At 43.1% G+C, this 71,890-nt stretch overlaps 1 protein-coding gene across 1 annotated transcript; it reads right to left on the bottom strand.

Moving 5' to 3' along the window:
* Window positions 1-41,546: 41,546 nt before the first annotated feature.
* Window positions 41,547-66,791, bottom strand: LOC142583576 (uncharacterized). The gene is made up of 5 exons (XM_075694064.1): window positions 66,687-66,791; window positions 63,323-63,481; window positions 56,768-56,915; window positions 54,419-54,544; window positions 41,547-41,738 (listed from the first exon to the last, which is right to left on the bottom strand). Exons 1-5 carry the CDS (start codon window positions 66,707-66,709, stop codon window positions 41,547-41,549), a joined length of 648 nt encoding a protein of 215 aa, XP_075550179.1. The 5' UTR covers window positions 66,710-66,791.
* Window positions 66,792-71,890: the final 5,099 nt, after the last annotated feature.

Here is a 71,890-nt window from a genome sequence, read left to right as displayed (position 1 = left end):
CAGATAACGTGTCTCACAAAAATTGAAAAAACGGCAAGCCTGTAGCCTAGGGAAAGTTTATTTCCGCCAGGTCCAGTAAGTGCAGTCTAAAGCCTTTCTTCTTCCTATAACTTACTCTCCGCGCACGCTCGGGCAATGATTAAGGCTATAAATACAAGAATAAGCTCAGATAAGTTTTCTCAGAAAAATTGAAAAAATGGTAAGCCTATAGCCCAGGGAAAGTTTGTTTCTGCGAGGTCCAGTAAGTTAGGTCTCAAGCGTTTTTTCTTCCTCCGCATTACTCTCAGCAAACGTTCTGACACTGATTAAGGCGATAAATACGTGAATAAGCCTAGATAACGTGTCTCACATAAATTGAAAAAACGGCAAGCCTGTAGCCTAGGGAAAGTTTATTTCCGCCAGCTCCAGTAAGTGCAGTCTAAAGCCTTTCTTCTTCCTATAACTTACACTCCGCGCACGCTCTGACAATGATTAAGGCTATAAATATAAGAATAGGCTCAGATAAATTTTCTCAGAAAAAGTGAAAAAATGGTAAGCCTATAGCCCAGGGAATGTTTGTTTCTGCGAGGTCCAGTAAGGTCGATCTAAAGCGTTTGTTCTTCCTATATTTTACGTTCCGCGCACGTTCTGACACTGATTGAGGCGGTAAATACACGAATAAGATTAGACAACGTTTCTGAGAAAATTTGAAAAATGTTAAGCCTATAGCCCAGGCAAAGTTTATTTCTGTCAGCTCCAGTAAGTTCAGACTGAAGCGTTTGTTCTTCCTACGCATTACTCTCAGCACACGTTCTGACACTGATTCAGGCGATAAATGCGCGAATAAGCCCAGATAACGTGTCTCACAAAAATTGAATAAACGGCAAGCCTATAGCCTAGGGAAAGTTAATTTCCGCCAGGTCCAGTAAGTGCAGTCTAAAGCCTTTCTTCTTCCTATACCTTAATCTCCGCGCACGCTCTGACAATGATTAAGGCGATAAATACAAGAATAAGCTCAGATAAATTTTCTCAGAAAAATTGAAAAAATGGAAAGCCTATAGCCCAGGGAAAGTTTGTTTCTGCGAGGTCAACTAAGGTCGGTCTAAAGCGTTTGTTCTTCCTATACCTTATATTCCTCGCACGTTCTGAGACTGATTCAGGCGATAACTACACGAATAAACTTAGATAACGTTCCTCTGAAAAATGGAAAAAATGGCCAGCTTATAGCCCAGGGAAAGTTAATTTCTGGCATGTCCAGTAAGTTCGGTCTCAAGCGTTTTTTTTCCTCCGCATTACTCTCAGCAAACGTTCTGACACTGATTCAGGCGATAAATGCGCGAATAAGCCCAGATAACGTCTCTCACAAAAATTGAAAAAACGGCAAGCCTGTAGCCTAGGGAAAGTTTATTTCCGCCAGGTCCAGTAAGTGCAGTCTAAAGCCTTTCTCCTTCCTATAACTTACTCTCCGCGCACGCTCTGGCAATGATTAAGGCTATAAATATAAGAATAGGCTCAGATAAATTTTCTCAGAAAAAGTAAAAAATGGTAAGCCTATAGCCCAGGGAAAGTTTGTTTCTGCGAGGTCAAGTATGGTCGGTCTAAAGCGTTTGTTCTTGCTGTACCTTACTTTCCTCGCACGTTCTGACACTGATTCAGACTATACATGCACGAATAAGCTCAGTTAATTTTCCTCAGGAAAAGTGAAAGAGTGGTGAGCCTATATATACATAGCCCAGGGGAAAGTTTGTTTCTGCGAGGTCCAGTAAGGTCGGTCTAAAGCGTTTGTTCTTCTTATACCTTACTTTCCTCGCACGTTCTGAGACTGATTCAGGCGATAACTACACGAATAAACTTCGATAACGTTCCTCTGAAAAATTGAAAAAATGGCAAGCATATAGCCCAGGGAAAGTTAATTTCTGCCAGGTCCAGTAAGTTCGGTCTAAAGCGTTTTTTCTTCCTCCGCATTACTCTCAGCAAACGTTCTGACACTGATTAAGGCGATAAATACGTGAATAAGCCTAGATAACGCGTGTCAGAAATGTTGAAAAAATGGGAAGCCTATAGCGCAGGGAAAGTTTATTTCCGCCAAGTCCAGTAAGTGCATTCTAAAGCCTTTCTTCTTCCTATACCTTACTCTCCGCGCTCGCTCTGACAATGATTAAGGCGATAAATATAAGAATAGGCTCAGATAAATTTTCTCAGAAAAATTGAAACAATGGTAAGCCTATAGCCCAGGGAAAGTTTGTTTCTGCGAGGTCAACTAAGGTCGGTCTAAAGCGTTTGTTCTTCCTATACCTTATATTCCTCGCACGTTCTGAGACTGATTCAGGCGATAACTACACGAATAAATTTAGATAACGTTCCTCTGAAACATTGAAAAAATGGCAAGCCTATAGCCCAGGGAAAGTTAATTTCTGCCAGGTCCAGTAAGTTCGGTCTCAAGCGTTTTTTCTTCCTCCGCATTACTCTCAGCAAACGTTCTGACACTGATTCAGGCGATAAATGCGCGAATAAGCCCAGATAACGTGTCTCACAAAAATTGAAAAAACGGCAAGCCTGTAGCCTAGGGAAAGTTTATTTCCGCCAGGTCCAGTAAGTGCAGTCTAAAGCGTTTCTTCTTCCTATAACTTACTCTCCGCGCGCGCTCTGACAATGATTAAGGCGATAAATACAAGAATAAGCTCAGATAAATTTTCTCAGAAAAATTGAAAAAATGGTAAGCCTATAGCCCAGGGAAAGTTCGTTTCTGCGAGGTCAACTAAGGTCGGTCTAAAGCGTTTGTTCTTCCTATACCTTATTTTCCTCGCACGTTCTGAGACTGATTCAGGCGATAACTACACGAATAAACTTAGATAACGTTCCTCTGAAAAATTGAAAAAATGGCAAGCCTATAGCCCAGGGAAAGTTAATTTCTGGCAGGTCCAGTAAGTTCGGTCTCAAGCGTTTTTTCTTCCTCCGCATTACTCTCAGCAAACGTTCTGACACTGATTCAGGCGATAAATGCGCGAATAAGCCCAGATAACGTGTCTCACAAAAATTGAAAAAACGGCAAGCCTGTAGCCTAGGGAAAGTTTATTTCCGCCAGGTCCAGTAAGTGCAGTCTAAAGCCTTTCTTCTTCCTATAACTTACTCTCCGCGCACGCTCGGGCAATGATTAAGGCTATAAATACAAGAATAAGCTCAGATAAGTTTTCTCAGAAAAATTGAAAAAATGGTAAGCCTATAGCCCAGGGAAAGTTTGTTTCTGCGAGGTCCAGTAAGTTAGGTCTCAAGCGTTTTTTCTTCCTCCGCATTACTCTCAGCAAACGTTCTGACACTGATTAAGGCGATAAATACGTGAATAAGCCTAGATAACGTGTCTCACATAAATTGAAAAAACGGCAAGCCTGTAGCCTAGGGAAAGTTTATTTCCGCCAGCTCCAGTAAGTGCAGTCTAAAGCCTTTCTTCTTCCTATAACTTACACTCCGCGCACCCTCTGACAATGATTAAGGCTATAAATATAAGAATAGGCTCAGATAAATTTTCTCAGAAAAAGTGAAAAAATGGTAAGCCTATAGCCCAGGGAATGTTTGTTTCTGCGAGGTCCAGTAAGGTCGATCTAAAGCGTTTGTTCTTCCTATATTTTACGTTCCGCGCACGTTCTGACACTGATTGAGGCGGTAAATACACGAATAAGATTAGACAACGTTTCTGAGAAAATTTGAAAAATGTTAAGCCTATAGCCCAGGCAAAGTTTATTTCTGTCAGCTCCAGTAAGTTCAGACTGAAGCGTTTGTTCTTCCTACGCATTACTCTCAGCACACGTTCTGACACTGATTCAGGCGATAAATGCGCGAATAAGCCCAGATAACGTGTCTCACAAAAATTGAATAAACGGCAAGCCTATAGCCTAGGGAAAGTTAATTTCCGCCAGGTCCAGTAAGTGCAGTCTAAAGCCTTTCTTCTTCCTATACCTTAATCTCCGCGCACGCTCTGACAATGATTAAGGCGATAAATACAAGAATAAGCTCAGATAAATTTTCTCAGAAAAATTGAAAAAATGGTAAGCCTATAGCCCAGGGAAAGTTTGTTTCTGCGAGGTCAACTAAGGTCGGTCTAAAGCGTTTGTTCTTCCTATACCTTATATTCCTCGCACGTTCTGAGACTGATTCAGGCGATAACTACACGAATAAACTTAGATAACGTTCCTCTGAAAAATTGAAAAAATGGCCAGCTTATAGCCCAGGGAAAGTTAATTTCTGGCATGTCCAGTAAGTTCGGTCTCAAGCGTTTTTTTTCCTCCGCATTACTCTCAGCAAACGTTCTGACACTGATTCAGGCGATAAATGCGCGAATAAGCCCAGATAACGTCTCTCACAAAAATTGAAAAAACGGCAAGCCTGTAGCCTAGGGAAAGTTTATTTCCGCCAGGTCCAGTAAGTGCAGTCTAAAGCCTTTCTCCTTCCTATAACTTACTCTCCGCGCACGCTCTGGCAATGATTAAGGCTATAAATATAAGAATAGGCTCAGATAAATTTTCTCAGAAAAAGTAAAAAATGGTAAGCCTATAGCCCAGGGAAAGTTTGTTTCTGCGAGGTCAAGTATGGTCGGTCTAAAGCGTTTGTTCTTGCTGTACCTTACTTTCCTCGCACGTTCTGACACTGATTCAGACTATACATGCACGAATAAGCTCAGTTAATTTTCCTCAGGAAAAGTGAAAAAGTGGTAAGCCTATATATACATAGCCCAGGGGAAAGTTTGTTTCTGCGAGGTCCAGTAAGGTCGGTCTAAAGCGTTTGTTCTTCTTATACCTTACTTTCCTCGCACGTTCTGAGACTGATTCAGGTGATAACTACACGAATAAACTTCGATAACGTTCCTCTGAAAAATTGAAAAAATGGCAAGCATATAGCCCAGGGAAAGTTAATTTCTGCCAGGTCCAGTAAGTTCGGTCTAAAGCGTTTTTTCTTCCTCCGCATTACTCTCAGCAAACGTTCTGACACTGATTAAGGCGATAAATACGTGAATAAGCCTAGATAACGCGTGTCAGAAATGTTGAAAAAATGGGAAGCCTATAGCGCAGGGAAAGTTTATTTCCGCCAAGTCCAGTAAGTGCATTCTAAAGCCTTTCTTCTTCCTATACCTTACTCTCCGCGCTCGCTCTGACAATGATTAAGGCGATAAATATAAGAATAGGCTCAGATAAATTTTCTCAGAAAAATTGAAACAATGGTAAGCCTATAGCCCAGGGAAAGTTTGTTTCTGCGAGGTCAACTAAGGTCGGTCTAAAGCGTTTGTTCTTCCTATACCTTATATTCCTCGCACGTTCTGAGACTGATTCAGGCGATAACTACACGAATAAATTTAGATAACGTTCCTCTGAAACATTGAAAAAATGGCAAGCCTATAGCCCAGGGAAAGTTAATTTCTGCCAGGTCCAGTAAGTTCGGTCTCAAGCGTTTTTTCTTCCTCCGCATTACTCTCAGCAAACGTTCTGACACTGATTCAGGCGATAAATGCGCGAATAAGCCCAGATAACGTGTCTCACAAAAATTGAAAAAACGGCAAGCCTGTAGCCTAGGGAAAGTTTATTTCCGCCAGGTCCAGTAAGTGCAGTCTAAAGCCTTTCTTCTTCCTATAACTTACTCTCCGCGCACGCTCTGACGATGATTAAGGCTATAAATATAAGAATAGGCTCAGATAAATTTTCTCAGAAAAAGTAAAAAATGGTAAGCCTATAGCCCAGGGAAAGTTTGTTTCTGCGAGGTCAAGTAAGGTCGGTCTAAAGCGTTTGTTCTTGCTGTACCTTACTTTCCTCGCACGTTCTGACACTGATTCAGACTATACATGCACGAATAAGCTCAGTTAATTTTCCTCAGGAAAAGTGAAAAAGTGGTAAGCCTATATATATATAGCCCAGGGGAAAGTTTGTTTCTGCGAGGTCCAGTAAGGTCGGTCTAAAGCGTTTGTTCTTCTTATACCTTACTTTCCTCGCACGTTCTGAGACTGATTCAGGCGATAACTACACGAATAAACTTCGATAACGTTCCTCTGAAAAATTGAAAAAATGGCAAGCCTATAGCCCAGGGAAAGTTAATTTCTGCCAGGTCCAGTAAGTTCGGTCTAAAGCGTTTTTTCTTCCTCCGCATTACTCTCAGCAAACGTTCTGACACTGATTAAGGCGATAAATACGTGAATAAGCCTAGATAACGCGTGTCAGAAATGTTGAAAAAATGGGAAGCCTATAGCGCAGGGAAAGTTTATTTCCGCCAAGTCCAGTAAGTGCATTCTAAAGCCTTTCTTCTTCCTATACCTTACTCTCCGCGCTCGCTCTGACAATGATTAAGGCGATAAATATAAGAATAGGCTCAGATAAATTTTCTCAGAAAAATTGAAAAAATGGTAAGCCTATAGCCCAGGGAAAGTTTGTTTCTGCGAGGTCAACTAAGGTCTGTCTAAAGGGTTTGTTCTTGCTGTACCTTACTTTCCTCGCACGTTCTGACACTGATTCAGACTATAAATGTACGAATAAGCTCAGTTAATTTTCCTCAAGAAAAGTGAAAAAATGGTAAGCCTATTGCCCAGGGAAAGTTTGTTTCTGCGAGGTCAACTAAGGTCGGTCTAAAAGGTTTGTTCTTGCTGTACCTTACTTTCCTCGCACGTTCTGACACTGATTCAGACTATAAATGCACGAATATGCTGAGTTAATTTTCCTCAGGAAAAGTGAAAAAGTGGTAAGCCTATAGCCCAGGGAAAGTTTGTTTCTGCGATGTCCAGTAAGGTCGATCTAAAGCGTTTGTTCTTCCTATATTTTACGTTCCGCGCACGTTCTGACACTGATTGAGGCGGTAAATACACGAATAAGATTAGACAACGTTTCTGAGAAAAATTGAAAAATGTTAAGCCTATAGCCCAGGCAAAGTTTATTTCTGCCAGCTCCAGTAAGTTCGGACTAAAGCGTTTGTTCTTCCTACGCATTACTCTCAGCACACGCTCTGACACTGATTCAGGCGATAAATGCGCGAATAAGCCCAGATAACGTGTCTCACAAAAATTGAAAAAACGGCAAGCCTATAGCCTAGGGAAAGTTAATTTCCGCCAGGTCCAGTAAGTGCGGTCTAAAGCCTTTCTTCTTCCTATAACTTACTCTCCGCGCACGCTCTGACAATGATTAAGGCGATAAATATAAGAATAGGCTCAGATAAATTTTCTCAGAAAAAGTGAAAAAATCGCAAGCCTATAGCCCAGGGAAAGTTTGTTTCTGCGAGGTCAAGTAAGGTCGGTCTAAAGCGTTTGTTCTTCCTATACCTTACTTTCCTCGCACGTTCTGAGACTGATTCAGGCGATAACTACACGAATAAACTTAGATAACGTTCCTCTGAAAAATTGAAAAAATGGCAAGCCTATAGCCCAGGGAAAGTTAATTTCTGCCAGGTCCAGTAAGTTCGGTCTAAAGCGTTTTTTATTCCTCCGCATTACTCTAAGCAAGCGTTTTGACACTGATTAAGGCGATAAATACGTGAATAAGCCTAGATAACGTTTGTCAGAAAAGTTGAAAAAATGGGAAGCCTATAGCCCAGGGAAAGTTTATTTCCGCCAGGTGCAGTAAGTGCAGTCTAAAGCCTTCCTTCTTCCTATACCTTACACTCCGCGCACGCTCTGACAATGATTAAGGCGATAAATATAAGAATAGGCTCAGATAAATTTTCTCAGAAAAATTGAAAAAATGGTAAGCCTATAGCCCAGGGAAAGTTTGTTTCTGCGAGGTCAAGTAAGGTCGGTCTAAAGCGTTTGTTCTTGCTGTACCTAACTTTCCTCGCACGTTCTGACACTGATTCAGACTATAAATGCACGAATAAGCTCAGTTAATTTTCCTCAGGAAAAGTCAAAAGTGGTAAGCCTATAGCCCAGGGAAAGTTTGTTTCTGCGAGGTCCAGTAAGGTCGATCTAAAACGTTTGTTCTTCCTATATTTTACGTTCCGCGCACGTTCTGACACTGATTGAGGCGGTAAATACACGAATAAGATTAGACAACGTTTCTGAGAAAATTTGAAAAATGTTAAGCCTATATCCCAGGCAAAGTTTATTTCTGCCAGCTCCAGTAGGTTCGGACTAAAGCGTTTGTTCTTCCTACGCATTACTCTCAGCACACGTTCTGACACTGATTCAGGCGATAAATGCGCGAATAAGCCCAGATAACGTGTCTCACAAAAATTGAAAAAACGGCAAGCCTATAGCCTAGGGAAAGTTAATTTCCGCCAGGTCCAGTAAGTGCCGTCTAAAGCCTTTCTTCTTCCTATAACTTACTCTCCGCGCACGCTCTGACAATGATTAAGGCGATAAATATAAGAATAGGCTCAGATAAATTTTCTCAGAGAAAGTGAAAAAATGGTAAGCCTATAGCCCAGGGAAAGTTTGTTTCTGCGAGGTCAACTAAGGTCGGTCTAAAGCGTTTGTTCTTCCTATACCTTATTTTCCTCGCACGTTCTGAGACTGATTCAGGCGATAACTACACGAACAAACTTAGATAACGTTCGTCTGGAAAATTGAAAAATGGCAAGCCTATAGCCCAGGGAAGGTTAATTTCTGCCAGGTCCAGTTAGTTCGGTCTAAAGCGTTTTTTCTTCCTCCGCATTACTCTAAGCAAGCGTTTTGACACTGATTAAGGCGATAAATACGTGAATAAGCCTAGATAACGTGTGTTAGAAAAGTTGAAAAAATGGGAAGCCTATAGCCCAGGGAAAGCTTATTTCCGCCAGGTCCAGTAAGTGCAGTCTAAAGCCTTTCTTCTTCCTATACCTTACTCTCCGCGCACGCTCTGACAATGATTAAGGCGATAAATATAAGAATAGGCTCAGATAAATTTTCTCAGAAAAATTGAAAAAATGGTAAGCCTATAGCCCAGGGAAAGTTTGTTTCTGCGAGGTCAACTAAGGTCGGTCTAAAGCGTTTGTTCTTGCTGTACCTTACTTTCCTCGCACGTTCTGACACTGATTCAGACTATAAATGCGCGAATAAGCTCAGTTAATTTTCCTCAGTAAAAGTGAAAGTGTGGTAAGCCTATAGCCCAGGGAAAGTTAATTTCTGCCAGGTCCAGTAAGGTCGATCTAAAGCGTTTGTTCTTCCTATATTTTACGTTCCGCGCACGTTCTGACACTGATTGAGGCGGTAAATACACGAATAAGATTAGACAACGTTTCTGAGAAAATTTGAAAACTGTTAAGCCTATAGCCCAGGCAAAGTTTATTTCTGCCAGCTCCAGTAAGTTCGGACTAAAGCGTTTGTTCTTCCTACGCATTACTCTCAGCACACGTTCTGACACTGATTCAGGCGATAAATGCGCGAATAAGCCCAGATAACGTGTCTCACAAAAATTGTAAAAACGGCAAGCCTGTAGCCTAGGGAAAGTTTATTTCCGGCAGGTCCTGTAAGTGCAGTCTAAAGCCTTTCTTCTTCCTATAACTTACTCTCCGCGCATGCTCTGGCAATGATTAAAGCTATAAATATAAGAATAGGCTCAGATAAATTTTCTCAGAAAAAGTGAAAAAATGGTAAGCCTATAGCCCAGGGAAAGTTTGTTTCTGCGAGGTCAAGTAAGGTCGGTCTAAAGCGTTTGTTCTTGCTGTACCTAACTTTCCTCGCACGTTCTGACACTGATTCAGACTATAAATGCACGAATAAGCTCAGTTAATTTTCCTCAGGAAAAGTGAAAAAGTGGTAAGCCTATAGCCCAGGGGAAAGTTTGTTTCTGCTAGGTCCAGTATGGTCGGTCTAAAGCGTTTGTTCTTCTTATACCTTACTTTCCTCGCACGTTCTGAGACTGATTCAGGCGATAACTACACGAATAAACTTAGATAACGTTCCTCTGAAAAATTGAAAAAATGGCAAGCCTATAGCCCAGGGAAAGTTAATTTCTGCCAGGTCCAGTAAGTTCGGTCTAAAGCGTTTTTTTTCCTCCGCATTACTCTCAGCAAACGTTCTGACGCTGATTGAGGCGATAAATACGTGAATAAGCCTAGATAACGCGTGTCAGAAATGTTGAAAAAATGGGAAGCCTATAGCGCAGGGAAAGTTTATTTCCGCCAGGTCCAGTAAGTGCAGTCTAAAGCCTTTCTTCTTCCTATACCTTACTCTCCGCGCACGCTCTGACAATGATTAAGGCGATAAATATAAGAATAGGCTCAGATAAATTTTCTGAGAAAAATTGAAAAAATGGTAAGCCTATAGCCCAGGGAAAGTTTGTTTCTGCGAGGTCAACAAAGGTCGGTCTAAAGGGTTTGTTCTTCCTGTACCTTACTTTCCTCGCACGTTGTGACACTGATTCAGACTATAAATGCACGAATAAGCTCAGTTAATTTTCCTCAGGAAAAGTCAAAAAGTGGTAAGCCTATAGCCCAGGGAAAGTTTGTTTCTGCGAGGTCCAGTAAGGTCGATCTAAAACGTTTGTTCTTCCTATATTTTACGTTCCGCGCACGTTCTGACACTGATTGAGGCGGTAAATACACGAATAAGATTAGACAACGTTTCTGAGAAAATTTGAAAAATGTTAAGCCTATATCCCAGGCAAAGTTTATTTCTGCCAGCTCCAGTAAGTTCGGACTAAAGCGTTTGTTCTTCCTACGCATTACTCTCAGCACACGTTCTGACACTGATTCAGGCGATAAATGCGCGAATAAGCCCAGATAACGTGTCTCACAAAAATTGAAAAAACGGCAAGCCTATAGCCTAGGGAAAGTTAATTTCCGCCAGGTCCAGTAAGTGCAGTCTAAAGCCTTTCTTCTTCCTATAACTTACTCTCCGCGCACGCTCTGACAATGATTAAGGCGATAAATATAAGAATAGGCTCAGATAAATTTTCTCAGAGAAAGTGAAAAAATGGTAAGCCTATAGCCCAGGGAAAGTTTGTTTCTGCGAGGTCGACTAAGGTCGGTCTAAAGCGTTTGTTCTTCCTATACCTTATTTTCCTCGCACGTTCTGAGACTGATTCAGGCGATAACTACACGAACAAACTTAGATAACGTTCGTCTGAAAAATTGAAAAAATGGCAAGCCTATAGCCCAAGGAAAGTTAATTTCTGCCAGGTCCAGTAAGTTCGGTCTCAAGCGTTTTTTCTTCCTCCGCATTACTCTCAGCAAACGTTCTGACACTGATTCAGGCGATAAATGCGCGAATAAGCCCAGATAACGTGTCTCACAAAAATTGAAAAAACGGCAAGCCTGAAGCCTAGGGAAAATTTATTTCCGCCAGGTCCAGTAAGTGCAGTCTAAAGCCTTTCTTCTTCCTATAACTTACTCTGCGCGCACGCTCTGGCAATGATTAAGGCTATAAATATAAGAATAGGCTCAGATAAATTTTCTCAGAAAAAGTAAAAATGGTAAGCCTATAGCCCAGGGAAAGTTTGTTTCTGCGAGGTCAAGTATGGTCGGTCTAAAGCGTTTGTTCTTGCTGTACCTTACTTTCCTCGCACGTTCTGACACTGATTCAGACTATACATGCACGAATAAGCTCAGTTAATTTTCCTCAGGAAAAGTGAAAAAGTGGTAAGCCTATATATATATAGCCCAGGGGAAAGTTTGTTTCTGCGAGGTCCAGTAAGGTCGGTCTAAAGCGTTTGTTCTTCTTATACCTTACTTTCCCCGCACGTTCTGAGACTGATTCAGGCGATAACTACACGAATAAACTTCGATAACGTTCCTCTGAAAAATTGAAAAAATGGCAAGCCTATAGCCCAGGGAAAGTTAATTTCTGCCAGGTCCAGTAAGTTCGGTCTAAAGCGTTTTTTCTTCCTCCGCATTACTCTCAGCACACGTTCTGACACTGATTCAGGCGATAAATGCGCGAATAAGCCCAGATAACGTGTCTCACAAAAATTGAATAAACGGCAAGCCTATAGCCTAGGGAAAGTTAATTTCCGCCAGGTCCAGTAAGTGCAGTCTAAAGCCTTTCTTCTTCCTATAACTTACTCTCCGCGCACGCTCTGGCAATGATTAAGGCTATAAATATAAGAATAGGCTCAGATAAATTTTCTCAGAAAAAGTAAAAAATGGTAAGCCTATAGCCCAGGGAAAGTTTGTTTCTGCGTGGTCACGTATGGTCGGTCTAAGGCGTTTGTTCTTGCTGTACCTTACTTTCCTCGCACGTTCTGACACTGATTCAGACTATACATGCACGAATAAGCTCAGTTAATTTTTCTCAGGAAAAGTGAAAAAGTGGTAAGCCTATATATATATAGCCCAGGGGAAAGTTTGTTTCTGCGAGGTCCAGTAAGGTCGGTCTAAAGCGTTTGTTCTTCTTATACCTTACTTTCCTCGCACGTTCTGAGACTGATTCAGGCGATAACTACACGAATAAACTTCGATAACGTTCCTCTGAAAAATTGAAAAAATGGCAAGCCTATAGCCCAGGGAAAGTTAATTTCTGCCAGGTCCAGTAAGTTCGGTCTAAAGCGTTTTTTCTTCCTCCGCATTACTCTCAGCAAACGTTCTGACACTGATTAAGGCGATAAATACGTGAATAAGCCTAGATAACGCGTGTCAGAAATGTTGAAAAAATGGGAAGCCTATAGCGCAGGGAAAGTTTATTTCCGCCAAGTCCAGTAAGTGCATTCTAAAGCCTTTCTTCTTCCTATACCTTACTCTCCGCGCTCGCTCTGACAATGATTAAGGCGATAAATATAAGAATAGGCTCAGATAAATTTTCTCAGAAAAATTGAAAAAATGGTAAGCCTATAGCCCAGGGAAAGTTTGTTTCTGCGAGGTCAACTAAGGTCAGTCTAAAGGGTTTGTTCTTGCTGTACCTTACTTTCCTCGCACGTTCTGACACTGATTCAGACTATAAATGTACGAATAAGCTCAGTTAATTTTCCTCAAGAAAAGTGAAAAAATGGTAAGCCTATTGCCCAGGGAAAGTTTGTTTCTGCGAGGTCAACTAAGGTCGGTCTAAAGGGTTTGTTCTTGCTGTACCTTACTTTCCTCGCACGTTCTGACACTGATTCAGACTATAAATGCACGAATATGCTGAGTTAATTTTCCTCAGGAAAAGTGAAAAAGTGGTAAGCCTATAGCCCAGGGAAAGTTTGTTTCTGCGATGTCCAGTAAGGTCGATCTAAAGCGTTTGTTCTTCCTATATTTTACGTTCCGTGCACGTTCTGACACTGATTGAGGCGGTAAATACACGAATAAGATTAGACAACGTTTCTGAGAAAAATTGAAAAATGTTAAGCCTATAGCCCAGGCAAAGTTTATTTCTGCCAGCTCCAGTAAGTTCGGACTAAAGCGTTTGTTCTTCCTACGCATTACTCTCACCACACGCTCTGACACTGATTCAGGCGATAAATGCGCGAATAAGCCCAGATAACGTGTCTCACAAAAATTGAAAAAACGGCAAGCCTATAGCCTAGGGAAAGTTAATTTCCGCCAGGTCCAGTAAGTGCGGTCTAAAGCCTTTCTTCTTCCTATAACTTACTCTCCGCGCACGCTCTGACAATGATTAAGGCGATAAATATAAGAATAGGCTCAGATAAATTTTCTCAGAAAAAGTGAAAAAATCGCAAGCCTATAGCCCAGGGAAAGTTTGTTTCTGCGAGGTCAAGTAAGGTCGGTCTAAAGCGTTTGTTCTTCCTATACCTTACTTTCCTCGCACGTTCTGAGACTGATTCAGGCGATAACTACACGAATAAACTTAGATAACGTTCCTCTGAAAAATTGAAAAAATGGCAAGCCTATAGCCCAGGGAAAGTTAATTTCTGCCAGGTCCAGTAAGTTCGGTCTAAAGCGTTTTTTATTCCTCCGCATTACTCTAAGCAAGCGTTTTGACACTGATTAAGGCGATAAATACGTGAATAAGCCTAGATAACGTGTGTCAGAAAAGTTGAAAAAATGGGAAGCCTATAGCCCAGGGAAAGTTTATTTCCGCCAGGTGCAGTAAGTGCAGTCTAAAGCCTTCCTTATTCCTATACCTTACTCTCCGCGCACGCTCTGACAATGATTAAGGCGATAAATATAAGAATAGGCTCAGATAAATTTTCTCAGAAAAATTGAAAAAATGGTAAGCCTATAGCCCAGGGAAAGTTTGTTTCTGCGAGGTCAACTAAGGTCGGTCTAAAGGGTTTGTTCTTGCTGTACCTTACTTTCCTCGCACCTTCTGACACTGATTCAGACTATAAATGCACGAATAAGCTCAGTTAATTTTCCTCAGGAAAAGTCAAAAAGTGGTAAGCCTATAGCCCAGGGAAAGTTAATTTCTGCCAGGTCCAGTAAGGTCGATCTAAAGCGTTTGTTCTTCCTATATTTTACGTTCCGCGCACGTTCTGACACTGATTGAGGCGGTAAATACACGAATAAGATTAGACAACGTTTCTGAGAAAATTTGAAAACTGTTAAGCCTATAGCCCAGGCAAAGTTTATTTCTGCCAGCTCCAGTAAGTTCGGACTAAAGCGTTTGTTCTTCCTACGCATTACTCTCAGCACACGTTCTGACACTGATTCAGGCGATAAATGCGCGAATAAGCCCAGATAACGTGTCTGACAAAAATTGTAAAAACGGCAAGCCTGTAGCCTAGGGAAAGTTTATTTCCGCCAGGTCCTGTAAGTGCAGTCTAAAGCCTTTCTTCTTCCTATAACTTACTCTCCGCGCATGCTCTGGCAATGATTAAAGCTATAAATATAAGAATAGGCTCAGATAAATTTTCTCAGAAAAAGTGAAAAAATGGTAAGCCTATAGCCCAGGGAAAGTTTGTTTCTGCGAGGTCAAGTAAGGTCGGTCTAAAGCGTTTGTTCTTGCTGTACCTAACTTTCCTCGCACGTTCTGACACTGATTCAGACTATAAATGCACGAATAAGCTCAGTTAATTTTCCTCAGGAAAAGTGAAAAAGTGGTAAGCCTATAGCCCAGGGGAAAGTTTGTTTCTGCTAGGTCCAGTATGGTCGGTCTAAAGCGTTTGTTCTTCTTATACCTTACTTTCCTCGCACGTTCTGAGACTGATTCAGGCGATAACTACACGAATAAACTTAGATAACGTTCCTCTGAAAAATTGAAAAAATGGCAAGCCTATAGCCCAGGGAAAGTTAATTTCTGCCAGGTCCAGTAAGTTCGGTCTAAAGCGTTTTTTTTCCTCCGCATTACTCTCAGCAAACGTTCTGACGCTGATTGAGGCGATAAATACGTGAATAAGCCTAGATAACGCGTGTCAGAAATGTTGAAAAAATGGGAAGCCTATAGCGCAGGGAAAGTTTATTTCCGCCAGGTCCAGTAAGTGCAGTCTAAAGCCTTTCTTCTTCCTATACCTTACTCTCCGCGCACGCTCTGACAATGATTAAGGCGATAAATATAAGAATAGGCTCAGATAAATTTTCTCAGAAAAATTGAAAAAATGGTAAGCCTATAGCCCAGGGAAAGTTTGTTTCTGCGAGGTCAACTAAGGTCGGTCTAAAGGGTTTGTTCTTGCTGTACCTTACTTTCCTCGCACGTTGTGACACTGATTCAGACTATAAATGCACGAATAAGCTCAGTTATTTTCCTCAGGAAAAGTCAAAAAGTGGTAAGCCTATAGCCCAGGGAAAGTTTGTTTCTGCGAGGTCCAGTAAGGTCGATCTAAAACGTTTGTTCTTCCTATATTTTACGTTCCGCGCACGTTCTGACACTGATTGAGGCGGTAAATACACGAATAAGATTAGACAACGTTTCTGAGAAAATTTGAAAAATGTTAAGCCTATATCCCAGGCAAAGTTTATTTCTGCCAGCTCCAGTAAGTTCGGACTAAAGCGTTTGTTCTTCCTACGCATTACTCTCAGCACACGTTCTGACACTGATTCAGGCGATAAATGCGCGAATAAGCCCAGATAACGTGTCTCACAAAAATTGAAAAAACGGCAAGCCTATAGCCTAGGGAAAGTTAATTTCCGCCAGGTCCAGTAAGTGCAGTCTAAAGCCTTTCTTCTTCCTATAACTTACTCTCCGCGCACGCTCTGACAATGATTAAGGCGATAAATATAAGAATAGGCTCAGATAAATTTTCTCAGAGAAAGTGAAAAAATGGTAAGCCTATAGCCCAGGGAAAGTTTGTTTCTGCGAGGTCAACTAAGGTCGGTCTAAAGCGTTTGTTCTTCCTATACCTTATTTTCCTCGCACGTTCTGAGACTGATTCAGGCGATAACTACACGAACAAGCTTAGATAACGTTCGTCTGAAAAATTGAAAAAATGGCAAGCCTATAGCCCAGGGAAAGTTAATTTCTGCCAGGTCCAGTAAGTTCGGTCTCAAGCGTTTTTTCTTCCTCCGCATTACTCTCAGCAAACGTTCTGACACTGATTCAGGCGATAAATGCGCGAATAAGCCCAGATAACGTGTCTCACAAAAATTGAAAAAACGGCAAGCCTGAAGCCTAGGGAAAGTTTATTTCCGCCAGGTCCAGTAAGTGCAGTCTAAAGCCTTTCTTCTTCCTATAACTTACTCTCCGCGCACGCTCTGGCAATGATTAAGGCTATAAATATAAGAATAGGCTCAGATAAATTTTCTCAGAAAAAGTGAAAAAATGGTAAGCCTATAGCCCAGGGAAAGTTTGTTTCTGCGAGGTCCAGTAAGGTCGATCTAAAGCGTTTGTTCTTCCTATATTTTACGTTCCGCGCACGTTCTGACACTGATTGAGGCGGTAAATACACGAATAAGATTAGACAACGTTTCTGAGAAAATTTGAAAAATGTTAAGCCTATAGCCCAGGCAAAGTTTATTTCTGTCAGCTCCAGTAAGTTCAGACTGAAGCGTTTGTTCTTCCTACGCATTACTCTCAGCACACGTTCTGACACTGATTCAGGCGATAAATGCGCGAATAAGCCCAGATAACGTGTCTCACAAAAATTGAATAAACGGCAAGCCTATAGCCTAGGGAAAGTTAATTTCCGCCAGGTCCAGTAAGTGCAGTCTAAAGCTTTTCTTCTTCCTATACCTTAATCTCCGCGCACGCTCTGACAATGATTAAGGCGATAAATACAAGAATAATCTCAGATAAATTTTCTCAGAAAAATTGAAAAAATGGTAAGCCTATAGCCCAGGGAAAGTTTGTTTCTGCGAGGTCAACTAAGGTCGGTCTAAAGCGTTTGTTCTTCCTATACCTTATATTCCTCGCACGTTCTGAGACTGATTCAGGCGATAACTACACGAATAAACTTAAATAACGTTCCTCTGAAAAATTGAAAAAATGGCCAGCTGATAGCCCAGGGAAAGTTAATTTCTGGCAGGTCCAGTAAGTGCGGTCTCAAGCGTTTTTTTTCCTCCGCATTACTCTCAGCAAACGTTCTGACACTGATTCAGGCGATAAATGCGCGAATAAGCCCAGATAACGTGTCTCACAAAAATTGAAAAAACGGCAAGCCTGTAGCCTAGGGAAAGTTTATTTCCGCCAGGTCCAGTAAGTGCAGTCTAAAGCCTTTCTTCTTCCTATAGCTTACTCTCCGCGCACGCTCTGGCAATGATTAAGGCTATAAATATAAGAATAGGCTCAGATAAATTTTCTCAGAAAAAGTAAAAAATGGTAAGCCTATAGCCCAGGGAAAGTTTGTTTCTGCGTGGTCACGTATGGTCGGTCTAAAGCGTTTGTTCTTGCTGTACCTTACTTTCCTCGCACGTTCTGACACTGATTCAGACTATACATGCACGAATAAGCTCAGTTAATTTTCCTCAGGAAAAGTGAAAAAGTGGTAAGCCTATATATATATAGCCCAGGGGAAAGTTTGTTTCTGCGAGGTCCAGTAAGGTCGGTCTAAAGCGTTTGTTCTTCTTATACCTTACTTTCCTCGCACGTTCTGAGACTGATTCAGGCGATAACTACACGAATAAACTTCGATAACGTTCCTCTGAAAAATTGAAAAAATGGCAAGCCTATAGCCCAGGGAAAGTTAATTTCTGCCAGGTCCAGTAAGTTCGGTCTAAAGCGTTTTTTCTTCCTCCGCATTACTCTCAGCAAACGTTCTGACACTGATAAAGGCGATAAATACGTGAATAAGCCTAGATAACGCGTGTCAGAAATGTTGAAAAAATGGGAAGCCTATAGCGCAGGGAAAGTTTATTTCCGCCAAGTCCAGTAAGTGCATTCTAAAGCCTTTCTTCTTCCTATACCTTACTCTCCGCGCTCGCTCTGACAATGATTAAGGCGATAAATATAAGAATAGGCTCAGATAAATTTTCTCAGAAAAATTGAAAAAATGGTAAGCCTATAGCCCAGGGAAAGTTTGTTTCTGCGAGGTCAACTAAGGTCAGTCTAAAGGGTTTGTTCTTGCTGTACCTTACTTTCCTCGCACGTTCTGACACTGATTCAGACTATAAATGTACGAATAAGCTCAGTTAATTTTCCTCAAGAAAAGTGAAAAAATGGTAAGCCTATTGCCCAGGGAAAGTTTGTTTCTGCGAGGTCAACTAAGGTCGGTCTAAAGGGTTTGTTCTTGCTGTACCTTACTTTCCTCGCACGTTCTGACACTGATTCAGACTATAAATGCACGAATATGCTGAGTTAATTTTCCTCAGGAAAAGTGAAAAAGTGGTAAGCCTATAGCCCAGGGAACGTTTGTTTCTGCGATGTCCAGTAAGGTCGATCTAAAGCGTTTGTTCTTCCTATATTTTACGTTCCGCGCACGTTCTGACACTGATTGAGGCGGTAAATACACGAATAAGATTAGACAACGTTTCTGAGAAAAATTGGAAAATGTTAAGCCTATAGCCCAGGCAAAGTTTATTTCTGCCAGCTCCAGTAAGTTCGGACTAAAGCGTTTGTTCTTCCTACGCATTACTCTCACCACACGCTCTGACACTGATTCAGGCGATAAATGCGCGAATAAGCCCAGATAACGTGTCTCACAAAAATTGAAAAAACGGCAAGCCTATAGCCTAGGGAAAGTTAATTTCCGCCAGGTCCAGTAAGTGCGGTCTAAAGCCTTTCTTCTTCCTATAACTTACTCTCCGCGCACGCTCTGACAATGATTAAGGCGATAAATATAAGAATAGGCTCAGATAAATTTTCTCAGAAAAAGTGAAAAAATCGCAAGCCTATAGCCCAGGGAAAGTTTGTTTCTGCGAGGTCAAGTAAGGTCGGTCTAAAGCGTTTGTTCTTCCTATACCTTACTTTCCTCGCACGTTCTGAGACTGATTCAGGCGATAACTACACGAATAAACTTAGATAACGTTCCTCTGAAAAATTGAAAAAATGGCAAGCCTATAGCCCAGGGAAAGTTAATTTCTGCCAGGTCCAGTAAGTTCGGTCTAAAGCGTTTTTTATTCCTCCGCATTACTCTAAGCAAGCGTTTTGACACTGATTAAGGCGATAAATACGTGAATAAGCCTAGATAACGTGTGTCAGAAAAGTTGAAAAAATGGGAAGCCTATAGCCCAGGGAAAGTTTATTTCCGCCAGGTGCAGTAAGTGCAGTCTAAAGCCTTCCTTATTCCTATACCTTACTCTCCGCGCACGCTCTGACAATGATTAAGGCGATAAATATAAGAATAGGCTCAGATAAATTTTCTCAGAAAAATTGAAAAAATGGTAAGCCTATAGCCCAGGGAAAGTTTGTTTCTGCGAGGTCAACTAAGGTCGGTCTAAAGGGTTTGTTCTTGCTGTACCTTACTTTCCTCGCACCTTCTGACACTGATTCAGACTATAAATGCACGAATAAGCTCAGTTAATTTTCCTCAGGAAAAGTCAAAAAGTGGTAAGCCTATAGCCCAGGGAAAGTTAATTTCTGCCAGGTCCAGTAAGGTCGATCTAAAGCGTTTGTTCTTCCTATATTTTACGTTCCGCGCACGTTCTGACACTGATTGAGGCGGTAAATACACGAATAAGATTAGACAACGTTTCTGAGAAAATTTGAAAACTGTTAAGCCTATAGCCCAGGCAAAGTTTATTTCTGCCAGCTCCAGTAAGTTCGGACTAAAGCGTTTGTTCTTCCTACGCATTACTCTCAGCACACGTTCTGACACTGATTCAGGCGATAAATGCGCGAATAAGCCCAGATAACGTGTCTGACAAAAATTGTAAAAACGGCAAGCCTGTAGCCTAGGGAAAGTTTATTTCCGCCAGGTCCTGTAAGTGCAGTCTAAAGCCTTTCTTCTTCCTATAACTTACTCTCCGCGCATGCTCTGGCAATGATTAAAGCTATAAATATAAGAATAGGCTCAGATAAATTTTCTCAGAAAAAGTGAAAAAATGGTAAGCCTATAGCCCAGGGAAAGTTTGTTTCTGCGAGGTCAAGTAAGGTCGGTCTAAAGCGTTTGTTCTTGCTGTACCTAACTTTCCTCGCACGTTCTGACACTGATTCAGACTATAAATGCACGAATAAGCTCAGTTAATTTTCCTCAGGAAAAGTGAAAAAGTGGTAAGCCTATAGCCCAGGGGAAAGTTTGTTTCTGCTAGGTCCAGTATGGTCGGTCTAAAGCGTTTGTTCTTCTTATACCTTACTTTCCTCGCACGTTCTGAGACTGATTCAGGCGATAACTACACGAATAAACTTAGATAACGTTCCTCTGAAAAATTGAAAAAATGGCAAGCCTATAGCCCAGGGAAAGTTAATTTCTGCCAGGTCCAGTAAGTTCGGTCTAAAGCGTTTTTTTTCCTCCGCATTACTCTCAGCAAACGTTCTGACGCTGATTGAGGCGATAAATACGTGAATAAGCCTAGATAACGCGTGTCAGAAATGTTGAAAAAATGGGAAGCCTATAGCGCAGGGAAAGTTTATTTCCGCCAGGTCCAGTAAGTGCAGTCTAAAGCCTTTCTTCTTCCTATACCTTACTCTCCGCGCACGCTCTGACAATGATTAAGGCGATAAATATAAGAATAGGCTCAGATAAATTTTCTCAGAAAAATTGAAAAAATGGTAAGCCTATAGCCCAGGGAAAGTTTGTTTCTGCGAGGTCAACTAAGGTCGGTCTAAAGGGTTTGTTCTTGCTGTACCTTACTTTCCTCGCACGTTGTGACACTGATTCAGACTATAAATGCACGAATAAGCTCAGTTATTTTCCTCAGGAAAAGTCAAAAAGTGGTAAGCCCATAGCCCAGGGAAAGTTTGTTTCTGCGAGGTCCAGTAAGGTCGATCTAAAACGTTTGTTCTTCCTATATTTTACGTTCCGCGCACGTTCTGACACTGATTGAGGCGGTAAATACACGAATAAGATTAGACAACGTTTCTGAGAAAATTTGAAAAATGTTAAGCCTATATCCCAGGCAAAGTTTATTTCTGCCAGCTCCAGTAAGTTCGGACTAAAGCGTTTGTTCTTCCTACGCATTACTCTCAGCACACGTTCTGACACTGATTCAGGCGATAAATGCGCGAATAAGCCCAGATAACGTGTCTCACAAAAATTGAAAAAACGGCAAGCCTATAGCCTAGGGAAAGTTAATTTCCGCCAGGTCCAGTAAGTGCAGTCTAAAGCCTTTCTTCTTCCTATAACTTACTCTCCGCGCACGCTCTGACAATGATTAAGGCGATAAATATAAGAATAGGCTCAGATAAATTTTCTCAGAGAAAGTGAAAAAATGGTAAGCCTATAGCCCAGGGAAAGTTTGTTTCTGCGAGGTCAACTAAGGTCGGTCTAAAGCGTTTGTTCTTCCTATACCTTATTTTCCTCGCACGTTCTGAGACTGATTCAGGCGATAACTACACGAACAAACTTAGATAACGTTCGTCTGAAAAATTGAAAAAATGGCAAGCCTATAGCCCAGGGAAAGTTAATTTCTGCCAGGTCCAGTAAGTTCGGTCTCAAGCGTTTTTTCTTCCTCCGCATTACTCTCAGCAAACGTTCTGACACTGAATCAGGCGATAAATGCGCGAATAAGCCCAGATAACGTGTCTCACAAAAATTGAAAAAACGGCAAGCCTGAAGCCTAGGGAAAGTTTATTTCCGCCAGGTCCAGTAAGTGCAGTCTAAAGCCTTTCTTCTTCCTATAACTTACTCTCCGCGCACGCTCTGGCAATGAGTAAGGCTATAAATATAAGAATAGGCTCAGATAAATTTTCTCAGAAAAAGTGAAAAAATGGTAAGCCTATAGCCCAGGGAAAGTTTGTTTCTGCGAGGTCCAGTAAGGTCGATCTAAAGCGTTTGTTCTTCCTATATTTTACGTTCCGCGCACGTTCTGACACTGATTGAGGCGGTAAATACACGAATAAGATTAGACAACGTTTCTGAGAAAATTTGAAAAATGTTAAGCCTATAGCCCAGGCAAAGTTTATTTCTGTCAGCTCCAGTAAGTTCAGACTGAAGCGTTTGTTCTTCCTACGCATTACTCTCAGCACACGTTCTGACACTGATTCAGGCGATAAATGCGCGAATAAGCCCAGATAACGTGTCTCACAAAAATTGAATAAACGGCAAGCCTATAGCCTAGGGAAAGTTAATTTCCGCCAGGTCCAGTAAGTGCAGTCCAAAGCTTTTCTTCTTCCTATACCTTAATCTCCGCGCACGCTCTGACAATGATTAAGGCGATAAATACAAGAATAATCTCAGATAAATTTTCTCAGAAAAATTGAAAAAATGGTAAGCCTATAGCCCAGGGAAAGTTTGTTTCTGCGAGGTCAACTAAGGTCGGTCTAAAGCGTTTGTTCTTCCTATACCTTATATTCCTCGCACGTTCTGAGACTGATTCAGGCGATAACTACACGAATAAACTTAGATAACGTTCCTCTGAAAAATTGAAAAAATGGCCAGCTGATAGCCCAGGGAAAGTTAATTTCTGGCAGGTCCAGTAAGTTCGGTCTCAAGCGTTTTTTTTCCTCCGCATTACTCTCAGCAAACGTTCTGACACTGATTCAGGCGATAAATGCGCGAATAAGCCCAGATAACGTGTCTCACAAAAATTGAAAAAACGGCAAGCCTGTAGCCTAGGGAAAGTTTATTTCCGCCAGGTCCAGTAAGTGCAGTCTAAAGCCTTTCTTCTTCCTATAGCTTACTCTCCGCGCACGCTCTGGCAATGATTAAGGCTATAAATATAAGAATAGGCTCAGATAAATTTTCTCAGAAAAAGTAAAAAATGGTAAGCCTATAGCCCAGGGAAAGTTTGTTTCTGCGTGGTCACGTATGGTCGGTCTAAAGCGTTTGTTCTTGCTGTACCTTACTTTCCTCGCACGTTCTGACACTGATTCAGACTATACATGCACGAATAAGCTCAGTTAATTTTCCTCAGGAAAAGTGAAAAAGTGGTAAGCCTATATATATATAGCCCAGGGGAAAGTTTGTTTCTGCGAGGTCCAGTAAGGTCGGTCTAAAGCGTTTGTTCTTCTTATACCTTACTTTCCTCGCACGTTCTGAGACTGATTCAGGCGATAACTACACGAATAAACTTCGATAACGTTCCTCTGAAAAATTGAAAAAATGGCAAGCCTATAGCCCAGGGAAAGTTAATTTCTGCCAGGTCCAGTAAGTTCGGTCTAAAGCGTTTTTTCTTCCTCCGCATTACTCTCAGCAAACGTTCTGACACTGATTAAGGCGATAAATACGTGAATAAGCCTAGATAACGCGTGTCAGAAATGTTGAAAAAATGGGAAGCCTATAGCGCAGGGAAAGTTTATTTCCGCCAAGTCCAGTAAGTGCATTCTAAAGCCTTTCTTCTTCCTATACCTTACTCTCCGCGCTCGCTCTGACAATGATTAAGGCGATAAATATAAGAATAGGCTCAGATAAATTTTCTCAGAAAAATTGAAAAAATGGTAAGCCTATAGCCCAGGGAAAGTTTGTTTCTGCGAGGTCAACTAAGGTCAGCCTAAAGGGTTTGTTCTTGCTGTACCTTACTTTCCTCGCACGTTCTGACACTGATTCAGACTATAAATGTACGAATAAGCTCAGTTAATTTTCCTCAAGAAAAGTGAAAAAATGGTAAGCCTATTGCCCAGGGAAAGTTTGTTTCTGCGAGGTCAACTAAGGTCGGTCTAAAGGGTTTGTTCTTGCTGTACCTTACCTTCCTCGCACGTTCTGACACTGATTCAGACTATAAATGCACGAATATGCTGAGTTAATTTTCCTCAGGAAAAGTGAAAAAGTGGTAAGCCTATAGCCCAGGGAAAGTTTGTTTCTGCGATGTCCAGTAAGGTCGATCTAAAGCGTTTGTTCTTCCTATATTTTACGTTCCGCGCACGTTCTGACACTGATTGAGGCGGTAAATACACGAATTAGATTAGACAACGTTTCTGAGAAAAATTGAAAAATGTTAAGCCTATAGCCCAGGCAAAGTTTATTTCTGCCAGCTCCAGTAAGTTCGGACTAAAGCGTTTGTTCTTCCTACGCATTACTCTCACCACACGCTCTGACACTGATTCAGGCGATAAATGCGCGAATAAGCCCAGATAACGTGTCTCACAAAAATTGAAAAAACGGCAAGCCTATAGCCTAGGGAAAGTTAATTTCCGCCAGGTCCAGTAAGTGCGGTCTAAAGCCTTTCTTCTTCCTATAACTTACTCTCCGCGCACGCTCTGACAATGATTAAGGCGATAAATATAAGAATAGGCTCAGATAAATTTTCTCAGAAAAAGTGAAAAAATCGCAAGCCTATAGCCCAGGGAAAGTTTGTTTCTGCGAGGTCAAGTAAGGTCGGTCTAAAGCGTTTGTTCTTCCTATACCTTACTTTCCTCGCACGTTCTGAGACTGATTCAGGCGATAACTACACGAATAAACTTAGATAACGTTCCTCTGAAAAATTGAAAAAATGGCAAGCCTATAGCCCAGGGAAAGTTAATTTCTGCCAGGTCCAGTAAGTTCGGTCTAAAGCGTTTTTTATTCCTCCGCATTACTCTAAGCAAGCGTTTTGACACTGATTAAGGCGATAAATACGTGAATAAGCCTAGATAACGTGTGTCAGAAAGGTTGAAAAAATGGGAAGCCTATAGCCCAGGGAAAGTTTATTTCCGCCAGGTGCAGTAAGTGCAGTCTAAAGCCTTCCTTATTCCTATACCTTACTCTCCGCGCACGCTCTGACAATGATTAAGGCGATAAATATAAGAATAGGCTCAGATAAATTTTCTCAGAAAAATTGAAAAAATGGTAAGCCTATAGCCCAGGGAAAGTTTGTTTCTGCGAGGTCAACTAAGGTCGGTCTAAAGGGTTTGTTCTTGCTGTACCTTACTTTCCTCGCACCTTCTGACACTGATTCAGACTATAAATGCACGAATAAGCTCAGTTAATTTTCCTCAGGAAAAGTCAAAAAGTGGTAAGCCTATAGCCCAGGGAAAGTTAATTTCTGCCAGGTCCAGTAAGGTCGATCTAAAGCGTTTGTTCTTCCTATATTTTACGTTCCGCGCACGTTCTGACACTGATTGAGGCGGTAAATACACGAATAAGATTAGACAACGTTTCTGAGAAAATTTGAAAACTGTTAAGCCTATAGCCCAGGCAAAGTTTATTTCTGCCAGCTCCAGTAAGTTCGGACTAAAGCGTTTGTTCTTCCTACGCATTACTCTCAGCACACGTTCTGACACTGATTCAGGCGATAAATGCGCGAATAAGCCCAGATAACGTGTCTCACAAAAATTGTAAAAACGGCATGCCTGTAGCCTAGGGAAAGTTTATTTCCGCCAGGTCCTGTAAGTGCAGTCTAAAGCCTTTCTTCTTCCTATAACTTACTCTCCGCGCATGCTCTGGCAATGATTAAAGCTATATATATAAGAATAGGCTCAGATAAATTTTCTCAGAAAAAGTGAAAAAATGGTAAGCCTATAGCCCAGGGAAAGTTTGTTTCTGCGAGGTCAAGTAAGGTCGGTCTAAAGCGTTTGTTCTTGCTGTACCTAACTTTCCTCGCACGTTCTGACACTGATTCAGACTATAAATGCACGAATAAGCTCAGTTAATTTTCCTCAGGAAAAGTGAAAAAGTGGTAAGCCTATAGCCCAGGGGAAAGTTTGTTTCTGCTAGGTCCAGTATGGTCGGTCTAAAGTGTTTGTTCTTCTTATACCTTACTTTCCTCGCACGTTCTGAGACTGATTCAGGCGATAACTACACGAATAAACTTAGATAACGTTCCTCTGAAAAATTGAAAAAATGGCCAGCTGATAGCCCAGGGAACGTTAATTTCTGCCAGGTCCAGTAAGTTCGGTCTAAAGCGTTTTTTTTCCTCCGCATTACTCTCAGCAAACGTTCTGACACTGATTGAGGCGATAAATACGTGAATAAGCCTAGATAACGCGTGTCAGAAATGTTGAAAAAATGGGAAGCCTATAGCGCAGGGAAAGTTTATTTCCGCCAGGTCCAGTAAGTGCAGTCTAAAGCCTTTCTTCTTCCTATACCTTACTCTCCGCGCACACTCTGACAATGATTAAGGCGATAAATATAAGAATAGGCTCAGATAAATTTTCTCAGAAAAATTGAAAAAATGGTAAGCCTATAGCCCAGGGAAAGTTTGTTTCTGCGAGGTCAACTAAGGTCGGTCTAAAGGGTTTGTTCTTGCTGTACCTTACTTTCCTCGCACCTTCTGACACTGATTCAGACTATAAATGCACGAATAAGCTCAGTTAATTTTCCTCAGGAAAAGTCAAAAAGTGGTAAGCCTATAGCCCAGGGAAAGTTAATTTCTGCCAGGTCCAGTAAGGTCGATCTAAAGCGTTTGTTCTTCCTATATTTTACGTTCCGCGCACGTTCTGACACTGATTGAGGCGGTAAATACACGAATAAGATTAGACAACGTTTCTGAGAAAATTTGAAAACTGTTAAGCCTATAGCCCAGGCAAAGTTTATTTCTGCCAGCTCCAGTAAGTTCGGACTAAAGCGTTTGTTCTTCCTACGCATTACTCTCAGCACACGTTCTGACACTGATTCAGGCGATAAATGCGCGAATAAGCCCAGATAACGTGTCTCACAAAAATTGTAAAAACGGCATGCCTGTAGCCTAGGGAAAGTTTATTTCCGCCAGGTCCTGTAAGTGCAGTCTAAAGCCTTTCTTCTTCCTATAACTTACTCTCCGCGCATGCTCTGGCAATGATTAAACCTATAAATATAAGAATAGGCTCAGATAAATTTTCTCAGAAAAAGTGAAAAAATGGTAAGCCTATAGCCCAGGGAAAGTTTGTTTCTGCGAGGTCAAGTAAGGTCGGTCTAAAGCGTTTGTTCTTGCTGTACCTAACTTTCCTCGCACGTTCTGACACTGATTCAGACTATAAATGCACGAATAAGCTCAGTTAATTTTCCTCAGGAAAAGTGAAAAAGTGGTAAGCCTATAGCCCAGGGGAAAGTTTGTTTCTGCTAGGTCCAGTATGGTCGGTCTAAAGCGTTTGTTCTTCTTATACCTTACTTTCCTCGCACGTTCTGAGACTGATTCAGGCGATAACTACACGAATAAACTTAGATAACGTTCCTCTGAAAAATTGAAAAAATGGCCAGCTGATAGCCCAGGGAACGTTAATTTCTGCCAGGTCCAGTAAGTTCGGTCTAAAGCGTTTTTTTTCCTCCGCATTACTCTCAGCAAACGTTCTGACACTGATTGAGGCGATAAATACGTGAATAAGCCTAGATAACGCGTGTCAGAAATGTTGAAAAAATGGGAAGCCTATAGCGCAGGGAAAGTTTGTTTCCGCCAGGTCCAGTAAGTGCAGTCTAAAGCCTTTCTTCTTCCTATACCTTACTCTCCGCGCACACTCTGACAATGATTAAGGCGATAAATATAAGAATAGGCTCCGATAAATTTTCTCAGAAAAATTGAAAAAATGGTAAGCCTATAGCCCAGGGAAAGTTTGTTTCTGCGAGGTCAACTAAGGTCGGTCTAAATGGTTTGTTCTTGCTGTACCTTACTTTCCTCGCACGTTGTGACACTGATTCAGACTATAAATGCACGAATAAGCTCAGTAAATTTTCCTCAGGAAAAGTCAAAAAGTGGTAAGCCTATAGCCCAAGGAAAGTTTGTTTCTGCGAGGTCCAGTAAGGTCGATCTAAAACGTTTGTTCTTCCTATATTTTACGTTCCGCGCACGTTCTGACACTGATTCAGACTATAAATGCACGAATAAGCTCAGTTATTTTCCTCAGGAAAAGTCAAAAAGTGGTAAGCCTATAGCCCAGGGAAAGTTTGTTTCTGCGAGGTCCAGTAAGGTCGATCTAAAGCGTTTGTTCTTCCTATATTTTACGTTCCGCGCACGTTCTGACACTGATTGAGGCGGTAAATACACGAATAAGATTAGACAACGTTTCTGAGAAAATTTGAAAAATGTTAAGCCTATAGCCCAGGCAAAGTTTATTTCTGTCAGCTCCAGTAAGTTCAGACTGAAGCGTTTGTTCTTCCTACGCATTACTCTCAGCACACGTTCTGACACTGATTCAGGCGATAAATGCGCGAATAAGCCCAGATAACGTGTCTCACAAAAATTGAATAAACGGCAAGCCTATAGCCTAGGGAAAGTTAATTTCCGCCAGGTCCAGTAAGTGCAGTCTAAAGCCTTTCTTCTTCCTATACCTTAATCTCCGCGCACGCTCTGACAATGATTAAGGCGATAAATACAAGAATAATCTCAGATAAATTTTCTCAGAAAAATTGAAAAAATGGTAAGCCTATAGCCCAGGGAAAGTTTGTTTCTGCGAGGTCAACTAAGGTCGGTCTAAAGCGTTTGTTCTTCCTATACCTTATATTCCTCGCACGTTCTGAGACTGATTCAGGCGATAACTACACGAATAAACTTAGATAACGTTCCTCTGAAAAATTGAAAAAATGGCCAGCTGATAGCCCAGGGAAAGTTAATTTCTGGCAGGTCCAGTAAGTTCGGTCTCAAGCGTTTTTTTTCCTCCGCATTACTCTCAGCAAACGTTCTGACACTGATTCAGGCGATAAATGCGCGAATAAGCCCAGATAACGTGTCTCACAAAAATTGAAAAAACGGCAAGCCTGTAGCCTAGGGAAAGTTTATTTCCGCCAGGTCCAGTAAGTGCAGTCTAAAGCCTTTCTTCTTCCTATAACTTACTCTCCGCGCACGCTCTGGCAATGATTAAGGCTATAAATATAAGAATAGGCTCAGATAAATTTTCTCAGAAAAAGTAAAAAATGGTAAGCCTATAGCCCAGGGAAAGTTTGTTTCTGCGTGGTCACGTATGGTCGGTCTAAAGCGTTTGTTCTTGCTGTACCTTACTTTCCTCGCACGTTCTGACACTGATTCAGACTATACATGCACGAATAAGCTCAGTTAATTTTCCTCAGGAAAAGTGAAAAAGTGGTAAGCCTATATATATATAGCCCAGGGGAAAGTTTGTTTCTGCGAGGTCCAGTAAGGTCGGTCTAAAGCGTTTGTTCTTCTTATACCTTACTTTCCTCGCACGTTCTGAGACTGATTCAGGCGATAACTACACGAATAAACTTCGATAACGTTCCTCTGAAAAATTGAAAAAATGGCAAGCCTATAGCCCAGGGAAAGTTAATTTCTGCCAGGTCCAGTAAGTTCGGTCTAAAGCGTTTTTTCTTCCTCCGCATTACTCTCAGCAAACGTTCTGACACTGATTAAGGCGATAAATACGTGAATAAGCCTAGATAACGCGTGTCAGAAATGTTGAAAAAATGGGAAGCCTATAGCGCAGGGAAAGTTTATTTCCGCCAAGTCCAGTAAGTGCATTCTAAAGCCTTTCTTCTTCCTATACCTTACTCTCCGCGCTCGCTCTGACAATGATTAAGGCGATAAATATAAGAATAGGCTCAGATAAATTTTCTCAGAAAAATTGAAAAAATGGTAAGCCTATAGCCCAGGGAAAGTTTGTTTCTGCGAGGTCAACTAAGGTCAGTCTAAAGGGTTTGTTCTTGCTGTACCTTACTTTCCTCGCACGTTCTGACACTGATTCAGACTATAAATGTACGAATAAGCTCAGTTAATTTTCCTCAAGAAAAGTGAAAAAATGGTAAGCCTATTGCCCATGGAAAGTTTGTTTCTGCGAGGTCAACTAAGGTCGGTCTAAAGGGTTTGTTCTTGCTGTACCTTACTTTCCTCGCACGTTCTGACACTGATTCAGACTATAAATGCACGAATATGCTGAGTTAATTTTCCTCAGGAAAAGTGAAAAAGTGGTAAGCCTATAGCCCAGGGAAAGTTTGTTTCTGCGATGTCCAGTAAGGTCGATCTAAAGCGTTTGTTCTTCCTATATTTTACGTTCCGCGCACGTTCTGACACTGATTGAGGCGGTAAATACACGAATAAGATTAGACAACGTTTCTGAGAAAATTTGAAAACTGTTAAGCCTATAGCCCAGGCAAAGTTTATTTCTGCCAGCTCCAGTAAGTTCGGACTAAAGCGTTTGTTCTTCCTACGCATTACTCTCAGCACACGTTCTGACACTGATTCAGGCGATAAATGCGCGAATAAGCCCAGATAACGTGTCCCACAAAAATTGTAAAAACGGCATGCCTGTAGCCTAGGGAAAGTTTATTTCCGCCAGGTCCTGTAAGTGCAGTCTAAAGCCTTTCTTCTTCCTATAACTTACTCTCCGCGCATGCTCTGGCAATGATTAAAGCTATAAATATAAGAATAGGCTCAGATAAATTTTCTCAGAAAAAGTGAAAAAATGGTAAGCCTATAGCCCAGGGAAAGTTTGTTTCTGCGAGGTCAAGTAAGGTCGGTCTAAAGCGTTTGTTCTTGCTGTACCTAACTTTCCTCGCACGCTCTGACACTGATTCAGACTATAAATGCACGAATAAGCTCAGTTAATTTTCCTCAGGAAAAGTGAAAAAGTGGTAAGCCTATAGCCCAGGGGAAAGTTTGTTTCTGCTAGGTCCAGTATGGTCGGTCTAAAGCGTTTGTTCTTCTTATACCTTACTTTCCTCGCACGTTCTGAGACTGATTCAGGCGATAACTACACGAATAAACTTAGATAACGTTCCTCTGAAAAATTGAAAAAATGGCCAGCTGATAGCCCAGGGAACGTTAATTTCTGCCAGGTCCAGTAAGTTCGGTCTAAAGCGTTTTTTTTCCTCCGCATTACTCTCAGCAAACGTTCTGACACTGATTGAGGCGATAAATACGTGAATAAGCCTAGATAACGCGTGTCAGAAATGTTCAAAAAATGGGAAGCCTATAGCGCAGGGAAAGTTTATTTCCGCCAGGTCCAGTAAGTGCAGTCTAAAGCCTTTCTTCTTCCTATACCTTACTCTCCGCGCACACTCTGACAATGATTAAGGCGATAAATATAAGAATAGGCTCAGATAAATTTTCTCAGAAAAATTGAAAAAATGGTAAGCCTATAGCCCAGGGAAAGTTTGTTTCTGCGAGGTCAACTAAGGTCGGTCTAAATGGTTTGTTCTTGCTGTACCTTACTTTCCTCGCACGTTGTGACACTGATTCAGACTATAAATGCACGAATAAGCTCAGTAAATTTTCCTCAGGAAAAGTCAAAAAGTGGTAAGCCTATAGCCCAGGGAAAGTTTGTTTCTGCGAGGTCCAGTAAGGTCGATCTAAAACGTTTGTTCTTCCTATATTTTACGTTCCGCGCACGTTCTGACACTGATTGAGGCGGTAAATACACGAATAAGATTAGACAACGTTTCTGAGAAAATTTGAAAAATGTTAAGCCTATATCCCAGGCAAAGTTTATTTCTGCCAGCTCCAGTAAGTTCGGACTAAAGCGTTTGTTCTTCCTACGCATTACTCTCAGCACACGTTCTGACACTGATTCAGGCGATAAATACGCGAATAAGCCCAGATAACGTGTCTCACAAAAATTGAAAAAACGGCAAGCCTATAGCCTAGGGAAAGTTAATTTCCGCCAGGTCCAGTAAGTGCAGTCTAAAGCCTTTCTTCTTCCTATAACTTACTCTCCGCGCACGCTCTGACAATGATTAAGGCGATAAATATAAGAATAGGCTCAGATAAATTTTCTCAGAAAAAGTGAAAAAATCGCAAGCCTATAGCCCAGGGAAAGTTTGTTTCTGCGAGGTCAAGTAAGGTCGGTCTAAAGCGTTTGTTCTTCCTATACCTTATTTTCCTCGCACGTTCTGAGACTGATTCAGGCGATAACTACACGAATAAACTTAGATAACGTTCCTCTGAAAAATTGAAAAAATGGCAAGCCTATAGCCCAGGGAAAGTTAATTTCTGGCAGGTCCAGTAAGTTCGGTCTCAAGCGTTTTTTCTTCCTCCGCATTACTCTCAGCACACGTTCTGACACTGATTCAGGCGATAAATGCGCGAATAAGCCCAGATAACGTGTCTCACAAAAATTGAAAAAACGGCAAGCCTAGGGAAAGTTAATTTCCGCCAGGTCCAGTAAGTGCCGTCTAAAGCCTTTCTTCTTCCTATAACTTACTCTCCGCGCACGCTCTGACAATGATTAAGGCGATAAATATAAGAATAGGCTCAGATAAATTTTCTCAGAGAAAGTGAAAAAATGGTAAGCCTATAGCCCAGGGACAGTTTGTTTCTGCGAGGTCAACTAAGGTCGGTCTAAAGCGTTTGTTCTTCCTATACCTTATTTTCCTCGCACGTTCTGAGACTGATTCAGGCGATAACTACACGAACAAACTTAGATAACGTTCGTCTGAAAAATTGAAAAATGGCAAGCCTATAGCCCAGGGAAGGTTAATTTCTGCCAGGTCCAGTTAGTTCGGTCTAAAGCGTTTTTTCTTCCTCCGCATTACTCTAAGCAAGCGTTTTGACACTGATTAAGGCGATAAATACGTGAATAAGCCTAGATAACGTGTGTCAGAAAAGTTGAAAAAATGGGAAGCCTATAGCCCAGGGAAAGTTTATTTCCGCCAGGTCCAGTAAGTGCAGTCTAAAGCCTTTCTTCTTCCTATACCTTACTCTCCGCGCACGCTCTGACAATGATTAAGGCGATAAATATAAGAATAGGCTCAGATAAATTTTCTCAGAAAAATTGAAAAAATGGTAAGCCTATAGCCCAGGGAAAGTTTGTTTCTGCGAGGTCAACTAAGGTCGGTCTAAAGCGTTTGTTCTTGCTGTACCTTACTTTCCTCGCACGTTCTGACACTGATTCAGACTATAAATGCGCGAATAAGCTCAGTTAATTTTCCTCAGTAAAAGTGAAAGTGTGGTAAGCCTATAGCCCAGGGAAAGTTAATTTCTGCCAGGTCCAGTAAGGTCGATCTAAAGCGTTTGTTCTTCCTATATTTTACGTTCCACGCACGTTCTGACACTGATTGAGGCGGTAAATACACGAATAAGATTAGACAACGTTTCTGAGAAAATTTGAAAACTGTTAAGCCTATAGCCCAGGCAAAGTTTATTTCTGCCAGCTCCAGTAAGTTCGGACTAAAGCGTTTGTTCTTCCAACGCATTACTCTCAGCACACGTTCTGACACTGATTCAGGCGATAAATACGTGAATAAGCCTAGATAACGCGTGTCAGAAATGTTGAAAAAATGGGAAGCCTATAGCGCAGGGAAAGTTTATTTCCGCCAGGTCCAGTAAGTGCAGTCTAAAGCCTTTCTTCTTCCTATACCTTACTCTCCGCGCACGCTCTGACAATGATTAAGGCGATAAATATAAGAATAGGCTCAGATAAATTTTCTCAGAAAAATTGAAAAAATGGTAAGCCTAAAGCCCAGGGAAAGTTTGTTTCTGCGAGGTCAACTAAGGTCGGTCTAAAGGGTTTGTTCTTGCTGTACCTTACTTTCCTCGCACGTTGTGACACTGATTCAGACTATAAATGCACGAATAAGCTCAGTTAATTTTCCTCAGGAAAAGTCAAAAAGTGGTAAGCCTATAGCCCAGGGAAAGTTTGTTTCTGCGAGGTCCAGTAAGGTCGATCTAAAACGTTTGTTCTTCCTATATTTTACGTTCCGCGCACGTTCTGACACTGATTGAGGCGGTAAATACACGAATAAGATTAGACAACGTTTCTGAGAAAATTTGAAAAATGTTAAGCCTATATCCCAGGCAAAGTTTATTTCTGCCAGCTCCAGTAAGTTCGGACTAAAGCGTTTGTTCTTCCTACGCATTACTCTAAGCACACGTTCTGACACTGATTCAGGCGATAAATGCGCGAATAAGCCCAGATAACGTGTCTCACAAAAATTGAAAAAAACGGCAAGCCTCTAGCCTAGGGAAAGTTAATTTCCTCCAGGTCCAGTAAGTGCAGTCTAAAGCCTTTCTTCTTCCTATAACTTACTCTCCGTGCACGCTCTGACAATGATTAAGGCGATAAATATAAGAATAGGCTCAGATAAATTTTCTCAGAGAAAGTGAAAAAATGGCAAGCCTATAGCCCAGGGAAAGTTTGTTTCTGTGAGGTCAACTAAGGTCGGTCTAAAGCGTTTGTTCTTCCTATACCTTATTTTCCTCGCACGTTCTGAGACTGATTCAGGCGATAACTACACGAACAAACTTAGATAACGTTCGTCTGAAAAATTGAAAAATGGCAAGCCTATAGCCCAGGGAAAGTTAATTTCTGCCAGGTCCAGTTAGTTCGGTCTAAAGCGTTTTTTCTTCCTCCGCATTACTCTAAGCAAGCGTTTTGACACTGATTAAGGCGATAAATACGTGAATAAGCCTAGATAACGTGTGTCAGAAAAGTTGAAAAAATGGGAAGCCTATAGCCCAGGGAAAGTTTATTTCCGCCAGGTCCAGTAAGTTCAGTCTAAAGCCTTTCTTCTTCCTATACCTTACTCTCCGCGCACGCTCTGACAATGATTAAGGCGATAAATATAAGAATACGCTCAGATAAATTTTCTCAGAAAAATTGAAAAAATGGTAAGCCTAAAGCCCAGGGAAAGTTTGTTTCTGCGAGGTCAACTAAGGTCGGTCTAATGCGTTTGTTCTTGCTGTACCTTACTTTCCTCGCACGTTCTGACACTGATTCAGACTATAAATGCGCGAATAAGCTCAGTTAATTTTCCTCAGTAAAAGTGAAAGTGTGGTAAGCCTATAGCCCAGGGAAAGTTTGTTTCTGCGAGGTCCAGTAAGGTCGATCTAAAGCGTTTGTTCTTCCTATATTTTACGTTCCGCGCACGTTCTGACACTGATTGAGGCGGCAAATACACGAATAAGATTAGACAACGTTTCTGAGAAAATTTGAAAAATGTTAGGCCTATACCCCAGGCAAAGTTTATTTCTGCCAGCTCCAGTAAGTTCGGACTAAAGCGTTTGTTCTTCCCACGCATTACTCTCAGCACACGTTCTGACACTGATTCAGGGGATAAATGCGCGAATAAGCCCAGATAACGTGTCTCACAAAAATTGAATAAACGGCAAGCCAATAGCCTAGGGAAAGTTAATTTCCGCCAGGTCCAGTAAGTGCAGTCTAAAGCCTTTCTTCTTCCTATACCTTACTCTCCGCGCACGCTCTGACAATGATTAAGGCTATAAATACAAGAATAAGCTCAGATAAATTTTCTCAGAAAAATTGAAAAAATGGTAAACCTATAGCCCAGGGAAAGTTTGTTTCTGCGAGGTCAACTAAGGTCGGTCTAAAGCATTTGTTCTTCCTATACCTTATATTCCTCGCACGTTCTGAGACTGATTCAGGCGATAACTACACGAATAAACTTAGATAACGTTCCTCTGAAAAGTTGAAAAAATGGCAAGCCTATAGCCCAGGGAAAGTTAATTTCTGCCAGGTCCAGTAAGTTCGGTCTCAAGCGTTTTTTCTTCCTCCGCATTACTCTCAGCAAACGTTTTGACACTGATTAAGGCGATAAATACGTGAATAAGCCTAGATAACGTGTCTCACATAAATTGAAAAAACGGGAAGCCTATAGCCGAGGGAAAGTTTATTTCCCCCAGGTCCAGTAAGTGCAGTCTAAAGCCTTTTTTCTTCCTATAACTTACTCTCCGCGCACGCTCTGACAATGATTAAGGCGATAAATATAAGAATAGGCTCAGATAAATTTTCTCAGAAAAAGTGAAAAAATGGTAAGCCTATAGCCCAGGGAAAGTTTGTTTCTGCGAGGTCAAGTAAGGTCGGTCTTAAGCGTTTGTTCTTCCTCCGCATTACTCTCAGCAAACGTTCTGACACTGATTAAGGCGATAAATACGTGAATAAGCCTAGATAACGTGTATCAGAAATATTGAAAAAATGGGAAGCGTATAGCGCAGGGAAAGTTTATGTCCGCCAGGTCCAGTAAGTGCAGTCTAAAGCCTTTTTTCTTCCTATAACTTAGTCTCCGCGCACGCTCTGACAATGATTAAGGCGATAAATATAAGAATAGGCTCAGATAGATTTTCTCAGAAAAAGTAAAAAAATGGTAAGCCTATAGCCCAGGGAAGTTTGCTTCTGCGAGGTCAAGTAAGGTCGGTCTAAAGCGTTTGTTCTTGCTGTACCTTACTTTCCTCGCACGTTCTGACACTGATTCAGACTATAGATGCACGAATAAGCTCAGTTAATTTTCCTCAGGAAAAGTCAAAAAGTGGTAAGCCTATAGCCCAGGGAAAGTTAATTTCTGCCAGGTCCAGTAAGGTCGATCTAAAGCGTTTGTTCTTCCTATATTTTAGGTTCCGCGCACGTTCTGACACTGATTGAGGCGGTAAATACACGAATAAGATTAGACAACGTTTCTGACAAAATTTGAAAAATGTTAAGCCTATAGCCCAGGCAAAGTTTATTTCTGCCAGCTCCAGTAAGTTCGGTCTAAAGCGTTTTTTCTTCCTACGCATTACTCTCAGCAAACGTTCTGACACTGATTCAGGCGATAAGTACGTGAATAAGCCTAGATAACGCGTGTCTCACAAAAATTGAAAAAACGGCAAGTATATAGCGCAGGGAAAGTTTATTTCCGCCAGGTCCAGTAAGTGCAGTCTAAAGCCTTTCTTCTTCCTATACCTTACTCTCCGCGCACGCTCTGACAATGATTAAGGCGATAAATATAAGAATAGGCTCAGATAAATTTTCTCAGAAAAATTGAAAAAATGGTAAGCCTATAGCCCAGGGAAAATTTGTTTCTGCGAGGTCCAGTAAGGTCGGTCTAAAGCGTTTGTTCTTCTTATACCTTACTTTCCTCGCACGTTCTGAGACTGATTCAGGCGATAACTACACGAATAAACTTAGATAACGTTCCTCTGAAAAATTGAAAAAATGGTAAGCTTATAGCCCAGAGAAAGTTTGTTTCTGCCAGGTCCAGTAAGGTAGGTCTAAAGCGTTTGTTCTTCCTATACTTTACGTTCCGCGCACGTTCTGACACTGATTCAGGAGGTAAAAACACGAATAAGATTAGACAACGTTTCTGAGAAAATTTGAAAAATGTTAAGCCTATAGCCCAGGCAAAGTTTATTTCTGCCAGCTCCAGTAAGTTCGGACAAAAGCATTTGTTCTTCCTACGCATTACTCTCAGCACACGTTCTGACACTGATTCAGGCGATAAATGCGCGAATAAGCCCAGATAACGTGTCTCACAAAAATTGGAAAAATGGCAAGCACAGGGAAAGTTTATTTCCGCCAGGTCCAGTAAGTGCAGTCTAAAGCCTTTTTTCTTCCTATAACTTAGTCTCCGCGCACGCTCTGACAATGATTAAGGCGATAAATATAAGAATAGGCTCAGATAGATTTTCACAAAAAAAAGTGAAAAAATGGTAAGCCTATAGCCCAGGGAAAGTTTGCTTCTGCGAGGTCAAGTAAGGTCGGTCTAAAGCGTTTGTTCTTGCTGTACCTTACTTTCCTCGCACGTTCTGACACTGATTCAGACTATAAATGCACGAATAAGCTCAGTTAATTTTCCTCAGGAAAAGTGAAATGTGGTAAGCCTATAGCCCAGGGGAAAGTTTGTTTCTGCGAGGTCCAGTAAGGTCAGTCTAAAGCGTTTGTGCTTCTTATACCTTACTTTCCTCGCACGTTCTGAGACTGATTCAGGCGATAACTACACGAATAAACTTAGATAACGTTCCTCTGAAAAATTGAAAAAATGGCAAGCCTATACCCCAGGGAAAGTTAATTTCTGCCAGGTCCAGTAAGTTCGGTCTAAAGCGTTTTTTCTTCCTCCGCATTACTCTCAGCAAACGTTCTGACACTGATTAAGGCGATAAATACGTGAATAAGCCTAGATAACGTGTGTCAGAAATGTTGAAAAAATGGGAAGCGTATAGCGTAGGGAAAGTTTATTTCCGCCAGGTCCAGTAAGTGCAGTCTAAAGCCTTTTTTCTTCCTATAACTTAGTCTCCGCGCACGCTCTGACAATGATTAAGGCGATAAATATAAGAATAGGCTCAGATAGATTTTCTCAGAAAAAGTAAAAAAATGGTAAGCCTATAGCCCAGGGAAAGTTTGCTTCTGCGAGGTCAAGTAAGGTCGGTCTAAAGCGTTTGTTCTTGCTGTACCTTACTTTCCTCGCACGTTCTGACACTGATTCAGACTATAGATGCACGAATAAGCTCAGTTAATTTTCCTCAGGAAAAGTCAAAAAGTGGTAAGCCTATAGCCCAGGGAAAGTTAATTTCTGCCAGGTCCAGTAAGGTCGATCTAAAGCGTTTGTTCTTCCTATATTTTACGTTCCGCGCACGTTCTGACACTGATTGAGGCGGTAAATACACGAATAAGATTAGACAACGTTTCTGACAAAATTTGAAAAATGTTAAGCCTATAGCCCAGGCAAAGTTTATTTCTGCCAGCTCCAGTAAGTTCGGTCTAAAGCGTTTTTTCTTCCTACGCATTACTCTCAGCAAACGTTCTGACACTGATTCAGGCGATAAATACGTGAATAAGCCTAGATAACGCGTGTCTCACAAAAATTGAAAAAACGGCAAGCCTATAGCGCAGGGAAAGTTTATTTCCGCGAGGTCCAGTAAGTGCAGTCTAAAGCCTTTCTTCTTCCTATACCTTACTCTCCGCGCACGCTCTGACAATGATTAAGGCGATAAATATAAGAATAGGCTCAGATAAATTTTCTCAGAAAAATTGAAAAAATGGTAAGCCTATAGCCCATAGAAAGTTTGTTTCTGCGAGGTCAACTAAGGTCGGTCTAAAGCGTTTGTTCTTGCTGTACCTTACTTTCCTCGCACGTTCTGACACTGATTCAGACTATAAATGCACGAATAAGCTCAGTTAATTTTCCTCAAGAAAAGTGAAAAAATGGTAAGCCTATTACCCAGGGAAAATTTGTTTCTGCGAGGTCCAGTAAGGTCGGTCTAAAGCGTTTGTTCTTCTTATACCTTACTTTCCTCGCACGTTCTGACACTGATTCAGACTATGAATGCACGAATATGCTGAGTTAATTTTCCTCAGGAAAAGTGAAAAAGTGGTAAGCCTATAGCCCAGGGAAAGTTTGTTTCTGCGATGTCCAGTAAGGTAGGTCTAAAGCGTTTGTTCTTCCTATACTTTACGTTCCGTGCACGTTCTGACACTGATTCGTGCGGTAAAAACACGAATAAGATTAGACAACGTTTCTGAGAAAATTTGAAAAATGTTAAGCCTATAGCCCAGGCAAAGTTTATTTCTGCCAGCTCCAGTAAGTTCAGACAAAAGCGTTTGTTCTTCCTACGCATTACTCTCAGCACACGTTCTGACACTGATTCAGGCGATACATGCGCGAATAAGCCCAGATAACGTGTCTCACAAAAATTGGAAAAATGGCAAGCCCAGGGAAAGTTTATTTCCGCCAGGTCCAGTAAGTGCAGTCTAAAGCCTTTTTTTCTTCCTATAACTTACTCTCCGCGCGCGCTCTGACAATGATTAAGGCGATAAATACAAGAATAAGCTCAGATAAATTTTCTCAGAAAAATTGAAAAAATGGAAAGCCTATAGCACAGGGAAAATTTGTTTCTGCGAGATCTAGTAAGGACGGTCTAAAGTGTTTGTTCTTCCTATACTTTACTTTCCGCGCACGTTCTGACACTGATTCAGGCTAGAAATGCACGAATAAGCTCAGATAAATTTTCTCAGAAAAAGTGAAAAAATGGTAAGCTTATAGCCCAGAGAAAGTTTGTTTCTGCCAGTCCAGTAAGGTAGGTTTAAAGCGTTTGTTCTTCCTATACTTTACGTTCCGCGCACGTTCTGACACTGATTCAGGCGGTAAATACACGAATAAGATTAGACAACGTTTCTGAGAAAATTTGAAAAATGTTACGCCTATAGCCCACGTAAAGTTTATTTCTGCCAGCTGCAGTAAGTTCGGACTAATGCGTTTGTTCTTCCTACGCTTTTCTCTCAGCACACGTTCTGGCACTGATTCAGGCGATAAATGCGCGAATAAGCCCAGATAACGTGTCTCACAAAAATTGAAAAAATTGCAAGCCTATAGCCCAGGGAAAGTTAATTTCTGCCAGGTCCAGTATGTTCGGTCTAAGGCGTTTTTTTCTTCCTCCGCTTTACTCTCAGAAAACGTTCTGACACTGATTAAGGCGATAAATACGTGAATAAGTCTAGATAACGTGTGTCAGAAAAGTTGAAGAAATGGGAAGCTTATAGCCCAGGGATAGTTTATTTCCGTCAGGTCCATTAAGCGCAGTATAAAGCCTTTCTTCTTCCTATACCGTACTCTCCGCGCGCGCTCTGACAATGATTAAGGCGATAAATATAAGAATAGGCTCAGATAAATTCTCTCAGAAAAAGTGAAAAAATGGTAAGCCTATGGAAGTAAGCCCAGGGAAAGTTTGTTTCTTCGAGGTCAAGTAAGGTCAGTCTGAAGCATTTGTTTTTCCTATACCTTATTTTTCTCGCACGTTCTGAGACTGATTCAGGCGATAACTACACGAATAAACTTAGGTAACGTTCCTCTGAAAAATTGAAAAAACGGCAAGCCTATAGCCCAGGGAAATTTTATTTCTGCCAGGTCCAGTAAGTTCGGTCTAAAGCGTTTGTTCTTCCCATGCATCACTCCCCGCGCACGATTGGACGCTGACTTATGCGATGAATACAAGAATACGTTCAAATATATTTTCTCAGAAAAAGTGAAAAAAGTGTAAGCCTGTAGCCCAGGGAATGTTTGTTTCTGCCTGCTCCAGTAAGTTCAGTCTAGAGCGTTTGTTCTTCCTATACCTTACTCTCCGCGCATGTTCTGACAGAGAATAATGTGATAAATACAGGAATAAGCTCAAATAAATTTTGCAGCAACAATGAAAACATGGTAAGCCTACATCCCAGGGAAAGTTTGTTTACCAGGTCAAGTAAGTTCAGTCTAAAGCGCTTCTTCTTCCTTTACATCACTATGCGCGCACGTTCTGACACTGATTCCGGCGATAAAAATAAGAATAAGCTCAGATACATTTTCTCAGAAAAAGTGAAAAAACTCGGGGAAAGTTTGTTTCTGCCAGGTCCAGTGAGGTCGGTCTAAAGCGTTTCTTCCGGCTATACCTTCCTCTCAGCGCACTTTCTGACTCTAATTAAGGCTATAACTGCAAGAGTCAGCTGAAATGCATTTTTTAAAGAAAAGTGAAAAAATGGTAAGCCTTTTCTCAGAGGAGGAATAAACTTTTATTTTGGAAACAGTATTCCGGGGTAAGCCCCGGTTCTACACTCGGTGGGAAGTCTCCTGATTCGAGGAACCCTCTGGCCTTCGCTGCCTCCTTGGCCCTGGCGACGAGGCGTCCTGGTTGTTCCAGGTCCTCGGAGAAGAGCTTGGACCTCCCACGTTTCTATGAGTTCTTCGCTTTGTCTGGTGTTGCAACAGTCTCTCGGTGAAGGCAAGGCGTCTTTGTCTAGATGCCATGGGCATTCGATGATCAGGTGCGCGAAGGTGTCCGGTACGCCGCACAATGGGCAGTGTTATTCTTGTAGCGTTGGGTACAGTCTATGCATGATGATTCCGTGGATGTATTACTTTGCAGTCTTCTGAGTGTAGTGCTTTATTGAGCTCTGGGTGTGGTGGTGGGTACAACCTGCATTCCAGCCTATGATGTTGAAGGATCCCTGAGTACGTGATGGGTACGGTCTCTGCCTCCGCTGACGCAGACTGGGCGTCTCGAGAGTAGGAAGGGTTGGCCTGCAGGTGTGAAATAGAAAATTCGTAAGCCTATAAACCAGGGAAAGTTTGTCTCTGTCAGGTCCAGTAAGTTTGGTCTAAAACGTTTGTTCTACCGATGTATGATTCTCCGTGGACGTTCTGACACTGATTCAGGCGATAAATACCCGAATTAGGTCAGACAACGTTTCCCTGAAAAAGTGAAAAAATGGTAAACCTATAGCCCAGTGAAAGTTTGTTTCTGAAATCTCCAGTAAGTTCGTTCTAGAGCGTTTGCTCTTCCCATACATCGCTCTTGGCGCACGTTCGGACACTGATTCAGGCGATAAATACACGAATAAGCTCAGATGAATTGTCTCAGAGGAAGTGAAAAATTGTAAGCCAATAGCCTAGGGAAAGTTTTTTCTGCCAAGTCCAGTAAGTTCGGCCTAAAGCATTTGTTCTTCTTATACATCACTCTCTGTGCACGTTCTGACACTGATTCAGGTGATTAATACATGAATAATCTCAGATAAATTTTGTCAGAAAAGTGAAAAAATGGTAACTTGGCCAGTTGAAGTAAGTTTAGTCTAGAGCGTTTGTTCTTCCTATACATCACTCTCCGCGCAAGTTTTGACACTGATTCAGGCGATAAGTACACAAATCAGCTCAGATAAATTTCTTAGAAGAAGTGAAACAATGGTAAGCCTACAAACCAGTGAAAGTTTGTTTCTGAAAGGTCCAGTAAGTTCGGCTTAGAGCGTTTGTTTTTCCTATGCATCACTCTCGGCGCACGTTCTCACACTGATTCGGGCGATAAATACCCGAATAAGCTTAGATAACGTTTCTCAGAAATATTGAAAAAATGGTAACCCTATAGCCCAGGGAAAATTTCTTTCTGCCAGGTCCAGTAAGTTCGGTCTAAGGCGTTTTTTCTTCCTATACATCACTCTCGGCGCACGTTCCAACACTGATTAAGGCGATAAATACACCACTAAACCCAGGCGAATTTTCTCAGAAAAAGTGAAAAAATGGTAAGCTTATTTCTCAGGGAGTTTGTTTCTGAAAGTTACAGTGAGGTCAGCCTAGAGCGTTTGTTCTTCCTATTTTTTACTCTCTGCCCACGTTCTGACACTGATTAGGGCGATAAATGTTCCCTATATCGAAAGCAAGTGGACGTATGCCACGCCTGCGGAAGACTCGGGTATCGCGCCGATGTCTGTCCAACATCGAGCGACGTCGTCTGTCGGGGTTGTAGCCTGCCAAATACCGATGGGCAGCGTCAATGCACCCCAAAATGCAAGATCTGCGGCCGTCCGCACCTTACAGCCGGTAAAGAGTGTACGCATAGATTCAAGACGCCGTACATTGTTCGCCGACGACGCTTCGAACATGCCAGGCAGTAAGAGCAGCTCCCCACTCCGTCGATCGTTCAATCCTCCCATCTGGAAGCCTCATCCCGCACCAACCTTAGGGGCACAACATGCTTGCGCTCAAGAACCCGCTCTACAAGCCGACGGGGCTCTAGAAGTCGCTCTACCTCGAGATCGTGACTCACATCGTCTTCTCCACCGCCCTCCAGCTTCAGAAGATGCCCCAAGTCCCGTACTGGGAGCGACTCATCCATCAGCTCACGATCGAAGACCCCCAACGGCGGTAAAGGCAAGTCCTTTACCAAACGCAGGCGTCCAACTCTCAATACCCGCACGACCCGCGTCTCACGAACGAGCTCGAAGAGCTTAGGCGTGCCAATGATAGTCTTAGGAATGGAAACGCTCTGTTCAAGCAGGAAATCAGTCGGCTAGCCGCCGAGATGGCGCAAATACGAAGGTTGGCGCTTACACAGCCAGCTTCTCAGCCTGCGGCACGCTCTTCGGCCATGGACACAGTGGAAGCCCCTCCCAAGACGGTTGCAGTGAAGCGTCGTGCCCTGGATCACTCAAGGGGAGACGAGATGGTAGAACTCCTGTCTGATCTCAAGAACGCCATCTCCTACATACAGACAGGTCTCTCTCACGTAGAAGAAATGATCGCGCAACCTCTGCTGGGCCTCGTCGCCCTCAGCGCTAGAATACTTAGGCTGGAGGGGACCAGCCACGTATCTTTGCCAAGCACATCTACAGCACAAGTCCCAAATTTGCACAGTGTCATTGCCTCACGTGCGGAAGGTGCCATTCTCAATGCGGCACTTTCACAATCCATCCCCAAGCCCAAACATGGATAACGGAACTAACGTCATAAGAATGTGGCAGTGGAATTGCGCTGGGTTCGTCAGCAAGCGGGCGACCCTGCGACAATACCTAAAATGCGTAAAGCACGAACCCCAAGTAATCGCCTTGCAAGAAACGATCACATCATCACCTATCAAGCTCCCCGGTTTCCTGACGGTGGCTTCCACTGTAGGAGGAAGGGGGGTCGCTACCCTGGTCAGTAAAAAGTTGACGTACCTTTAGCGAGACCTTGGTCCCGCGGACAATGGGATCGAGTGCGTCATGGCTGAACTCCTTGTCGACCCCACTAAGCAGCGCTTAAGAAGAAACAGTATTTTCATACTCAATGTTTACTGCACATCCAGCATTCACAGAGCCAGGTCTGGTGGTATTCTCACGAAGGTCGTGCATTTGGCCGGCTGTCAGCCTCTAGTCGTCATGGGGGATTTTAATGCCCAGCATCAGGCGTGAGGCTATTGTACCAATACGAAGAAGGGGAGAGATATATGGGACGCGGCAACGGAGGAAGACCTTACGCTGATAACCGATAAAGACTTTCCAACCAGGAGAGGGAACTCAGTGTGCCGAGATACGACTCCGGATCTTACCTTTGTCAAGAACTTGGAAAACGTCAAGTGGACCAATACAGCCATGGACCTCAGTAGCGATCATTGCATCATCGAAGCGGTGATCAAGGCTGCCCGTAACAAAACGAGGACCTTTAGGTTCACTGACTGGGACTTGTTCCGAGCCAACCGCTCCGAGCGCGTCCTTAACGATGATATGGACCTAGACTCTTGGGGCGACGAGATAAAGAAGGATGCGGCTAGAGCCACCAAGGAGGTGACAACCGATCTGGAGGTGGACAGGATGGACAGTAGACTGGCGCATCTATTGGAAGCCAAGCAGGCACTGCTCGCGAGATGGAAGACTCAGCACCATAACAGAAGACTACGCAAGAAAATTTCCGATATAAACAAGATCAAAGAGACTCATTGCAAGGTGCTATGCAAGCAGCAATGGGACGAGCTGTACGACTCGGTGGAGGGCCAGCCCAAGAACGGTAAAAGCTGGGGTCTCTTTAGGCACCTACTTCACGATGGCAACACCAAGTCCAATCAGAAGAGAGCTTTGGCGAAAGCTGTCCATTTGGCCACCAACTCTACTCCAGATGACGTGGTCACGGAGCACCTCATAGAGAAGTACCTGGCGGCCACGGACGATCCAGTGCCCCCCCCCTCCAATTTCCCGAGTACGAAGGGCGTGACGTACAATCTATGGACGATGATTTTACCGGGCTGAGGTAAAGCGGGTTCTCGCATCCTCCAACGGCATATCGGCCCCTGGGCCCGACGGGATCACAAAAAAATGCTCAAGCATCTCGACGACGACTCAATCGAGTTTCTTACGCACATGATGAATGATATCTGGTGCAGCGGCCTCATTCCCAAGAGCTGGAAAGCAGCCTACACATTACTCATACCGAAGCCAGGTAAGGCGCCGAGCATGGACAATCTAAGGACCATCTCCCTGGCGTCGTGTGTTGGGAAGATGGCCGAGCACTCCATGCTTAACCGCCTCACTGACCATCTCGAGTCTAACGAATGCTATGCAGACAACATGATTGGTTTTCGGTCGGGGCTTTCGACTCAGGACGCCATGAGACTGATCAAGCACCAGATCATTGACTCTACTTCCGCCGACACTAAAGCAATTCTCGGCTTGCATCTGGAAAAGGCTTTTGACAACATATCGCACGCCTTTATTCGCAAGAGCCTGACACAATGCACACAATGTACCCCGAACAGTTCCCAAGCCCGGACTGCCCTCTGTGTGGTGATTATGCGGACTTCGAACATTTCCTGTGGGGCTGCGCCTCTGCCGATCCCCCTTTCACGCAAGAGGAAATGATGAAGCTAATTAGGGCCCAGGATCAGGCCTCTCAAATCCTGGCAGTCCAGAGGGCTCGGGAGAGGGCCATCAGGTTTCACCTGATGGTCCCCGAGCGGGCCTAGCCAGGTGACGTGGAGTTTGCTTACGTCAATAGTGGACCAAATAAAGTTTTTTCACTCACTCACTCACTCAGGAAAAGAGAAAAAATGGTAAGCCTAAAGCCCAGCGAAAATTTGTTTCTGCCAGGCCTAGTAAGTTCAGTCTAAAGCGTTTCTTCTTCCTATACATCACTGTCGGCGCACGTTCTGTCACTTATTCAAGCGATAAATACAAGATTTAGCTCAGATAATTTTTTTCAGAAAAAGTGAGAAAACTATCAGCCTATAGCCCAGGGAAAGTGTGTTTCTGCCAAGTACAGTAATTTCGGTCTAAAGCGTTTGTTCTTCCTATACATCAATCCCGGCGCACGTTCCGACACTAATTCAGGTGATAAATACACGAATAAGTTCTGATAAATTTTCTTAGAAGAAGTCAAAGAATGGTAAGTTTGTTTCTGCGAGGTCCAGTAAGTTCGGTCTAAAGTGTTTGTTCTTCCTATACCGTACTCTCCGCGCACGTTCTGACACTGATTAAGGCGATAAATACACGAATAAGCTCAGATAAATTTTCTCAGGAAAAGAGAAAAACTGGTAAGCCTAAAGCCCAGGGAAAATTTGTTTCTGCCAGGCTTAGTAGGTTCGGTCTAAAGCGTTTGTTCTTCCTATACATGACTCTTTGCGCACGTTCGGACACTGATTCAGGCGATAAATACACGAATAAGCTCAGATCGATTGTCTCAGAAAAAGTGAAAAATGGTAAGCCTATACCCAGGGAAAGTTTGTTTCTGCCAAGTCCAGTAAGTACGGCCTAAAGCGTTTGTTCTTCCCATAGATCACTCTCCGCGCACGTTCTGACACTGATGCAGGCGATTAATACACGAATAAGCTCAGATAAATTTTCTCAGAAAAAGTGAAAAAATGGTAAGTTTATAGCCCAATGAAAGTTTGCTTCTGAAAGGTCCAGTGTGTTCGGCCTAGAGCGCTTGTTCTTCCTATGCATCACTCTCCGCACACGTTCTCACACTGATTCAGGCGATAAATACACGAATAAGCTTAGATAACATTTCTCAGAAAAGTTGGAAATATGGTAAGCCAATAGCCCAGGGAAAGTTTGTTTCTGCCATGTCCAGTAAGTTCGGTGTAAAGCGTTTCTTCTTCCTATACCTTACTGTCCGCGCACATTCTGAAACTGATTAAGGCGATGAATATACGAATAAGCTCAGATAAATTTTCTCACAAAAAGAGAAAAAACTGGTAAGCCTATAGCTCAGGGAAAGTTTGTTTCTGCCAGGTTCAGTAAGTTCGGTCGAAAGCGTTTTTTCCCTATACATCACTCTCGGCGCACGTTATGACATTGATTCAGGCTACATGCCCGATTAAGCTCGGGAGTCGGCGCAGACACCTCCCACGGCGGCGCCATGCGGCGCAGCGCTTCTTTAGGCCTTGCTTGCGTGGGGCTGAGCGGCGTGGAGGGGTGGTCTGATCACCACAGTGTCGGAGAAATGGGAGAGTCCACCCGCCGTAATAATCTTCATATGGCAGTGATCCTCTGGATTTCCTGCGTCGACTGGCACACGTTTAATAAATATTGGAGGTGAAGTCCCGACCGAAAGCCTTCCCGAAGGCGGGAGCTGGAGTTTCGACGTCGACACTTGTTGTTGTCGTCTTCCAAGCACCGATGGGTGGAAGAAGGGTTTTCGAGGTTGTAAATCTGCCCGGACCCCTGAGGTCTACCGAGCAAGCCCTATATCTCATTAATCTACGAAAATTATAATTCCGCATATAATTTATAAAGAAAAACAAATTGCAAATTTGAGACTTTCTGTTACAAAAATTTGTGGGGTTTTACGTGCCAAAACTACTTTCTGATTATGAGGCACGCCGTAGGGGAGGACTCCGAAAATTTCGATCACCTGGGGTTCTTTAACGTGCACCTAAATCGAAGTACACGGGTTTTTTTTTGCATTTGGCCCCCATCGAAATGTGGTCGCCGAGGCCGGTATTCGATCCCGCGACCTCGTGCTGAGGAGCCCAACACCATAGCCACTGGACAACTACCGCGGGTTGCCGTGTTCTGTTCTGAGACCATCTGTTCACACTGAGGAGTTTGCAAGCCTGGTAAGCTACAAAATTCATTTTCTTATATAATTCTCTCCTTGATGTATAAATGATGCATAACATTGTTTCAATAGGTTTGTGAGTTAAACCTCATCCTGCTTAAAGAACTCGGGCGTAGCTCAACTTTTTACAGGAAGTCACGCCTTAATGAGAGCTGTCCTGACCGTCATAACGATGTTGTGCGCCTTGAAGAACAAACGCGCGTACTTTGCCCCTGTCTGACCATGACTTGTTTTCTGAAGCCTAGCTAGCCCTCGCAGTACCTGCACGTAAATGTTCCCGTTCTACCTCTTGTTGTTTGCAAGTCATGACAATGTTCACTATAGCGAAAGCATGAGGCCCACCGACCTGAATGCCAGCCTAATATGCTTGCCTACATTGGTGAGGATTATATCATTAGAGTGAATCCGCAGGTCCCAGTTTAACAGGCCCAACATCAGAATTCATATCCGGAGGCATGATGCCAAGAGCCCCGGATGAAGCTGAATCGCTACTCTGACATTTCCAACGGCTCACGTCACAGCAGTTTCCGCTTGCTCTAAACACAGAAATGCCACCTGCTGATGCGAAAGGTAGCAGCCAGACAGATGCGTCTCGTCATACACTCAGCCTTTGCAAATCCACCTTTTCTGACGCTGGTCTTTTTCTGTATACATTTTACCTCACCTTTTCATCCCATTTCGCAAAACACTTCCGACAGGATATTTTTTTTTTCTTTAGAAGGGTACTGAAAACAACTTGTCTCGTTTTTTATAGAGGCTACTGGTATGACTTGACATTTTCAACCTTCCATTCTCGCTTTTGCGTTATATAGAGCTCCAGAAATATCTACACCATTAAAAAGAAGCACACAGATAAATGAAGAAGCGCCCAAATTAACTTACTGTAATACCCTTTCTACGAACAAGCTTTGGCGTCGGTGCTCTGGAAATCAATACGTTTCTGTGATCACTGAGCGCAGCCAAAAGAAACGCGCGCAGCACTCTTGCTAACTTTTTTTTATATGAGCAACGTCATTATACCTAGCCGTATTGCCACACGACGTCAGAAAATTTTGCTTTCTATCGTGACGTCACAATACTCTCGGTGGCCCCAGGTATTTCGAGGACAACATTAGTTTCTAAATAAAGCACCATATGTTTTCCAAACTTAGCAGGAGGTATTCAAAATGTCAATCGCCCTCTACCGACTTGCCCCAAAACACCATTCGCCATCTCGGTGACGGCACGGAAAACGAAGATGCTCGCAGGACAGCATATCGACACGTACAACAGTTGTTTTCACATTTGTTCTGTGGTGACAGCCCACTCCCGTTCGCCGATATTACCGAAGGAAGGGATTCGTTGCAACGCTGGCAACAACGTAGGGTTGTCTGTTTTCAGCGGCCGGCGCAGCAAAATAAGATAAAAGCATGAATACTTTGTTTAGCGCAAAACGACAGGCACAAGACAGGCACAAGAAGCGCCCTGTCCTGTCGTCTTTCTTGTGCCTTTCATTTTGCGCTAAACGAAGTATTCATGGATTCGCACCAACTAGCCCGCCAACGCATTGTGCTGAAGATAAAAGCAAATCCGCATGCTAAACAATTGCCGACGCTGACGACGTTGCGGACCGGGTATTGCTGTTAGCGCGTAACGGTAGCCTTTAACATTAATTTCACTTCCTTGACTAGTACAATAACCTCCTCCCACTGCCACCATGAAGAAAAAGAAAGAAAACGGTTATATTTAACTACGTCAGCTTTGTTTAAATTTGGTTTGAAGGGTATAAAAATTGTTATAATGATATATGTTGAGTACACGAGCACGACATTTTGTTTGCTTCTTGGGGAGGCCATGCTCTATATAGCGAAGCACTTCAAAATCTTTAAGCGCTTTAAGCTTTTCAGAGGAAAAATACGCTTTGCTAATGAAATTAACAACACATTGCAGGTTTTTGCGGATACATATGGCTGTAAGTTTATTGCGGACCGAGTGGAAATGAAAAACGTTTGAAAAGACAGCGCGATGTTCATAAAAATTGTATTTCAGTTCGTACACATACAAAAAAAAAGAATTCTCATTGACGCCTTAGTTAAGCGTGTAGACGAAGCAGATATTATTGCTTTTATTCACTGAAAAATTCAGACAGCACAGCAACCTTAATATAAGCAGGCTTATCCAAGCGAGGATAAAGGGAGTGGTTACGACGTCGGTGCCCGTTGATTCAGCCGATATTCACAGCAGCGTACCAAAGGCCGAGACAGTCAAGGCCCAACCGCTATGTCCCCAAGCTGTTGCTGCTTTACCACAGAGCATGCTGTTGAATCACATGTGCATTCGTTTTCCGTACTTTCATTGGACACTTAATCACCTCGTGCTGATTCATTTTGGGCTCTTGTATTCAGAAGCCCCGCTATAGTGGGCATATCCGCGCGCTTGCTGTGTTGCAGATGTTACTGCGCTATGCTTGCGTCCGGAGCGTCTTTAAACAGCGAAGTCCCCCGCTTAGAGATACAGAAGTGTGCGCGAATTAGAAGTTAACATAACGCGAGTGAGAGGGAACGCGCGCAATGCACCATCGTTTGAGAACTTATTACGGCCCGTGGCAAACGGAACGAAAAACAGCGCACGCAAGCAAGTCCTGATGTCTAACCAGGCGATCCAACACTTGTACACCATTTTCTCGGGGCATGCTTGTGCGACATTATTTGCGCAATTTACGCTCGCACAGGCAAAGGGAGAATCCTTCTCAAGAAAGAGCAACCACACTTCTCACTGGTTGGGTGCTTGAAGTCATCAGCTGCGACGCACCGTAGCTTTTATTTCTCTCATGCTACGCGTTTCCTTGTGGATGCAATAGTTCTGGGTCATCGCATTGCAATTCCAGGTTGTTTTCCAGGCTTGAAGCGAAAATTCCAGTGCGAATGAACAATTTTTTAGATGATTTAGCTCAGGTTGAATGTGCTCGCACCTTGTGAGTGCCATCCGGACGGATATCAAAGTGTGCAAAAAACCAATGGCATGGCTTCGTTGATTTGTGACAATACAGTGAAATTCGCTGTTCTTTATTCGCTACGACAAACTACGCCAAGCTAGGCCGTCACCAAGAAGGCTGACAAGTACAGTGCTGCCAGATGAGTACGCATTTTGAACATCTATGTGCAAGTGTATTGCGTGCGAGGAGCGTATGGTAAATACAGCTTTAGCTACTAAACACGTGTCAGTACTTATTTACTGCAAAGTTGAATTTTTTTCGAAAATTCTGTGCTTCTACATGCCAATAATGCAAAGCTGTCGACTCCGTCGATGCCGCATGCAGTATGTAGCGTCACTTCCTTGAGGGCTCTACAAATAAATAAAACACGTCACAGCTTTTTCGAGATCAGTTTGAAACGTGCGTACCAAGTGCAGCGCAGCTTGGAACGTAAAGAAAAAGTCCGGCCACGTAACACAGGCCGAAAATTGGGGTCACGTGATGTCACGCACCCGAGGCTTAGAGCTGTATAAAATGAAAAAAAAAAATCACACAAAAAGAAAGCTACCTGCCAAGGCCGGCAGGCGCAAGCAGCAGCTAAGCCACGTGGAGGTGAGACCCAGAGATACGGACCGCGCGCCGGCTTCCGAGAGTGAGAGCGAAGGTGACGTGACATCGAGGCGATGCCCTTTCCCTTCACACAATAACAGGCGCGTTATTGCGGCAGCAGTCGTGAGGGCATCGCTGCTATACTCGCATCGCCCCATCTAGATCGTCGAGGCTCTCTCATGACATGACGTCGCAGCCAGTGGTAACGCGATTTTAGGTGCCGTTGCGCAGCTACAGGTGACGCAAGCGACCTTTCCCGCTCCATGGGCCATTTGAGGCTTTCACATCGAATAAAGAATATAAAAGTTGCATTATCTGGCGACGTCGAACGATGTGCTGTCATGCTGATCATTTTTGGACATTAGTTTTATCCGCGTTCGCTATATGGTGCAGTACAATAATAATAATAATATTTGGGGTTTTACGTGCCAAAACCACTATCTGATTATGAGGCACGCCGTAGTGGAGGACTCCGGTAATTTTGACCACCTGGGGTTCTTTAACGTGCACCTAAATCTAAGCACACGGGTGTTTTCGCATTTCGCCCCCATCGAAATGCGGCCGCCGTGGCCGGGATGGTGCAGTACACTGCGCAGTAGCGAAACGCGAAGGGTAGGAAATTCGTCTAAAACTGTATATTTGAAATTGACTGATTTGCTGGAGCTTGTACCTGCTGGGATCATACCGTTCATATTGATACATGCATATTGCGTGTTTCTTGTGGCCAATGCACCCGGGCGCCCCGACGGAGACGACGAACGCTCTCTGCCTCTCTAGCTGTCCGCTGAACTGGTCAGCGCTGCAGTTATCGTTTGTAAATATACGTTGTATATACTCTCCAGTTCTTAATCCTTCGTTCGAGTAACAATATCTCGCTACATAAAATCGTCGTAGGTTAGGTAAGCAAAGCTTCGCAAAAAAAAAAGGAGAGGAAGATGTAGATCCCCACGCATTGAGGGAATCGATGTTGTGCGAAGTATCTTGCAGGTAGCTGGCTATCAAGCATTATTTGGGGTTCCGCGAAGCGTTACCAAGCGGACCAACAGGTTTGTGTAAATCGAGCGGTTGTACGTTGTACGAGTTGTGGTCGTGCATGAAATAAGTGGTAGCTGGCCCATGCCGTCGTCCAACTCACCCACGCTTGGGACGTGGTTGTAGGGAGGAACTTGCTCTCATCGAGAACGAGGACCACTGAATTTATTTACAAAATTTACATTAAGACAGGAGATACTTTTGAACAGTCTAGCATGACTTCCAAACGTAGCACGAAAGACGAAGCACCAAGCACCCACCCACAAGCACCGAAAAACGGCTCCCTCCCTAGATCACCCTCTGTCCTCCCTAGATCCCTAGGTGAAGCAAAACTGCCGTCCAATCGGAGCGCCCACAATCGGTGGAGGTGTAGTCGATCCACCATTGAGGGGGAGGGTTTACACACTATCATCCACACTTTGGATACACAGAACAGACCGAGCGGAGAGGGTCCTCGTAGACATGGGTTGACAACCCGAGTCTGACCTGGACTAATGGCAACTACCAGCTCAGAAGTACGGGAGAGGCCTTTGCCCTGCAGGGGGCGTAGCCGGGCTGAGGATGATGATGAACAGTACCGTGAACAAATAATTGGTCAAATTACTGATTAAGACCTCTCATATATACTTACGGAGGAACATGTGACATTGAGCTCTACTGCGACTCATGATAGCTGTATCATTTAGCGCAATCTAACGCAGATAGTACCGTGTACCTGCATCACAGGAAATTATGCAATAAAAGACGGCAGGCTATCATGCTTTTGCCACATATTATCACTTTGAGCCCGCATATGATAGCATTAAACTACAATGGGAGCCTTTGTTTCAAAGCCACTTTCTCTTTTGTTATTGTTTTTTTAACGGCCGAGCATATTTATGCTAGGAAGCAATGAAATCTCTGCAAGATAGTAAAAATAAATATAAGTGTTATGGCCTAAGAAAACGAGCCAAGAAGAAGCAAAAGGTTTACATTAATCACTCGAGTATGCAGCCCTTCTATATAAATATAGTACATTTATTATATCGCATTTCGACGCCTATTTTTTGGCTACGACCGAAGTTGTTAAAAAACATGCAAGAAGGCCGGTCAGAAACCGGATCTCTAATAAATACGATGCTACACACCTTGAGCTAAGAAATGGGGGAGGGGGGGAGGGCGTTTGGCTTCCTCTTGTTTTCGGTGTGAGTCAGCTGTGGCGCCTAAGATAACGCTCTTACAGGCCATTTAGAACTACAGTTGAGTGGAAGAAATAAGGAGTTCCAGAATGCAAATCAAACAGCTTTTTGTCAAAAATGCTTTTAACTTTAGAGATTTCTGACCGCTAGACCCGTTCCCATTTGAATGGGGGGGGTGTTGAACTAGGGTAATGACAGCAATAAAAAGGCAGAAGGCAAGTTGTGCAAAGGCAGAATTTATTGAGAAATGCTGCCATGTGCAGCTTTATCATTTTCTTTCCATGGTCAGCTTTCTTGTTCATATTTACTAAGCTTGTTAGAAACTGGCAATGCTTTAGATTTGAACGTTCTTCTTATATTTTTTTTAGTTTTGGAGAACGCGAAAGTGCTGTCAGTTTGCTTAGTTATCGAGATATGACTTCTGTGGCAATGTCTGCACGTCCTCTAAGTCAGCTGAATCACCGAATCCTTAACGTCGCTTCCGAATGTCTCGACTCGATTATCTTTAACACGTGTGCATCTACCGTTCATGCAGATCTGCAAAAACATGCCACAAATTCAATGCTTATAATGCTGCCTCTGTAATTACCAAAACAAAACATTCATTAACACTATGCTTTGAACCTTACCGCGCGTGGTCTGGTATCGTTACAGCTCGTGCCATCAGGTGCGTCGTCGATTATTATTACTCCTGGTTTTTCAGGCACGCTGCATGTGATGATGCACTTATCTAGAGTCAGTCTCGGGTCTGAATGCTGAAAGAAAATTCATAGTTCTTGTATAAGCAGTAATCTTAGCGTGAATAAACACTGTTATATTTCAAGGCACATGTATGATGATATGGGGTGTTTTATTGGCCAATCATAGCGAAAGAGCACCAAGCAATGTTGTAATGCACTCAGTGATACAATTAAGGACTAATTCAAGGTATGTTTATTGCTCTGACTAATATACATAAAAATTTCAGCTCATTGTAGTATTCCTACAGCTGGTTGGCTGCAATCACCGAAAGTACACAAATAGCATAATATTGTGGTGTTGTTCAAAATCGTGTACAGATTCAGCCACTACGCTCCCGTAACATCAAACGTAGTCGGCGTGCCTAATTATTAGTCCTTTTTACAGCATGAGACGTTAAGAGCTCACTCATGTCTGCTCTGTAGATCTTCCACACCTCGATTCACGTCTTGTGACAGCGTCAGCTTCAAAAGCTCATCAATGTTCATTTGTTCCGTTTTACGAGCCTCCAATGCTTCCTGCATACGAGCGACGTTGAACAATAAAGACTGACGAAAACACGTATCGGGGTGAAACTTTGCAGATGTGTACTGAGGCCAAACAGCATCGCCTAATTTTCAAGACGCTAAGAACCCCGAGAGCTTAGAAGAAACATTTCGACCAATAACGCACTCACGTGGCAAAGCACATTTTATGGTACATAAAGCACAAGTGTTGCTTTGCAAGGTCGCCTTCGGGAATCCATGAGTGCAAGCATGTTGCTAGCGTTTGGACGAAAGGCGGATCCTTTTTTGTTGCTTCGATAAAGCGCTCCACCAAGGAAAAGTAGAGATGTTATTTATTATGAAATTTTGAGGTTTTTACCTCCGGAAAACCAGTATCTGATTATGAGACACACAGTAGTGAGGAACTCCGGAATAATTGTGACCACCGGGAGTTCTCTAATGTACACCAAAATTTAAATACGCGAGCGTTTTGTTTTTGTGTGTGTGTGTTTCGCTCTTATCAAAATACGGCGGCCGTGGCAGGAGTTGAACAAGTGACCTTGAGCTCAGCAGCGCAACGACATAGCCACTGGGCTACAGCGGCTGGTAAGCAGAGATGTTTATTGCCCCTATTTTAAAGAAACAGCGAAAACTTAGTTACTTTAACTGCTTGCGTTTTCACAACATGCACTGTGCTTCTTTTATTTAATTCATTTTTTACATTGTCGACCCCCTGAAAATTATTTTGCTGTGGCCCAAATTTATAAGCAGCGCGGGCAAAGTGCGCTCGACATTATTGTTCTGTAGTTCATAAAACATGCGATTCTAGAACATAAAGGTGTTTATTTTTTCTTTTTTGTCGCACAGACTTCGTTTTTCAAGAGAATCGAACTGCATACAGCATATAGCTCAAACAGACCCGTTTAGGCGGTCTACCTCAAGAGACGGATGCTGCATACTTGCATGAGAAATAGCAGTGTCAGGTAGCTAACTAAAAAAAGCTACCTAATGAGCTTCTCTATAATTCCCTGCAGGGCTGATGTAATTGTGAAACTGAAATCGAGTAGTAAAGAAGTCATATAATGATAGGCTGACCAGAATACCTAAGACCGGCACCAACGTTTGTGTAATCGACCCTTACAACGTTCTACCAAGCGCGCTGGCGTAACAGTTTCCGAAAATGCTCACTGTAGCAGTTCGGAATTTTAACTAGAACGCCAACACACTCCTTAGCTGATTTTAGGGACGGATATCTCAATAGTAGCGCTGTAGTCTTAGAATTCCCGCTAAACAAGCAGAGATTACTCCACTAATTCTCGTCTTGTATTCTGCAATTACAACACGCACCGCTAAGCGAACAAGTAGAAAGTTTATTATGGAACCTTACTAGGCTATTTGAATATCGTATGTTGTTTAAAGATAGCTTCCGCATCTTTCAAGAATTCACATAAAAAGACGATACAACTGTTACAGGCGTTGTCTAAAAATTTTGTTCGAGAGAACAAAGAAAAGTGGGCCATAAATCAGCACAACTTCAGGAGCTTGCCTTTTTAGCGGTCGCAAATGTTCAAAATACGACTAGAACATTACCATTGAAGACGCAACCATGAATTCAGACCGTACTAAATACCTGAGAAGAGGTTAATATAATGCCACAAGTTATGTGCGTCTTTCTTTAATGGCCCTTTAATATAACTGTTGTTTGCCTTAGACATTGGTGTGTATAAAAGTACAGGGGTGTCCAGTCAAACTTACTTTTTGGTAACTTGCCCCTCTGTATTCTGCATAGTGGCGTTGGCAAAACTCATCCAGCGAAGGTCGCGTTTCGTTAACGTCAGCAAAAGTAAACTTTTCACTCACTTTCGAAGTAGTAGTCGTTGTCAAACATTGTCCCTTGTCGCTCCTGGTTTTTTAAAAAGAAAGACAGTGCTGTTGAAAAGTAACTGAACAGGGGCGAAAGATATGGCTAAATTATGCGCAATGTGTAGAACATTGTAAAATAGCTCAACACGTTGCGAAGCCAATCTTTGGGTAGCGTCACGAAGTGTTACGAGTATAAATATCTGCTTCGTTCTCAAATATAGCGTGAGAATAACACAACCGGCAAGTCGAACTAATACGTTTACTAAATAAAAGTACTGGTTATTTCTCTGACCACATCACTGTCATAAGAACATCTTATAAGTGCGTAAGCAACAGTATAGGTTGTAAGTTGCACAGTCATGGTCTCACCACAATAATTCGTTACCGCAATAGCCAGCTTCTGAAGATGTCTCATAAGAATCAGAGTAGATCACTCACTGCCCTGAGTCCCACCAAGATATGCTGTTTACCTCGGACACAAATACTAATTACAAAAGAGCATGGCACATTTAAAATATCCTACATTCCCATCAGTTTGTGTGAAAAAGTAGCATAATTGTGAGTTATGGCTTGGCACTTGTACAAATTTTACGCTTAGAGAGGAGAAGAAAGAGCGAAGGAACATAAGCCAGGGAGATTAACTAGGTACTATGTATAGTTTGAAACTATGCACGTTGGGAGGGGAGAGTGAAAGAGAGAATATATCAGTTCAGGTTAATCACGCGCTCTAGGCGACATGCAGCGGAAGTAGACAGGCCGCTCAAACCTGTCGAATTCAGGTACTGCACAAGAGGTCGTGTGGCCTTCTAAGCTGGTGAGTGGGGAGACCAGGCTACCACCGTCGTCGAACAAAGCAACGTCCGGCTAAGCGCAGCCAAGCTCGCTTCGTTTTCCGGAATCACGAGGCAACCGTAGCGTGGTAGCCGACATGGCTTTCGCCCCGCAATGCATGCACTGTGGAGACCTGCTTTAATCACCTAAAGCGGGCCTGCTGCAGCGGTACTTCCAGTGCGAGGCTGTTGTAGCCTCAGACTAAAGGTGCTACCAGCATGTTTGTTTCCCACTGAGATATTTTGCTTGTCAGCAGACGACAGCAAGGGCTCCTTGCCATCTTGAATGATCTCATGGCCCGTCATGACGTCACGAACTGCTCGACCGTCTACCGCAAACTCGGGATACAACATGACAACCCCCCTCGTATAAGAACATGTGATGCTCTTAGACAACTGCCAGCCATAATTTCAACTCGAGACACTTTGACTTCGTAATGTACGCAGTTGACTGTTTCAGTTTCACTGGCTTTACTGTTGATGTGTTTTGTACTGATCGCATAAGTTGTAACAAAAATTCACATATGAGGGACTTGGTCATGCTTCAAAAACAGGGCAAGAGCGCAGAAGCAAGGGATAAGAATTAACTTAGTTGGGCCCCTTGATAATCACACCAAATGACGCTTTGCATTTTATGATTGAATCCTTTAATGTGTTGCCGAGACACGACAAAGGACGTAATAATTTAGGCGTTTCACATAAATTAGTAGATGGACAAGATGAAACAGAAGGCATGAACATGCCTTCTGTTTCAGTAAATGACAATCAAAGCACCTTCCTAGAAGTATATGTGCAGTTTCCTGTTTCACAGTGAAACATTTAATGCAAGTATAAGCACTCAAAAACGTTATATGCCTGTTTTCAAGGTTTCACGAAAAAATCCTGTATAAATATTTCTAGTAACATTTTTAGACTGTCTTTAGACTATTCTTAATAGAACCGACCAACAGTCAATTGAAATCCTACCAACTGTCTTTATACATCCTGACAACGCTCTATTAACACCCTAGAAACAATTGGCCACCAATTCCCCATAGAAACGTGTTTATAGGACGTCTTTAATCTTCTTACCACTTTCATATGAACATTTGTCTCTATACGCTCTAATAACATTCTTTCAAACGAAGAATGTTCTTATATTTTCTGCCAACTTCCTACCAACCACCTATTAACATTCTTTTAATTGAACAATGTTTGTAAACGTTCTGCAACTTCCTACCAATCACCTATTAACATTTGTCTTTATACACCCTAGTAACATCCTATCAAGAATTGGCTTCAATTGAAGCATGTTCATAGCTGGTCTACAAACATTCTAGTAACCACCAACCAAAACACGTCTTTACGCTCTGTAGTAGCACTCTGGCAATATTTTACTTACATGTGCTTATGTACTTGCTACTGACGTCTTACTATCCCCCTAGTAACATTTGTCCCACATACAACCAAGTAGCATAGTGTAAAAATTTGTCAGTACGTGTGAATATGCTGGTAAAAGGCAGTATGCAGCCTAGAAGGTGCATGTACATGGAAAACAGATGCAAGTTTGCACTAGAAGTTTATTCACACAAAATATTTACGCATAATTGTGAGAGAAGTAATAGAGCAGTTAATGAATATAATAAATAAATAATGACTTCGTTGATTACGGCACGGCAGCTGTCGCATATTCTCTAGCAAGCATCGAGGAAACTGGAGACTATAGAAGGTATACACTTTGCAATATACGCCGATGACGTAACCATATGGAGCGCCAACGGTAACGTAGGCCAAACGAAGACCAGACTGCAGGAGAGCCTACACGCTGTGGAAAGCACGCTAGGCAAGATGGGACTCAACTGTTCGGCGGCAGTGTCGGAGCTTTTGGTCCCAAAACATCGGCGCAGGGATCGAAGACACAGGGGCTACGTCCCCGGGGAGGAACCCAAGAATATCTTACGCTGTCACGTCGTATCCGCGATTAAGCCGGTGGAAAAGATGAGAGTTTTAGGCTTCCACATAGGGGCGGGAGGTACCTACCTCAGTGCCATTCAACACATTTCAAACAAGACGGACCAAGTCATCAGGTTGCTAAGGAGAATCAGCAACAGACAGAGAGGCCTGGGTGAGGACAGCGCTCTAAGGCTAGTGCACGCCTTCGCTCTCTGTCTCTTCACCTATGTGGCAGGTCTATTTAAATGGTCGCAGGTCGAGCTGAACAAGCTCAACACTATGATCAGAAAGTTAGTCAAGGCTACCCTAGGTATACCCATCAGTACCTCGAACGTGAAACTAATGAACCTAAGCGTGCACAATACGATAGAAGAGATGGCGGAAGCGCAACAGATGGCGCAGCAGGAAAGAATTATGAAAACGCGAGCGGGCAGGCTTATACTCAAAGCGATAGGGACAGACCCCAATAGATCGATGAACCCGAAGGAATCAGAGGTAGAATTGAGCACGAACCTTAGAGACGCGATTAGAACCACCCCCCTCCCGAGAAGTATGCACCCGGAACACAATGTTAGCAGGAGAAAAGCGAGAGCGAAAGCTTTGTTGAAAGAAATTGAACAGCTAAGACAACAGGCGGCCCTTGTAGACGCTGCCTGAGTCAGAGGCAAAGAGTCCTACACGGCCGTGGTGGTCGACATCCGGGGCGAGGTACGGGCGCCGTCACCATCTTCACTAAGGATTCCACGGTGGCGGAGCAAGCCGCGATTGCACTAGCCATCAGGAACCGCAAATGGTCGTTCATGTATAGCGATTCCAAAGCAGCAATTAAGAGCTTTGACAAAGGCTATGTCGCTGGGACTGCGGCTAAAATTATCGACAAGGTCCAAACTATCAAAACTGAAATCCGATGGTTTCCTGCACATATGGGACAAGTGGACGAGACTCGGCCCAACCTCAACGAGGTGACGAACGTCCTAGCACGAGGACTTGCTTGCCGAACCGAACAGACGCCCACCACCATTCCGAGGAGCATAAAGGTCACTTACTAACTTACAACGACATCACTAAATATTACTACTTGAGGCGTAGGCGATTCCCACTGCCACACCTAAAATTGAACAGGGCTCAGGCAGTCACGCTACGTTTACAGCAAAACCGGGACGCACGCCACTCCGTATTTCATAAATAAAATTCACCCCGAAAGAGAAATTAGGAAAGAATGTAACGTGTGCGATGGCATCATTGACATCAGACACATGCTGGCGGGCTGTCCCGCGACTCTCGCCGACCCCGAAGAAAAATGGCTTTACTGGCACAAGACGATATCAAGCTCTTCATATCAAGATCAACTACGGGCTGTCCAGAGGGTCCGCGATGACGCCATAAGGCTCGGCCTGGCGGTGCCGACAGGGACGCGGCCCGCCTCGGCGACGTAATCGTCGGTTAAAATTGCGCGGCAGCTCCGCCCCCCGTCGAATGCCGCGCGCTGCTGCTGACGCTGACGATGCGAGCGGAGACCGGAAACCGCGGTGTTGTGACGTCAACTCTAGTATTTTGTTCCTTCGCAGCCTGCGCGACCGTGCCTGACCGTGCTTGTTTCTGCGTGCGTGCCATCGTAATCTGCTTCGATCGACCCTGCATTCCTGCACGCCTTTACGACTTCGGTTACGAGAAGTGTGCGGATGGCGCACAGATGAAGGTCACTACACGTACTCCATGAACCAGGAAGCTTTTCACGCGTTTAAACCGTCTTTGTAGATTGCCGACAGCTTTGGACAGCGCACAAATGCCGACGATCACATCCCCTCTTACGTTCCACGAGAGGCATGCAGGAACACAACACTACAGTTGTTTGACCGGAAACGAGCTCACTAGATCGGCGAAAGATCGGCGAGATCACTAGATCGCTTTGCAAAAAACATACTCACCAAAGAGCATTTCCAACACGAGGAGATCCCAAGACTTTGCTTTCGTTCGCGTCGAAAGCACTGCTCGCACCAGCATCGCTTGCTTCTTCGAGAGGCCGGCTCTTCGCAATCGGCTCGTACATGTAGGGAGTAGCGCCAAACTCGTCAGAAAAACGCAGTCTCTCTAAATTTTCCATTACCTCTTAGTTTTCCATTACAGCACCAAACTACCTGGCACCGCGCTTCATGTGTAGCGGCAGCGGTCGGTCCCTAGAGTTGACGTCACGAAGCGCCCGACCAATCACAGGCGGAAACGAGACGCGCAAGCTGGGCGTGTCCGCTGCTGCACTTTTCGTCGAAATAAAATATATTTGCGCTTTCTTTCGCTCAATTTCGATATGATATTCGAATTCGGAGGGTTGAAAACCATTATGTACACATGTTCACTCATTTCTTCTGGAAAACCTTTCAGCTTCCCTTTAAGTAAATTATAAGCGAATGTTTCCAAGTTTACAAGTTTATACGGCCGAGTAAACAGCTATCCTTGCTTCGTCTAGCTGTATACTAATGTGCTATCGCAATCGATGTTTCGCCTTTCGGGCGAAACTGCGACTTTTTAAATTCTGAGTTCAGAATTCAGTTCATGTTCTTTTGTTTGGTTTTGATGCAGCGTTTGCTTACAAGTCAAGTTCCTTCTGGTTTTAAGCTGGCTATACGGCAGGTATTTTGTTGGCCATGTTAGTCTAGTTTTATTACAATATCTAGACAGGTTCTACGGATGCGCACCCGTTTTCTTTTCTTCTTTTTTTTTTAAACGATAGCTTTCTTTCGCTCTTTCCTTCATGTTTGTTTCTTTCCCACTGTATGTTTCTGGCCCTTCATGGTTGGAGAGTCAACTTGGGCTGCCGGATATGTGCTGGCTGTGGGTTTACCGAGCGAACGTCAATGTCAATGCAAAGCTTACTTTCAGAAGACGACGGCCGTCGCTAAACAAAAAGAATAACATAACCAGAGAAATCCGAGAAGCTTTAGAAATAGAACAATAAAAGGACAACTGTGTGAGCACGCCTTCAGTCATGCTTAATAAAGCCGAAATTACTTACGCAAGAAACTCACACACACACAGAACGCACTGATAGAGTAATAACAAACAGATACGTGCTGACGCGATATGGAAAGGTCTTCTATAACCATTGTTCACGCAGTCACAACGCGTCATTGTGTGCTTTGTAAACTGTGGTATGATCTGACAATAAATCAGTTGGTTGTTGCGCTCCCCTTTGTCCCCTCGTGTCCACTCCATTTGTAGTGTTTTTTTTAGTCCCCCATTGAGTCTTATACCGCACTTACAGCAAGAAAAATTAGTACAAGCCATGTGTTTGAACTGCAGTGTTCCGTTCGTTGAATCTTTTTTACCACTGGGAACACCAAGACCAAATGTCGCAGTGGAGAGGGCACCACTGAACCGCTTGGGGAATTACACCACACGAACCGTCTCTAATCAGAGTGATTATGTATACCTGTCTAGAATACTCCGTTACTACAAAAATTCGAAGGGAACGATCAACACAACGGGGCTCTGACGCCGTGACTCACCCTTCCAGTGGCGACACTCGCCAAACGTGCGAGTTCTTTGTGTTTCCCGGCTTAGTGCGTAAGAGCGCTCAGTTAGATGAACAGTTGAAGACTGGACAGACGAGTTAACGCGGTAGCACGGTCCTGCAGCTTTAGTTAGTTCATTCCTTCACCTTCTCATCAGCTTTCGCTAAAGTACTCACATGACAAACTCTGCTACTTGCACGGTGCTGCAGTAGGAGAACATGTGCCACATGTTCCGGCCAAGCCTTGGTGACATGATCTTTTTATCAGCCTCTGGACAAGTCCTCGGGTCGACCGAACTCTGGGCATTCTCAGAGCCGTCGTGCGCCGAGCCTACGCTGAAGAGAACAGAAAATAAATAACTTAATTATCCTTTCAGGACCACGTACAAAAAGAAAAGAACTTTGCGCTAAGATAGCTTCACGGGCTGCAGTAAAAATAAAGTTTTTCATTGGAAAGTGATGATTGCCATTCGTCGGCCAGCTTGGCTGATGATATGTCCCACATCACAATTACCTGGAATCCGCTCTTACGAACAATTTTAGCGTAAGAAATGTCCTAAGAATGCAAGTCCATATAGATCATTGCCTCTCAAAACAATGTTTACACCAAAACTGACTGACACATTGCCGAAAGGCAGCTGGGTACACGATTCACTGGCAACAAACTAAAAGCCCACAATATTGCGAAGGCATTTAACACGTGCTGAGTTTATCTTTCGCCTTTGAATGTATTGCATCAATTAAATGCCAAAGCTTCGCTATTTGTTCCTGCAGGCTTGGAATTATAATAGCTCATTTTTAATTATTGTACAGCTTGATAAATTTGCAGAATGTGAAGCACACAAGCACTCAGTGTTGTTTTGCTTTCTGACACAAACGGCAGTGCGAGTTTCTTACCGTAATGCAGGTTCCCGCATTCAACTAGTTTTTCTGTCATATTGAAACAGTGATAGAACAAAATATTAAATTCAGAATGACATCGTGAAGTACGACGTCCTCAGTTGTCTGGAAGATTCAGCTGCACTAAGGGCAACTATTTAAAACAATGAACCTATGGAGTTGTATGAAACAAAGGGACTACGCTAAAACAAATAGGTGAAAGAGTTTGCGATGATAGAGGGATGGATACAAACACAAAGATGTGGCAAAATGAAGAGGCAGTTTCCAACTCACAATCCTATCGAGAGGTGTGTTGTAAATTCAATTTCTGTATCAGCTGCCTAGACGAATAAAGTGATCAGACAATTCAAATTGTTTGTTCATTCAAATCAACAACGCTGAAACCCTGCAGCGTGGGTTAGACACCTGAGACCACCAATAATTGAAGTTGTGCTTTACTTTGCCTTTAGATTTTTTGTGGACAGAGATACAGCGCGAATCTACCACATCATGAAAGAGGCTCCTGTAGGCGCTAGTGGATGGGAGGGCAATCGGCAGACATATAAATGAGGACAAATGGTGAAAGAAGTACGTATATGCAATGGCAAGCAATACAGTTTTGTCGCTCAAAGCAGGTCTCAGTGCCAGCTATTTAAATAAATGAATTCTATCAATTCGCCTAAACCTTCCTCTTGCGGACGCTCGCCCCTCTGTCTCACATGTTCCTTCTGTGTGGACGACAGATTAACTCGACTCGGCTGACGTGCGTCTTCTCCGCACAGCCCTTGTATGTTCTGACCCCGCATTTTTCTCAGCTATCCGCCACAGCACACTGCTGGAAACGTTTTGGAAGAATGCGAGGGTAATCACGAAGTGATTTGGACACCGGTGCGGATGTTGAATGTGCGATGGTTGAGAGTTTTCTGGATAGCGCATAATAATTAATGGCTTCTCCAGGGCAGCATGTAATTCCAGAAAACTATGCAGGACGCACCGACTACTGGGTAACAAGGCATAAGTGCGCTCTTGTGCTAACAGAGCGGCCGATAATGATTATCCTATTATTCTTACCAATTGTCGAGACGTTTCGCATATTCAAGAAGCCTTAGAGTGCATGGAACGTTTCGTGTCGGACCACCAATTTACCCAGAGGGGCGATGTTGTTTTGTACATCGGCATGCAGGCTAACAACTCGTTGTTTGCTTCAAATACTGATATGAAATATGACAATACTTTGCAAGACGCACATGTTTGCACATTTAAACTTCAATAGCCTGTTTTGACTCGAGTAGAAACAATATATATATATATATATATATATATATATATATATATATATATATATATATATATATATATATATATATATATATATATATAAGCGAAGGTGCTGTGGCAATGGAGTTGTGGGTCTGCTCATCGACTAATCGCATGCATGGACCAGCCAAATTATGGTCCGCAGGCTGACTTTGTTGGGGCGGACAGTACGCAAGCCTAGTGTTCCTGTATATGCTTCCGCAGGGACACTACATATACAGGAACGCTATATACCGGAGCACTACGAAAGCCGACCCCATTACGACGAAACGTTCATCGGTTGCGTCACTGCCTGCCTAGAGTGATAAAATGGCCTCTCGAAGACACAGCTTGCTGAAGAGTCGGCCACTCGTTGCCGTCGGCGTCTTGTCAGTGTCGCATCGGCCCAGTATTGCCGCGCCTTCAACGAGTGCGTGAAGTCAAGCACAAGCTGCCACCACCAGCAAAAGGGGGCCGGCGCTACAAAAAGACTTGGGCAGCAACGTGATGTTTGTTGAAATGTCACCCACCCAACCATGACGCAGAGATTTCCCGGTTCATTTCTTTTTGACCTTCAATGAAGGGCGGCTGTACTACACGTGGTTTACGGCGTCGCCCGGGACAAGCCCACGCCGCTCCCCGTTTGTAAGTGAAGTTGGAGCCGTACGCTGCGCATATTTTCGGCACCGCGCCGAAGTAGAGCTATCGGTGCAGTTGCAACGCGGTAGAAAACAAGAGCGTTTGCAGCACTGCGTGTCCATGTGAATCATAAATCACTCGAACCCTTGCACGGACTCCGATATCGTACCTTTCCAAAATGTTTAGCCACTGATCCCCTTTGAAAGGGCACAAGCGCCGCCGCATCAAGACAAAAATTGCATTCGGATGTCATAACTGCAGTTATGCAGCTGCGGCAAGAAATGGCGCGTCAAATTGATGGATCGACATCTTAAGAATCCCCTTTAAAACTGGGCCATGACAGGTGCCGTCAAGCCTACATTATAGTGAATATCATTCTTAGCCTGCTTCGGCAACTTTAGGTTTCTGTGCTTCACTTACGCCACTCTTCAATGAAAAAAAAAAGTAGAAGAAATAGCCTCCTTTTCTAAACTATTTGGTGATGTCACGACATAACATTCACACGCGCACGCACGTGCGAATTGCAGGGAGCTTCCGCATCAGGAGAGCTCATTCGAGGAATACACGCACATGCACAGGACGAGAAGCTTCGGAACTGGAATAGTTGCATTCGAAAAAATCGTGTGTACTTTAAAAGCTCACACAGAGTGCAGCGACGTAAAGTTGGAATACGTAAAATTTTGAACGTACGGAAGGATAACAAGAAACTGAGCAGGACGCAACTCACAGGTGTCCAATCTCGTGGGCCATAGTGTGCGCGCTGCTGAACGTGCGCGGCACGTCTTCCACGATCGCCGCCTTGTAATCGCCGCAAGCAGTTCCGACTTTCGCCAGCCCTGCAAAATGTGAATTGCCAACAATGTGCCTCCTTTCATCTGTGACGTGATTTGTAGGAATCAAGATAGCCTATGCAAAATGCTTCGGCACGTCACCTATACACCTGTCTGATTATTCTTCTTTACGGTAGTATTTCCTTCTATCAAATGCAGCATTCTGTCAGATACGGCCTTTCTTGCGATACGTAACTAGTAGGATTTACGCATGACATTGCTGACTTGAATAATTCTGGCAGCAAGGCCTGATTCTATCTTTTTGCACTAGCGTTGTATTCGGTTTGGCATGCACTAACTCACGCTTTTCTACATCAAAGACAACACAGCATGTGGTGCTTGAGAGTCAATCGTCTTTATATGTTCGAGTCTTGTCTCGCGCTCCGCAGGGATGCGTTTTGGGAGCGCTGCCTTTTCTATGTGTTTATCAATGACCTCGCTAAGTGTATTTCCAGTAACGTTGAATTATACCTGTATGATTGCTACGTATGTCGCGAAGCTAGCAGTGACACTTATTTCAACTCTCTTCTCGAAGAAATCAACTCTGCAATGACATGGCGTGGTAGGTGAAGCACGAGTCAATATATGTAAATGCAGCGTAGGGATGTTCGCGAATAAAAATGTGCCGTTTGTTAAGGATTATTTTGTGCAGGTCACGTCCTTGTTTAATGTCACAAGGTACAAGCACCATGGCGTTCTTCCGAAGAACAATATGTCCTGCAAGGCTCACGCTGAATAAACGACAGCAAGGCCAACCCGAATGTAGAACTTTCTTCGACGCTATATATCACGAATGCGCGTTCGATCTTACAATTCGCCAGCAGCACGTGAGATTCTTCCGCGATCACGTGTGTTAATGTACTGGAGTGGGTTCAGAAGCGGACAGCTTGTTTTGTGACAGGCAACAATGTTTGTCGAAGAAGCTGATGACATATAGTCAAATCGCTCGGCTCACCCTCGCTCTCGGAAAAACGCAAATTCTTAAGGCTGTCAATGCTCTACAACATACTCAACAACAATACCGGCATTGATAAGGACTATCATTTGAAAAAAGCCAACAATCGTGTCGTCACGCGTAGACCACGCTCTTAATGTACGCCATTATTAATGTATTATCAATTAATTTAAGTACCTATCTTCACCCCGTGCTGTACGTGACTGGACCTCCTTACCGATTTGCCTGGCGCGTCTACATCAAGTATCTCTGTATCTGGTGAAGGAAGGTACGCAATATTTGGGCCAGGATATTATTGACTTACCTACCATATTTTTGCCAACAGGTTTTCCTGGGCCGTAACTCGTGGCCAAGTCAAGCCTGAAAGAATAACGTCAAAGAGCCGCTACAGATGCACAGCGTGAAGTCATGGTGACTTGCGACAATCTACTAATTTAACATTTTCATTCATTTTAAGTAGTTCTGCTTCGTCAATATAGGCGAATCACGAAGCGAAGTAGCTTTGGAAGTACTACCTTCGTCGATTCCATTTTCTAAAGAAAACGTTTTTTCTAACGAGAAGAGAGGGGGAACGAAATGACTGTATTTGTTAGACACAATGAAAACAACAGACACTCAAGCCAAGGAAAGCACAAGGATGAATATCTGCTGTTCTAATTGAAATATAAAATTGGTAAGGTAAACCAAAATGAAAGTGGACGAGAAGACATCTGAAACTACTCGATGTGAAAATCTTGTCTGTTGAGGCGTAAAATATGCCAATTTGAACTTGCTTAGAACTAAGCTTGCACGGTCCTTGTTCCATTTATATTTTATTTTACTATTCGTTGTTATTTTTGGCTTGTTTTGGGCAGCCCTATCTTTCCTATGTACTGTTTGCCTAATCAAACAGGAATAACCGACATCAGTCATGATTCCAATTTTCCTACAAAAATATTTAATAATGATAAAAAAAGGCAACTGGACGGTGGGACTCGTACTCACATCTTCCGCATTACGTGTTGTTGCTGTTCTTCTGCGAGTGCCCGCTAAGTGGACTGCCCACTAAGGCCATGCTGATTGGCTGGAGCAGTACCAATGACAAAGAAACTGGCTGGGGGCATCTGCCTTCCTTCTCGCTGATACCCCAAGCCAGCCAATCACCACTTCAGCAGCAGCCGAAATGGACCGTTCACTATGTGGTAACTTACAGAATACGCCCTGCACTAGCTCTGTATTGTACAATACGATTAATCTTGCGGAACCAGTTTGAAACACTGTAACAAGAAAGGCGAAGCAATGCAGCATTGTTAACTGAAGTATTTGTGGATGTTTTTCAGGCCACAATACCAAAAGGTCGTGTAAAAAATTGAAAATAGTCTTCTTTGAAAGAAATTAAGAGGAGTCATAACGTCAACACTTCTGGCAAAACGAAGTCGAAGTGACAAAAAAAGCTAGAGATAGAGAAAGGACCAAAAAGAAAAACTCCATTCAGACCGAAAGTTGTTTATGAAATTGCGAGACTAGGTAAATTAACAGATAGGCTGATCGCATAAAAAATTTGTCTCGAGGGATTTGTCATCTGAGTCTAATGCTCCAGGTCAGGTATCTAATGATCAGCAGTTGTCGAACAAGGAATGACGCTGGGCCACGTTTCAAGGAGGAACGCGTGTTGAGGAGGGCGGAAAAGGTTGCAGTTGCTCCCCGACAAAGTCAATTACCCTCGCCCAAACGTTGGCTCCAACGACATTGCTTATTCAACCACCCGTTGATTACTCCAAACCTCAACTTTCTGTGAACTTCTCTATTGTTTGGATTTTGTTAGCTACTTAGATAAAGTAGAACTGGCCGGCTGAGTAGCACACTAGAGCATAGTAGTCCAGGCCGACCTCTCAGCTTTTCCTTCAATCTCTTTCTCTGTAAAATTGACTTTTTGTTTAATTGTTCACTTCTGTGTTCACTTAATAATAATAATATTTGGGGTTTTACGTGCCAAAACCACTTTCTGATTATGAGTCACGCCGTAGTGGAGGACTCCGGAAATTTTGACCACCTGGGGTTCTTTAACGTGCACCTAAATCTAAGCACACGGGTGTTTTCGCATTTCGCCCCCATCGAAATGCAGCCGCCGTGGCCGGGATTCGATCCCGCGACCTGCGACTGCGTTCACTTGTTTACTGCTAAGCTTAGCAAACATCGCAAATTAAGAAAAGCATGAAAGTGCACAATTCTGGCACCGTTTTATTAATACGCCGATATGTAGCGATTGCGTAGAGGTAAAGCATCCGCCTCGCGTGCAAGAGGACCACGGTTCAAATCCCGGTGCTGGGCAATTTTCCACCGGTATAAAAAAAAATTAAAAATCCGCGTGTTAATAAATTTGGATTAGCAGACCTGGAGTGCGGCCGGATCCCGGTGACCAGAACCGCTAACGCACTCCCTGACAAGAGCAGGATTGGCCACCCTGGTGCAGTATTTGGCCATAACCTCCTATATGAATACAACAATAAAACCCCGGCCCTCAGTCCCCAGCAGCTGCGAAGCAACTGACCATGGCGGCGATCAGACCTGTGACGCAGCAGAGCGTGCTAAGAATATCTGGATCCGGACAGGCCACCATTGGAATGTTAACCTGGCAAAGTTTAATGTTAGAACGTTATCTAGTGAGGCGAATCTAGCAGTGCTATTGGAGGAATTAGAGGGCAGTAAATGGGCTATAATAGGGCTCAGTGAAGTTAGGAGGCCAAAAGAAGCATATACAGTGCTAAAAAGCGGGCACGTCCTGTGCTACCGGGGTTTAGCGGAGAGACGAGAACTAGGAGTCGGATTCCTGATTAATAAGTATATAGCTGGTAACATACAGGAATTCTATTAACGCGAGGGTGACATTAACGCATTAACGAGAGGGCGGCAGCTCTTGTTGTCAAAGTTAATAAGCTGCACGATTTGGATGTCCTACAGGTCTACGCGCCTACTACCAGTCATGATGACCAGCAAGTCGAAAGCTTCTATGAAGACGTGGGATCGTCGATGGGTAAAGTCAAAACAAAATACAATACACTGATGGGAGACTTCAATACCAAGGTAGGCAAGATGAAGGCAGACAAGTCAGTGGGGGAATATGGCATAGGTTATAGGAATAGCAGGGGAGAGTTATTAGAGTTTGCAGAACGGAATAATTTGCGGATAATGAATACCTTCTTCTGCAAGCGGGATAACCGAAAGTGGACGTGGAGGAGCCCGAATGGCGAGACTAGAAATGAAATAGACCTCATACTCTGCGCTAACCCTGGCATCATAAAAGATGTTGACGTGCTCGGCAAGGTGCGCTGCAGTGACCATAGAATGATAAGATCTCGAATTAGCCTAGACTTGAGGAGGTAACGGAAGAAACTGGTACATAAGAAGCCGATCAATGAGTTAGCGGTAAGAGGGAAAATAGAGGAATTCCAGATCAAGCTACAGAACAGGTATTCGGCTTTAACTCAGGAAGATGAGCTTAGCTTTGAAGCAATAAACTACAATCTTTTGGCATCATTAAGGAGTGTGCAATAGAAGTCGGTGGTAACTCCGTTAGACAGGAAACCAGTAAGTTATCGCAGGAGACGAAAGATCTGATCAAGAAACGCCAATGTATGAAAGCCTCTAACCCTACAGCTAGAATAGAACTGGCAGAACTTTCTAAGTTAATCAACAAGCGTAAGATAGCGGACATAAGGAACTATAATATGGATAGAATTGAACAGGCTCTCAGGAACGGAGGAAGCCTAAAAGCAGTGAAGAAGAAACTAGGAATAGGCAAGAATCAGATGCATGCGCTAAGACACGAAGCCGGCAATATCATTACTACTATGGATAAGATAGTTGAAGTGGCTGAGGAGTTCTATGTAGATTTATACAGTACCAGTGGCACCCACAACGATAATGGAAGATAGAATAGTCTAGATGAATTTGAAATCCCACACGTAACGCCGCAAGAAGTAAAGAAAGCTTTGGGAGCTATGCAAAGGGGGAAGGCAGCTGGGGAGGATCAGGTAACAGCATATTTGTTGAAGGATGGTCGGCAGATTGTTCTAGAAAAACTGGCCACCCTGTACACGATATGCCTCATGACCTCGAGCGTACCGGAATCTTGGAAGAACGCTAATATAATCTTAATTCATAAGA

This window comes from Dermacentor variabilis, chromosome 5 (genome assembly GCF_050947875.1).
Source record: "Dermacentor variabilis isolate Ectoservices chromosome 5, ASM5094787v1, whole genome shotgun sequence".
In the NCBI taxonomy this organism is placed as follows: domain Eukaryota; kingdom Metazoa; phylum Arthropoda; class Arachnida; order Ixodida; family Ixodidae; genus Dermacentor; species Dermacentor variabilis.
Note: the sequence above shows the minus strand (reverse complement) of the source record. Positions and strands in the feature narration are given on the sequence as shown.

Bases quoted from the DNA above. Each gene is read 5' to 3' on its own strand.
- LOC142583576 (XM_075694064.1), bottom strand. From the start codon at position 66,709: ATGGCCCACGAGATTGGACACCT. The intron at 63,482-66,686 runs GTGAGTTGCGTC...TGTTCTCTTCAG, and splicing joins GCCCACGAGATTGGACACCT to CGTAGGCTCGGCGCACGACG. The intron at 54,545-56,767 runs GTAAGTTTGACT...ATTTTCTTTCAG, and splicing joins GAGGGGCAAGTTACCAAAAA to CATTCAGACCCGAGACTGAC.